The sequence below is a fragment of the Ovis aries genome, chromosome 15, assembly GCF_016772045.2.
Source record: "Ovis aries strain OAR_USU_Benz2616 breed Rambouillet chromosome 15, ARS-UI_Ramb_v3.0, whole genome shotgun sequence".
Taxonomy (NCBI): Eukaryota; Metazoa; Chordata; class Mammalia; order Artiodactyla; family Bovidae; genus Ovis; species Ovis aries.
Window position 1 is genome coordinate 5,369,945 of NC_056068.1, and position 72,089 is coordinate 5,442,033.

Here is a 72,089-nt window from a genome sequence, read left to right on the forward strand (position 1 = left end):
TCTTTGGGATTGGAATGAAAACTGGTCTTTTCCAGTCCTGTGGCCACTGCTGAGTTTTCCAAATTTGCTGGCATATTGAGTGCAGCACTTTCACAGCATCATCTTCCAGGATTTGAAATAGGTCAACTAGAATTCCATCAACTGCACTAGCTTTTTTCGTAGTGATGTTTTCTAAGGCCATTTGACTTCACATTCCAGGATGTCTGGCTCTAGGTGAGTGATCACACCATCGTGATTATCTTGGTCGTGAAGATCTTTTTTGTACAGTTCTTCCATGTATTTCTGCCACCTCTTCTTAATATCTTCTGCTTCTGTTAGGTCCATACCGTTTCTGTCCTTTATCGAGCTCATCTTTGCATGAAATGTTCCCTTGCTATCTCTAATTTTCTTGAAGAGATCTCTAGTCTTTCCCATTCTATTGTTTTCCTCTGTTTCTTTGCACTGATCACTGAGGAAGGCTTTCTTATCTCTCCCTGCTATTGTTTGGAACTCTGCACTCAAATGGGCATATCTTTCCATTTCTCCTTTGCTTTTCACTTCCCTTCTTTTCACAGCTATTTGTAATGCCTCCTCAGACAACCATTTTGCTTTTCTGCATTTCTTTTTCTTGGGGATGGTCTTGATCCCTCGCTCCTGTAGAATGTCATGAACCTCCGTCCATAGTTCATCAAGCACTCTATCTGTAGATCTAGTCCCTTAAATCTATTTCTCACTTCCACTGTATAATCATAAGGGATTTGATTTAGGTCATACCTGAATGTTCTAGTGATTTCCCCCACTTTCCTCAATTTAAGTCTGAATTTGGCAATAAGGAGTTCATGATCTGAGCCACAGTCAGCTCCTGGTCTTGTTTTTGTTGACTGTATAGAGCTTCTCCATCTTTGGCTGCAAAGAGTATAATCAATCTGATTTTGGTGTTCCAAAATGGGTCTCCATCTCCATCTGGAGATGTCCATGTGTAGAGTCTTCTCTTGTGTTGTTGGAAGAGGGTGTTTGCTATGACCAGTGTGTTCTCTTGGCAAAACTCTATTAGTCTTTGCCCTGCTTCATTCTGCATTCCAAGGCCAAATTTGCCTGTTACTCCAGGTGTTTCTTGACTTCCTACTTTCGCATTCCAGTCCCCTGTAATGAAAAGGACATCTTTTTGGGTGTTAGTTCTAAAAGGTCTTGTAGGTCTTAATAGAACCGTTCAACTTCAGCTTCTTCAGCGTTACTGGTTGGGGCATAGACTTGGATTACTGTGATATTGAATGGTTTGCCTTGGAAATGAACAGAGATCATTCTGTCATTTTTGAGATTACATCCATGTACTGCATTTCAGACTCTTTTGTTGACCATGATGGCTACTCCATTTCTTCTAAGGGATTCCTGCCCACAGTAGTAGATATAATGGTCATCTGAGTTAAATTCACCCATTCCAGTCCATCTTAGTTTGCTGATTCCTAGAATGTCGACATTCACTCTTGCCATCTCCTGTTTGACCACTTCCAATTTGCCTTGATTCATGGACCTGACATTCCAGGATCCTATGCAATATTGCTCTTTACAGCATCAGACCTTGCTTCTATCACCAGTCACATCCACAACTGTGTATTGTTTTTGCTTTGGCTCCATCCCTTCTTTCTTTCTGGAGTTATTTCTCCACGGATCTCCAGTAGCATATTGGGCACCTACCAACCTGGAGAGTTCCCCTTTCAGTGTCCTATCATTTTGCCTTTTCATACTGTTCATGGGGTTCTCAAGGCAAGAATACCGAAGTGGTTTGCCATTCCCTTCTCCAGTGGACCACATTCTGTCAGTATTCGCCACCATGACCTGTCCCTCTTGGGTGGCCCCACACGGCATGGCTAATAGTTTCATTGAGTTAGACAAGGCCATGTTCCATGTGATCAAATTGGCTAGTTTTCTGTTATTGTGGTTTCAGTCTCTGCCCTCTCTCAGCGCCTACTGTCTTACTTGGGTTTCTCTTACCTTGAACGTGGGGTATCTCTTCACTGCTGTTCTAGCAAAGTGCAGCCGCTGCTCCTTACCTTGGATGTGGGTTGCTAACCTACCAATTAGCAACACTGAAAACCTCTACCACCCCCTGGGGCTAGAGGGACACAGGAAACAGATGAAATAAGCAGTCAGGAAGCCTGAGTGATGGGGAATTAGAATCCACGGTGAGCTGCCTGGGGGGAGTTAGACCACAGAGGGAGGGACGGTCTGCAGATAACTGGAGACAGCCACCACACCTCCTGAGGAAGAGAGAAGAGGGTAAGAAATCCTGGCTTTTCTCCTGCTCTCCAGGGCCTCCCTTTGGCTGAACCAACCTGGAAGTCATTTGGCAAGAAGGCCCAGGAAAATTATTGATAGCTATCAACAGCAGAAGAAGTGTTGAGGAAAGGAAGTTAAGAACATTAATTTCACCTTAAAGCTAACAAGTGACCCCCTTACACAGGGAAACATAGGTCAGTATTTGAGAGTAAGAATTAGGAATAAGCCACAATATACAATCTGAAGATGTCTACCTATATCGTTTTAATCCAGACACAAAACTAGAATGTTAATGGCTATTTTGCTTTTGAAAAGAATCTGGAGACAATGTGAAGCAAATCAACAGCTCAAGTTGGGTCATTATTTTCTAACTTTTAGGTCCAAGAAATAGATCATTCAATGGGCAAACCCCAGAGAAATGTGATCTAGACTTCACATTTGATGCCGTGACACAGTCCAAGGAGAAAAAGTTACCTCTAAGGACAAAATTTGGGAGAAAAGTTATGACCAACCTAGATAGCATATTGAAAAGCAGAGACATTACTCTGCCGACGAAGGTCCATCTAGTCAAGGCTATGGTTTTTCCTGTGGTCATGTATGGATGTGAGAGTTGGACTGTGAAGAAGGCTGAGCACCGAAGAATTGATGCTTTTGAACTGTGGTGTTGGAGAAGACTCTTGAGAGCTGCTTGGACTGCAAGGAGATCCAACCAGTCCATTCTGAAGGAGATCAGCCCTGGGATTTCTTTGGAAGGAATGATGCTAAAGCTGAAACTCCAGTACTTTGGCCACCTCATGCAAAGAGTTGACTCACTGGAAAAGACTCTGATGCTGGGAGGGATTGGGGGCAGGAGGAGAAGGGAATGACAGAGGATGAGATGGCTGGATGGCATCACTGACTCGATGGACGTGAGTCTGAGTGAACTCTGGGAGTTGGTGATGAACAGGGAGGCCTGGCGTGCTGCGATTCATGGGGTCACAAATAGTCGGACACAACTGAGCAACTGAACTGAACTGAAGGACAAAATATTCAAATTTGTGGCTGGTACCCATGGAATAGCCTGGGAAACCCTCCAAACTGACAGTCTGCAAATCCCCTAGTTCAGCTTTTCCCACCACTCCACTCTCTTGTGGTATTCCGGCACAGAATTCTTCCTGTTCCCTGGACAGAAGCCTGCTTGCACCCCTAGTGCCTATGTGCTGTGGTTCTTTCTGACTAGACTAACCCTCTGCTCCTAGATGTTTGCATGGCTAAACCTCTCTTGTCATCTGGTCTCAGGGTTTTTTATTATTATTATTTATTAATTTTTTATTGAAGGATAATTGCTTTACAGAATTTTGTTGTTTTCTGTCAAACCTCAACATGAATCAGCCATAGGTATACATATATCCCCTCCCTTTTGAAACTCTCTCCCATCTCCCTTCTATCCCACCCCTCTAGGTTGATACAGAGCCCCTGTTTGAGTTTCCTGAACCATACAGCAAATTCCCGTTGGCTATCTATTCTACATATGGGAATGTAAGTTTCCATGTTACTCTTTCCACGCATCTCACCCTCTCCTCCCCTCTCCCCATATCTATAAGTCTATTCTCTACGTCTGTTTCTCCACTGTTGCCCTGTAAATAAATTCTTCAGCACCATTTTTCTAGATTCTGTATATATGTGTTAGAATACGGTACTTATCTTTCTCTTTCTGACTCACTTCACTCACATGTATCCCACTGGTCTCAGTTTTAAATGTATCTCCTTTGATTGAACTTCCTTGACATTCAAGAGAAAGTATCTACCCCCTGAGCCCTGTCTCTGGTCATTCTATATCATCACTTAATTTTATATTCATAATAATGTTTCTAACTAGCCAGAATTGCCTCTTTTTTCTTGCAATGCCTACTTACTCCTCCTTCTAATATCCGAGGGTTCTTGTCCGGATTGTTTATGCACTATCCCGTGTGCCTACAAGAGTGCCTGGCACAATGGTTTTGCTGAGTGCTGCGTAGGTTAGTTGTGCTGTGCTCAGTTGCACAGTGGCATCTGACTTTTTGCGACCCCATGGACTGTAGCCCACCAGGCTCCCCTATCCATGGAATTTTCCAGGCAAGAATACTGGTGTGGATTGTCATTTCCTATCCCAGGGGATCTTCCTGAATTGTAGATTGGTTACTGTGAATCAATGATATGTATCAGGCAGTTCCTATGTACCAGGCACATTAGTCCCCATATAACCTATAGCACAGGTTACTGTGATGATCCCATTTGCATAGTTAAAATTAAGTAACTTTTCTCCTCACTCTGCTTCCTGCAGAGCGCTGGCCTCCTTGCAGCTTTCCTCAAATCCACCGGCACACTGGTGCCTCTGTCTGCCTCCTTTGCTGTTCTCTCAGCCAACAGTGTTCTTCCTCCAGACAGTTTCAGAGCTCACGCCTTCCTCTCCCTCCAGTCTTCACTCAAATGTCACTTTCTCACTAAGCCCTTCCCTGCTGTGTGTATAAATTACAGCAGTCCTCCCCGAGTCCTCTACTCCCTATCTTGCTCTATTTTTCTCCTTTTCTCTCAAGGACCAGGATTTTGATGTGTTTTGTTCACTGTTGTATCACTAAGATTAGGGAGCTAATAAATGACAGAGTTGGGATTTCGGCCGGTGTAGCTGATTCCAAGAGGCTTCCCGAGTGGCTCAGTGGTAAAAGAACCCACCTGAAGTGCAAGAGATGCAGGTTTGATCCCTGGGTCGGGAAGATTCCCCAGAGAAGGAAATGGCAAACCACTCCAGTATTCCTGCCTGGGAAATCCCATGCACAGAAGACTCTGGTGGACCACAGTCCATGGGGTTGCAAATGAGCTGGATGGGACTAAACAACAGCAGTGAGCTGACTCCAAACTCTGTGCTATCTATCTCTGCATGAGCCCCACAGACTTAGTACAGGACCGGATCACTGGAGAGGTAAAAGAAACACATATCTTGTAGTCCATACCTTTGGAGGATTTCTTTGTAGTTTAGCTTGTATTTAGCCAACTTATTATGTTCTTTGCCTTAGATGTGTCCCTAGCTTGGTCATAACTTTCCAACCAGAAATAAGGTCTTTCTTTGACTCATGATTAACAGGAAAAAGCCTTAGGGCCTTCACGTCATGCTATATGAATATTCCAAGGAAATTAGTGAGCTTGGATTCCCAGGAAAAACCCAAGAGGCTGATGCCGCTCCCCATGAGCCTAATACTGAGATGGCCACCTTTTTCACTGCAGATGGGTACTGAAGGGATGAAATCATCTAGTAGGCAGGCTGAGGTGGAAGCCTTTGTTGGTCATTCATGGTTGCAGTGAATTCCTGTCTTTAATCTTCTGAAATAAACTACTAGAACATACAGAAAAATTTAAATATTAACCTCTTTCATGTATAGTGTTATTAAGATATATTTTGTGCAATTTTGAGTTCATTCTCAATTTTATGGTACATTCAAAGAAGAAAAGCAAACTATGGAAGATGGCTACTCCAAATTTATTAAAGGTAACTTTCCTAGAATTGAAAATAAAATAGATGTAACATATGACTAACCTGACAGGTTTTCTATTATAGAAAGTACTGTTTTTAAAAACCTTCAAGATTGACCGTCATCTAAATAAATCAATTTAAAGGATATTCTTAAAATTTATAAGTATATGGGGCTATCTAAGAAATCTTGGGGTAATACCTCAAGTAATTACCCAGTAATTTTTTTCTTTTCGTTTTCTCCCTATTTTCCAGTCATTATGCAATGTGGTTTTTTTTTTTTTTTGTATATTAATTTTTGAATCAAAAAATTTGTCTTTTACAATATGTAACAACTTCCTGAGACTTCCTGGCTATCCTGGGGTTAAGAGTTCATGTTCCAATGCAGGGGGCACAGTTTTGATCCTTGGTCAGGGAACTGAGATCCCCACATGTCCTGTGGTGCAGCCAGAAGGAAAAAAAAAGGTAAAGTTACGCAACAACTTCTCCATTAGGAAATCGAGGTAACAAGGTGTTTTAAAAATAGAGTTTCTGCCTCATTGTTTAAATATTAGGGATTTTAAAATACACTAAAAGTGCTTGTTGTTAAACCCACTCAGGCCCCATTTCTCTAGCTTGTTTCCATCTCTATTATTTATTGTCAAACAAACTTTTCAGAGACATTTGAGCAAGAGGAGGCTAGAATGTGTGTTCTGTTCCTGGTTGTTTTCTCCTACAGTATTTGGTTAAAGCTGTCAGAGGTGGACATTCAGGAACCACTCTTTTTAACAAAAACAATAAAAATTAAAATTTATTAGGAACAAGCCCAGGAAATTGTGTTTTGAATTTCAGATGTCATGCTCAAGTAAGAATTGAAAAGAATTTCACTTTTTCTTACAGATACTAATTATTTCTTTCATGGGCCAATCCAGTATGAATGCAAGATCTCTGAAGATCATGCAGTTCAGATGTTAAAAGAAAATGACCTCCTGAATTGCTGACCTTCTGTTTTGCAGCTTCAGTATCTACAATAGTGGATTATGTCATGATTGTGCATAAGTAAGTTGGATGGGACACTCTTACATCTTAATCTAGAGTATAAACATGATTAAGCATTTAAATTCTAGCTTCAGTTCAGTTCAGTTCAGTCTCTCAGTCGTGTCCAACTCTTTGCAACCCCATGAACTGCAGCAAGCCAAGCCTTCCTGTCAATCACCAACTCCCGGAGTTTATTCAAACTCATGTCCACTGAGTTAGTGATGCCATCCAGCCATCTCATCCTCTGCCATCCCCTTCTCCTCCCACCTTCAAGCTTCCCCAGCATTAGGGTCTTTTCAAATGAGTCAGCTCTTCACATCAGTTGGCCAACATATTGGAGTTTCAGCTTCAACATCAGTCCTTCCAATGAATATTCAGGACTGATCTCCTTTAGGATGGACTGGTTGGCTCTCCTTCCAGTCCAAGGGACTCTCAAGAGTCTTTTCCAACACTACAGTTCAAAAGCATCAATTCTTCGGTCTTCAGCTTCCTTTATGGTCAAACTCTCACATCCATATGTGACCATTGGAAAAACCATAGCCTTGACTAGATGGTCCTTTGTTGGCAAAGTAATGTCTCTGCTTTCTCAATATGCTATCTAGGTTGGTCATAACTTTCTTTTCAAGGAGTAAGTGTCTTTTAATTTCATGGCTGCAGTCACCATCTGCAGTGATTTTGGAGCCCCAAAAAATAAAGTCTGCCACTGTTTCCACTGTTTCCCATCTATTTGCTGTAAAGTGATGGGACAAGATGCCATGATCTTAGTTTTCTGAATATTGAGCTTTAAGCCAACTTTTTCACTCTCCTTTTTCACTTTCATCAGGAAGCTCTTTAATTCTTCTTCACTTTCTGCCATAAGGGTGGTGTCATCTGCACATCTGAGGTTATTGAGATTTCTCCCGGCAATCTTGATTCCAGCTTGTGCTTCATCCAGCCCAGCATGTAAATTCTAGTTTAGTTCTCTCCTTTTTTTATAGAGCACTTGTGAGCGCATTTCATGGGGCTGAGGGCCAACCAATCAAACAAACAAAAAGACAGAAGAAAAGAAATTCAGAGACTAGAGCAAAGCAACCATCGGTGAGTGTTTATAAAAATCATTATTTTTGTGTTGGTGTCATTGTTCAGTCACTCAGGCGTGTCCATCTTTTTGTGACCCCCATAGACTGCAGCATGCCAGGCTTCCCTGTCCTTCACCATCTCCTGGAGCCTGCTCCACTGAGTTGGCGAAGCCATCCACCCATCTCATCCTCTGTCGTCTCCTTCTCCTGCCTTCAATCTTTACCAGCATCGGTTTCTTTTCTAATGAGTCAGCTCATTACTTCATGTAGTTAGAATCAAATCATTTACCTTTTAGAAAAATAAAGATGCTACTAAGTGTCATGTCAACACTAATAATTTACATCATGCTAAACTGAAGCAAGATATTTGAACTTGAAGGTTATTTGCTTTATGAATTTTTATAATTTTAACCCAACTCAAATGGCTCATTGTTTCTATTATTTCTAAGCTGGAACATCCCTCTGATTTACTAAAGGGTTATTCATAGATGTTTTTGGCTCTTTCCTGGGTGATGTTTTGAACTTAGAAACTGATGATGACATATGTTTTAAAAAGTCCCATATTGCTTATGTCTGAATCAGCAGTAGACACATATACCTACACATATCTAATCTCCTCTGCAGTTTTGCTTGCTCATTCTACAGGTTTTCAGATTTCCCAGTGATTCGTCAGCTTGTTAGAACCATTTGTACATACTAGTTCAGCCTCATTGTGTTAAAGGTGTCATTTGAAACCACAAACCACTTCACCAGAAGGCCTGTTAAAGTGAATTTTAACAATTAATCTGAGATAAGGACTTGTGTTGACAAGAAGCTTGCCAACACATTTCCATGTGGTGACACATCCTGATTACGGTGTGAAATCATTCCTCTCTGAATGATAGCCTATAGGCAAGAAATTTGATGATTTTCCTAAGGAACTGATTTCTACTTTAATCTGAGGAATTTTTATTTATTCCCCTGAGAAAATTATGAAATGTGCAACAGCATGTTCTCATGCTCTTTCTGTGTCTTATCTTTCGCACTGAAAAATGCGAATAAATGAAATAAGAAATTAATAAACTATTAAAGCTGTTTGATAGTAGGCATTAGTTTTAAAGTTGAAAAATGGTGACATTTATTTTTATTGTCCATTAAAAATGTTTCTTTGTGGAGGAGAGAATGTTGTAATCACCCCAAGAAAAAGGCCCTTATCTTATCCTTCCCTTCATCTTCATAGTGATTAGTGATGTATCCTGCATTGTTGATGCCCAGTCAGTGTTCACTGATTTAATAACTAAAAAATTCTAGTTTAAGATGATGCCATTTTTAGATAAATATGAAGATCTATAAGTACAGTTAGCCTACTTTATTCTTTTCATCCACTTTCAAACAGTAAATAAAATATCACTTGTTTTTAAACTTCTTGTTCAAGGACTTCTTTTTATTATTTAATGTGACTTTATAAAAATGTATTGGTAAAAACAAATGCTTTCTACTGAACTGATTTCCTGTAAGCTTAATAGATGAATCAAAATTTTGGATGATTTTCACTTGCTGTCAAAATAAAATGTTGTACATGGAAGAGGCTTAGAACAAATTATTATTTTGCATTGCTGATTGAGCCTAAATCAAATCTTGAACTCAGGAAATAATCTATTGTGAGGATCTATTTGGCTCTGTTTTGGATAAAAGCATAATATACTTCCCTAGAGTGATTGGCTACATTTGATAGGTTTTCTCTGAGGTACTGGCTAATATAGATTACAGCATTTTATTTTAAGGATATCCCTTCCCTTCTCACCCTAATCTGTATTCACGCTCCTCTGTTTCTCTTAGTGTGTTTCTGACTTAAGCCTCTCTGACTCTTAGTTGCTTAAATTAACTTGCGTTTTCAACAATTTGATCAATCTGAAAATCATGGCCCATATTGCTTTATCCATTTACATCTACAAAGAATCAAAGACAGCATTCTGATTTCATTGTATTAAATGTGTGAAGTTCTAAAGGGAATAATAGACTAGAGGCCCCTACAGGACTGCTTTCTGGAGTCATTGGACCAAAGGTACTTCTAGTATTTAAACTTGAAAATGAAAATCAAGACACTTTAGAGTCTTAGTTTTCCTGAGCCCTCCCAGAGCTTTGGGAACCAAGCAGCTTTGAGAAAATATCTGAGAATGGAGAGAGTAGAGGTCATATTCCATGGCAGTTAAAAACATGACGTCTTCAACCTATTGGCTGCAATTCAAATGCCAGGTAGTAGCATTTTATTAACCATATCACCTTAAATGAGTATTTGACTTCTCAGTGTCTCAGATTATTCTTTTGTAAAGTGAAAAACAAGTTTTCCAGCAGTACCTACTTACCTACTTCATAAGGCAGCCATAAAGATTAAATGAAGTAACACCTTGTAAGTCTAGCCTGCAGTAATCCCTCAATATGTTAGCCATTATATTGTATTCCAATATATTGTATTCTAACACATCCTTCTATTTTTGCCTGGACCTGTAGGGAATTTATGCACGGCTCCATGTTAGTTGAGAGGTCACACCAGTGCCTTTAAATTCCAACCACAGCACTCAATCCCGTGATGAGTCTCTAAGCTTGGTTCTGGTCCAGTTCTGTGGCCTTTGGGTATACATAATACTTACCTCTTAGGTGCACTGGAAAAAATGAAGTTTAAAACTCACCAGGTTATAAAAGGTTTCTAGGTTTCTCTTTATGGAAGTAAGTGTACTGTCTTGATAGTCTTATCAGAAAAAGAAAAAGTAGTTAATCTCCTGCAAAGGGGAAAGTTTTTTTGCCAAGTGAAGTGAAAATTTTACTCCCTGCTTCTTCCCACAATAGCCATAAATATGCTGAGGCTGTTATTTTGCAAGATGGTTTTTGAGACCCTGCTGAAAGGAGAGAAGCCCTCATATTATATTTCCCTCAAATTCTACCACAAACCACACTTCTTGGGAGGAAAAAAAAAAGGCGCCATGTAAGCATGTTTACCTTTAACTGACTAGGAAGTTGAAACTTGTCCATAATTGATGACTCACCACCATAGGCCTATAAAAGTAAAGGTAGTTGTCTGGGAAAAGGCAGCTGCCTCCAGGCGTGATCATCCAAGATGCACCCAAGGGCCCTGGCTGGCTTCCTCTTCTTCAGCTGGACGGCTTGTTGGTCCCTGCCCCTTCCCAGCGATGGAGATTCTGAAGACTTGTCCGAGGAAGACTTCCAGTTTGCAGAGGTAAAGTATTTTAACAATTCCAGTGATGTGATATGTCCCATAAATGCCCTTCTCTTTAAAAGAGGGTCATTTTGCTTTCCTTTTTTTAGAGCTACCTGAAATCATACTACTATCCTCAGAATCCTGCTGGAATCCTGAAGAAAAGTGCAGCAAGCTCTGTGATTGACAGGCTTAAAGAAATGCAGTCATTTTTTGGCTTAGAGGTGACTGGCAGACTTGATGATAACACCTTAGACATCATGAAAAAGCCAAGATGTGGGGTCCCTGATGTGGGTGAATACAATGTTTTTCCTCGAACTCTCAAGTGGTCCAAAATGAACTTAACCTACAGGTAAATCATAGACTATTCTTTCTTTAATATTTGTTGCTTTTTGTAGTATCAACTGTCTAATTTTCGGCACAAGCTACAGATTACAGAACACGTGTGGTCCCATTGTTTTAAGTAGGCCTTAGATTTTACACTGGAAATTAAGTAGGTCTAGGAGTGACTTTGTGGAGAAGGCAATGGCACCCACTCCAGTACTCTTGCCTGAAAAGTCCCATGGACGGAGGAGCCTCATGGGCAACAGTCCATGGGGTCACGAAGAGTCAGACATGACTGAGTGACTTCACTTTTACTTTTCACTTTCATGCATTGGAAAAGGAAATGACAACCCACTCCAGTGTTCTTGCCTGGATAATCCCAGGGACGGGGGAGCCTGGTGGGCTGCCATCTATGGATGGGGTCGCGCAGAGTCGGACACGACTGAAGTGACTTAGCAGCAGGAGTGACTTTGAGCTTCCTTGGTGGCTCAGATGATAAAGGATCCGCCTGCAATGCAGAAGACCTGGGTTAGATCCCTGGGTTGGGAAGATCATCTGGAGGAAGGCATGGCAACCCACTCTAGTATTCCTGCTTGGAGAATCCCCATGGACAGAAGTGCCTGGCAGGCTACCGTCTTGGGGTTGCAAAGAGTCAGACCCAACTTAGTGATTAAGCACAGAGCACACACAGAGAGATAGGAGTAAGTTTAATACTGTTGATGAGAATATCTTATAATATCTATTATATATTATTGTTGCATTAAGCCAGCATTATTTTTATTGCAAAACTAAATATGTTTCTTTCAGATATAAAATCAAAATAAAAGAGTAGTTACAAGAAAATTTGAAAATGTAACAGTCATATTTATTATAAGAGTGCTAAAAATGGAGAGTTTCACTCTCTCATGAAATTTACAGAATTATTTCATTTGTTTAGACCATAGTGATACAAAACTTTTAGCGTGGCAGCCATATAAGTTTTAGTAAACATCTAAATACTTTAAACTTGAGATGCCAAATATTTGGAGATACTCAAGTGTCTAATCAAATTTTTCACAGCATTATATGGCTTTGTATGACATCATAATTAAGAAGTTATTCGAAACAGTGGACCTCTAGTAGAACTTTTAGAGAAGCAATTGCATTTTGAGTTGAAAAGCAGTACTCCAAGAAAATATCTTCTAAAAGAGTTTTCACTTTCCAAAAATTTGATTCAAGCCTTTTCTGTTAAATAGAATTGTGAATTATACACCTGATCTGACTCATTCTGAAGTGGAAAAGGCCTTCAGAAAAGCTTTCAAGGTGTGGTCTGATGTGACACCTCTGAATTTTACCAGAATTCACAATGGCACTGCTGATATCATGATCTCTTTTGGAACGAAAGGTAATGATGCAGAATAATTTTTGGACATTTTTATATTCTACTATTAGCTCCATTCTTTTATTCCTTCTTTCAGGTACTCATTAGCTTTTACAGAATTCAACAAAAATTCACCAAGCACCTGGGCTAGGCACTACTGGGTATAATTAAAGTCTTAACTCTTTCTTTGTGTGTGTAGAGCATGGCGACTTCTACCCATTTGATGGACCCTCTGGTCTGTTGGCTCACGCTTTCCCTCCTGGACCAAATTATGGAGGAGATGCTCACTTTGATGATGATGAAACCTGGACAAGTAGTTCCAAAGGTAATATTTCTTATAATGATATAATTCATGATTATCAGACCCCATTAAAAAGACGTTAAGAAGCATACTGTAAATTATATTTGGTATTTGATGATATTTTTCAAAAAAGTTTAATAAGTATAATAATCTTAGTTTCTACAAATGGCATTTCTACAAGCCAATATGCAACATTAAAAATGAGCAAAATCTGCTTAGTCTAGTGGCTTGAGGGATTCTAGCTAACTCTGAAATAGGATCAAAATGCTTTCTGTTCTAAAAACTATTAGTGCTAAATATGTGGATTATAAATAAGTTGGATGCAAGCTGAAATAGTTTTTTTCTTTGTAGAAATATTAACGGCACAAATCCAGTCATATTTCTATTCTCAGTTATATGAGTACTTCTTTAGACTTGACTGTTCCACTGATTTTTACAAATACCACTCTAGCAAATCAATATAGTTTCTTACTTCAGAAAATCTGAGACAAACCAGATTAAAATGTATTTATTTACAAAAGCAAAATGAAACTGTTGAGAGACTTCAGTCAGTAGTTGAATCTTAAAGACTCAAAAGAATTGAGAATGCTAATTTAGGCAGAAAAGCCAAATTATTCCAACTAGGATTTAATTTTGGAGCTATATGGACTCTTAATTGTGATAGTTAGAGGGTAGTCTTCAAAAACATCTAGTCTTTACTATTCATTTAAAAAAAGGAATTATTTTTTCCAAAAAGTAAAACTGGGCCTTGAATAATCAATGTCTCAATGCCTATGCTGCCATCTGTCCTAGGAGGGAAAGGTGGGAGTTTGCATATTTAAAGTCTGAATATTCCACAGATAAAAATGGTTTTAGGAAGAAAGAGCTACACCTAGTATTGTTAAGGCATAGTCACAGTAAGCCTCAGTTTTTGGTTCCTGCATAAACTCTGGGTTTAATGAATGATCATGCTGCAGTCTGCACAGCTCACCAAGTTGATTACATATTTTCTTCATGTATAGCCTATGATAGTAAAGGGTATTTAAGGTCAAACTGAAACCACCGGCTCCAGCTTTCATGTATTTTTTTCTTTCAATATTTTATTTTTTTCCAATATAAAATACCAGAAGCATCAAAAATTTGTGGGAAGAATGACTAAAGGAAATAATGTAAACACAGAGACACAGTGGTCGTCAACAGTAGAGGAAGGTTGGCCAATCGTGTCTACAGTTTCTGCTTCTTTAAATTCTAGAGTATAGAGATATACTGGAAAGGAGCATTTGGTAGGAATTTGTTCTCAAGTAGATTCCTGGAGACCGTATTTAATGTATTCTCTATGCTTGGTCATCATACCTTTGATTGGTGGCTCCTATTTAGATGATTTTCTAGGCAGCACCCTAGATATGTATCACCCTAGGTTTTCCCCCCATGAGTTTCCATTTAAGGTCATCATTCTCTACTTTTCTCACTGACATGAGAAAGCAAAGAGCAAATCAGGATTACTAGTGTCTTCACAATAAAGCCTTATTGATTGCTAACCAATCTGTTGAGAATCTGTGTAGACAGCTATAATCAAAGGATTACCAAATTATTTACAATGATTAAATCAACGTTTTAAATCTTCATTTAAGCAACTGAATATTAACTTTAAAAACTGCGTCAAACAGACAAGGAGAAATGACAACATAATAGACAAAGAAAAGAGTATTCATTCTGTGAATTGGTCACTGGAGGACTTTGTTTTCTCAGTTCCTTTCTTTTCTTACAGGCTACAACTTGTTTCTTGTTGCTGCCCATGAGTTTGGCCATTCCTTAGGTCTGGACCACTCCAAGGACCCAGGAGCACTCATGTTTCCCATCTACACCTACACTGGCAAAAGCCACTTTATGCTTCCTGACGATGACGTCCAAGGGATTCAGTCTCTCTACGGTAACTACTGATATATCAGCTTGACCGCAGAAGACATATACACGTTTATTTTCTACATTATTAATGAATTTACCATTACCAATATTACTGTCCTGGTTTTGCTAGTAACACCTGGAGAAGCATGCTCATTTTTTCTTTAAATATCAATCTACCTGCTCAGGTAGAAAATATTCCATTCCCCAAAGTTTTGTAGAATGTAACTCCTTGTATTTGTATTTTATACATTGCAAGGTACATTTGATATCCCGACGATACCTCTGACATAAGAAATGGCAATATTTTATTCTTCATTTGATGAATGAAGAAACTAAGGCTGTAGAGTTTAAACAGTATAGTTATAGTAACACAGCTGAGTGAAACACAGCTAGATAGGAACACAGCTTTTGGGGTAGCTTTCACAGGGAGAAAGTGAGATCTCAACCAGCTGTTATAAATTGTGGGTATTCTTTCAACTACTCCTGTTTACCACCGTGGAAACCATTCAAGTAGCCTGTGGTAGTTTTTAACCAATATCTACAGTGAACATTGGTAAGAATTTCTTCATTTTCCTTCCAAATTTTCAATAATATTTACAAAATAATTAAACCTCAACCCAAACAAGCAAAAATACCTACCATAAATAGAAGTACAGCCATAGTACACAGTCATCAGTGTAAACACTTCTAGAACACAGAGCTCAGACAAAGGTCAGGCCAGCCCCAAGCTATTTTCTCTTCTGGATTTAAATCTATTGCAATAGCTCATAAAGGCAGAGGCAAGAATTTTGCAGTTTTTACTATTTCTACTGTATCTTGGCTGAGGGACTTCATGACAGAACTAACAGGACATAGGTAGTGAAGAAGACGTTTAGAATTATTTTCCGTCCTGCAACTCTTTTGCGCTCATGCGAGCTGGTTGGAAAGTTACCAACACGCTGCAAGTCATACTAGAGTGGCTGAAGGCCTGGCTTTTCACTGAGATGCAGAAGCACAGTGATAAACTCTAAAGCAAGGTGAGCTGATGCTGGCAGTTGGTCAAGTAGGCTTGAGAAAGAGCCCAAAGGAGGGCTCCCACGGAGATGACACGCCTCCAGAAGTGGCTGTGAGAGCGATGTGTTTCTTGGGAGAAGTCTGTGAATAGGTTGTGCAAAGCATGGGGAAAGTTTCCCCAAAGTCTCTTGCTCCCCCAGCCCGTTTCTATCACCAGCCTCAAGAAAGCTGGATTTGCAGCTGAGATGATTCTCAAGGGTTTTTAAAGTTGGAAACAGAAGGGGAAGTCCCATAGGCAAGAGCGTGGTAGCCCTGGAGGAAAGAGGCGGGATTACAAGTTCTTTGGCGCATTATGTAGGAGGTGGCAGGACCCACCGCCCTGCCTGGATGAAGCCCTTCCTGCTCTCAACTGGTAGGAGCAGGTCATCCTCAGTCACTTCCTTAACTCATTTCATGACTGCAGGTCCAGGAGATGAAGACCCCAACTCTAAACATCCGAAAACGCCGGACAAATGTGACCCTTCCTTATCCCTTGATGCCATTACCAGTCTCCGTGGAGAAACACTGATCTTTAAAGACAGGTACTTTCGGTATTACTTTATGAAACTTACATGTGACGAACATTTCTGAAGTCACGTCTGAGATTACCAAAACATCTCGTCAGGATTCCAAAGGAGGTGAAGTTAGTAAAAATAACAGACCTTTGGACAGTTTATTTACGTATATCAGATGAAATAAAATAACTGATGGATAAACATTTTACTTTTCAATGGATAATCTTGGCATTGTACAACTTTCTTTACATCTTCTTCTTATAAAAATAACCAAATACATATAGGAATATAATTTATTTATTTAACAAAACACAATAATTGAAATCAATTACTGTATTAGTGAGTTGTTACTCATAATTTCACATGAATTCCTTTTGGTATGGGAAAGCTTTGGTTCTGGTAGCATAAGAGCATGTTACAGCCTAAATCTATAGGTGATGAAAAACAAAATACCAATTTTTAATTTTGATACTGTTTTAATATCCTTATTTGTTCACCTACTCATTAATCCATTGTTTAATTATCTGTTAATTATCTGTATTATTCTCTCATCTGTGATCCAGTAGCATTCCTTCATGTTCTACTATAGCTCCAATTTCATTTTGCTCCAGTATTTTCTCTTGTCTCAGATTCCCAGGCCATGAGATGTTGGGAGCACAGTCTGTGTCAGTCATGTTTTCTTTCCAGAGCCCAACACAGTGCCTGGCATATTTGCTTGCCGCTTCCAAGATAGGCAAAACTGACAAAGAATGATCCCAGCACACAAAGGACCTGGAGCCTTCACAAAGGCTCTGTGAGGCTTTTAGACTTCAGTATTTAGGCTAGAGTTAAGACAGACAGAGCTTGTTTAACTGGCACTTTAAGGGAAGTGGAAATCTTGCCCCTTCACAGGTGGTAGGGAATGGTTGTGTCTGGCTTATCTGTACTGATGTGGAGACAAGTGGCTAGCAGGATAGAAACACTGCACTCAAAGAAATGATGCAAACTCTATGTTTTACTTTTGTGTCAGATTCTTCTGGCGGCTGCATCCTCAGCAGGTTGAAGCAGAGCTGTTTTTAACAAAATCGTTTTGGCCAGAACTTCCCAACCGTATTGATGCCGCCTATGAGCACCCTTCCCATGACCTTATCTTCATCTTTAGAGGTAAGATTTCCACCAGCGAAACTTTGCATATGCCTGGAGCAGGCAGCGATGAACTTTAGCTACCAGAGATTTAATAAAATGATCATTGTCAAAAATATGTCTAAATTAAGAATCAAGTATAACAAAATGGAAGCCAGAAAGCACCTGAAACCTTTCTGAAACCAGGTGTCTAACTGAAACCAAGTGTCCTCAATTTGACAAGTAAAAAGTCAATATTGGATATCACTCATATCCATTCTTTGTTTCTCTTATTTCCTCTTAAAAATTATTTGCTGAGAAAATGTTATAACAATGTACATTTTTAACAATTCAAAAAAAATTATCCATAATTCCTCCTTCTGAAAGGTCAATTTATTTTCTCACTTTATTATCTAGTCCCTAATCATATGTAAAACATATATTAAACATTTCCATTCATAGTATGTATGCCTTTTAATATTTTACTTGTTCCCTTGACACAGGTTCCCAAATTGCTATTCCAGCTGCATGATCATAATTTGTATTAGCTACATAGAGCCTACTAATGCTGTTTCTATTGTGTGACTATTATAATTAGTGCTATAATGAAGTTACTTTTTTAGAGAAGCAGACAACTTTTGTACCAGTATAAAACTTGAGTTTTCAGTCTAATTTCCTCTTTGTACTGTGCTGCTTATTTCTGTAGAAATCTTAATGTATTTTTAACCCAGCTCCAATCTTAATATTCGGAGTTAATAGTCAAATTAATTATAATATTCCACGGGCTATGCTTACATTTAGGAAATTTGGATCTTAATTTTTGAAGAACGCTCATACTTTCGTGTTCCTTAAACATGGTGACCACAAACATTGACTAATTTATTCATAAATGTGTAAAATGATTTTCTCTTTGCTAAAGTAAAGGTCTACATATGTGAGTCTTAATAGATTCCCTTGAATAATAAAACGATTCTTTCACTCATTCTAGGCAGAAAATTTTGGGCACTTAGTGGTTATGATATTCTGGAAGATTATCCCAAAAAAATATCTGAATTGGGATTTCCAAAAGATGTTAAAAAGATCAGTGCAGCCCTTCACTTTGAGGATTCAGGAAAGACACTCTTCTTCTCAGAAAACCAAGTCTGGAGGTATGGCAGCCATGTTCACTCCCCCATCGTCTGTCAGAGGGCGAAGTGAGCCTCAAGCATCTCCTGTTGCTTAAAATTATTATCTCATGCATTACTTTAAATGTTAAACCAGTCATTCATTTATGTTCCGTGATAGCTCCTGCAAGTAGCCCCTAAGACAGGCATTTGAAAGTCTCAAGCCTTCTTGAAAAATGCACGTATAATTCTCACACCCTCTGGGCCACACTTCTCTTTCTTAGTCATTTGTTGTATGTAAGCCATGGCAAAGCTATCTCTCTTATTTTGACATGCTCATTTCATCTTTCTCCTGGATTCTCTTTCTTGTCATCCTTTCCTAATTTCCATGCAAGTCCATCTTCTGGGGCCAGAGGGAACATATGAATATGTACAGGGCAAGACTGAGTGAGAGAGGGCCACAATTTCTAGCCTGTTGGTCCAGTGCAGAAGTTGGCCAGGAAGCTGCCAGGTTTATAAAGCCAGACCCTTGTGAAAACCGAGTAGGACTGGACTATCTGAAACATGTGTAGAGCTCAAGGCGGCATTGACATTGGCAATGTTTGTGAACCCAAGTCAATTCAGGGATGGTTATCTCATAGGTGTCCAAAACTTGGAATCTTTAAAATGGTAGCTTTACTTCCTCTATACACACACACACTCCTGTGTAGATCATCTTTACCTTTTGACTTCTTATTTCTGATAATGACACTCACAACTTTAAATACAGTTAAATTAAATCCAATACTATTAAACATTACTGCCTAGGTTCTACCTGGTCCAGTGTTTCTGCCCCTTTATCCTATATGAGATCTGTGGTTTGGTCAAGATGGACTGCCTACCATATCTCAAAAGCTTTGTGCTTTTATCTCCATATAACCTTCCCTTATACAATTTTCTCTGCCAGAGGTCTTTCCCTACATTTATCCTCTTGACATTCTATCCATTGTTTAAAGTTAATTTGAAATACCATTTTATGCACAGTCTTTCTTGATCACCCCCATTCAAAGGCTATCTCCCTTCTCATGTAATTCCCGTGACATCTCATGATGTTTAGCCCCTATTGCCTAGTGTTACAATGTCATCTGTGTATGTCTTAGCCTTCTTGATGGTCCAGCTTTTACTTATTGGAATGTACCTCAAGAATATAAAAAACTCTCATCAGCAACAGTAGGAAGAGTGCATCATGGGGGGTTGTTCTCCTAGGCTGATTTCAGAATGTGTTTGGTTGGCTAGAGTGTGAGGAGGTGCTGGGGAAGAGGAGTGTGGAATATATAGTTACAGGAGGAGAAATCGATGCTCCCCACCCTCTCTTTATTACTACCATTTGCCTCTGTAACTTCCTTGTGCAGAAACTGAGCCTTAAATAGTTTAGTATCTACGACTGCCCTTAACAAGTGGTCTTACACGTAGTGAGAGATCAATAGACAATTGTTCAATCCAGAAACATATTTATTTGACTCTGAAAATGCTTTCCTAATAACATACTTTTATAACTGATATACAAATTTTGAAATGGAAATGAGTTTATAACCATCTTTATAAACAAGGCCTTTAGGCAAGTCAAAATAGTCACCAGGTGTATACTATATACTCAGTATTATAATTCTTAATTTAAAAAAAACTACCAGATGTTTTGAATGGACTTAAAAATTGGAAACTGTCAATTTTGAAAGTTGCCATTATATCCACTGTATTATTTCTAAAGTAATTTACCTACAACCCACTTACGAGCTTCTTTTTCTTATTATATAGCTATGATGACACTAACCATGTGATGGATAAAGGCTATCCCAGATTCATTGAAGAGGTCTTCCCAGGAATTGGTGATAAAGTAGATGCTGTCTACCAGAAAAATGGTAACTATTTCACTGATCTTAATGGAGAGCTTCTGTAGCCCCTCAGTTAGAACTTAGATTCACTAATGAAAACCTTGCATAATTAAAGGATTACTTATTGTGACTACTTACACAGTCAGCAAGCAAAAATTAATATGCTTACAATAAATAAGAGCTTAACATAATGACTGCTAGTTCTATGACTAAAAGATGCCAAATCTTAAACACGACTTTAAATTTAAAGATATTGAGGGCTTCCCTGGTGGCTCAGATGGTAAAGGATCTGCCTGCAATGCAGGAGACCTGGGTTCAATCCCTGGCTTGGGAAGACCCCCTGGAGGAGGGCATGGCAACCCACTCCAATATTCTGGCCTGGAGAATCCCCGTGGACCAAAGTGACTGGCTGGCTATAGTCAATGGGGTTGCAAAGAGTCGGACACGACTGAGCGACTAGGGATAGCACACAAGATGCAAAAAGTATTGCCATAATTAAAATCAAGGATGAATGGGGAGTATGTTATATGTGAAGACAAATAACATCATAAATATAAAATGATTTTGCTTTAATTATGAAAAAGGATATTATCTCTAACTTGCAACAAATAACCAATATCAGTAACTCAAGCACTTGGGGTCATTCCCTGGAGGTCCAGACTGTGCTTTCACAGTTTGGCATGGCCAAAAAAAAAAAAAAAAAAATTCAAACCTCAAAACTGGAACTCATGCCAATACAGCAATTAATTTGAGGTGACATTTTAGGAGAGCTAGAAACCTTTATACATTTCCCCCTCTTTAAATTATAAGCAATAAATTAAAGCATTAGTTGTGTTTATAATGTAAGCATTGAAATGTTTTAAAAAGCGAGTCTAACAGATTGAGATTTTAATGTTAGCTAGAGTAAAGCTTTATTTTCAGACTCTGAAATCTTTTTGGTCTTTTTCTTATAGGTTATATCTATTTTTTCAATGGACCCATACAGTTTGAATACAGCATCTGGAGTAACCGTATCGTTCGAGTCATGCCAACAAATTCCTTATTGTGGTGTTAAAAGTGTTTTTAAAATATTGTTATTTAAATCCTGGAAAGCATTTGAGATAACACTTCCAGACATTTGGGGGGTGAGTTATGGGAGAAGGAGAGGTATCGGGGAAAGCTTAGTTCTGTGAACGAGCTTCAGTAAGTTATCTTTGACTATTTAGTATCTATACAACTGTGCGTGGCTGGAACCACATTGTATTTTAAAGTCATGAAATTCATTATCTCGATGAATCACCTAATTCTTATGTGCTATGTAGAGGCAGTAGTTGACAACATTCCCATCAAAAATGAGGTATATGGTGTGTCAAAGAGAGTTACTTAACATATTATGCATAAGAAAACTTTGCAAAGACATAAAAGTAAATACATTTATCCAATTAATGATTTATCTTTACTAAATGTTATAAAATAGTATGAAAATGAAATTTGGGGGTAGCATATGACATCCGTACACAAAAATAAACCAAAGGGAAATGTCCACAGTAAATACATTTTAGGCAACTTTCCAAAGAAATATTTGGATTTGGCACTAAAAATATTTGGAGCTACATGCCCCTTTTCATACAGACACTAAGGAAACATCACAGTCACTAATGATAGGAGACAGACGCTAGCAGTGAGGACGGAAGATGCGGCCTTTGGATTCTGCTTAATTTTCACTTTTGACAGTGACTCAAAGACTGCTCTCAAAAAAGATAGTTATTCCTTTTCATATTTATAGAAGACAAAGTGTTAAAATATTTCAGGTATTAAAATATTTCAGTCTTTCAAAAACATAAAACTGAAATTGTTAACAAAATGATCTAAAGCCATAGCATCACTTTTTAATAAATCATTTGATTATTTAAAACTAAAAGTAGTGTTTTACTTTTATTCTATCTAAAATTGTTTTAATTGTCCAGTTTACCTTGGATATATAAGCTGTTTTTGAAAGAAATAGTCTAAAATACATCTTACAAATCGGAAATGTGTATGTTAAAAAAACAAAGATATCTAAAATAAAGAAAACATGGTCCTCTTGAAGAATAAAATTATTCCTTTTTTCTCCTTTTTTTCCTCCTTAATCCTGTATAACTTTTGACAGTGCCTTTCACTTGGTACTTGTTGAATATATAAATGGCCTTGAAGGGAAGAACCATTGTGTTGAGAAATCATATTCATAAAAATTCAGGCAAAGAAATACTGTATATGCAAAGTGTATTAGGAAGTGTTCATGTTGTTTATAATAAAAAGATATTTTCAACAGACATTGGTATATGGCATATTTTTGTCTTTTGGTATAATTTTATATATAATTATATAAATATGTTTTTATATATATAATTTGGTATAATTTTTCTTCAAGAATGTCTATTTAAATTATTCCTTTTTCTGACCATATGTTTCTTGGTGAATGTAGCTCATTACCGCTTTTGGTTTTTGTTTCTTTGGTTTGTACAAAGACCCTAAATTCAAATTTAGTGTTAACTGTACCAGATTTTGTTAGCTCAGTTTCTGCTCAAGCTTGGCTGGCCTGGCACTGGTGAGCCCCCTCTTCTGAGCCAGCTGCCCTAGACTGAGGCCACGGGTTCCTCAGTCTCTTTGCCGAGAGTGCTCCTTGGTCATGAGGAGGAGAGAGCCGTAGGTCTAAGCTCAGAAGACCAGGTCCTGATGCTGACTCTGTGCATCACTTCAGGCAGCTCCTTTGAGCTGTTTGGGCTTTACTTTCCTGATGTGTGAAATGAGAGGCTTAGCCGCTTTGGGGAAACAAGGGGAAGCAGGGAACTCTAATAAGGAAGATGGACACCATCTAGGAAACTCCACTGTTTCCTAGTTTCCATCTAGGAAAGTCCACTGAGCTTAAACACTGGTCTTCTCTGTTTTCTTGAGCACTGTTCATTCCCAAACATTTAATAAGTACCTGTTCAATGTCAGGCACCGAAGATGCTAGAAAAACTTGATCTCAATCTCTGAAGAGTTTCTATCCTACTATGGAAACAATGCAGTTAGAATTGAGTAGATTAAGTGTCTTTTCAAGGGAGCAGTTGGCCGCCTGTTGTGAGTGCAGAGAAGACTATCACTTCCTTCCTCCCAGTGAGCCCCAGTGTCAATTTATGCACTTTTCATTTTCCTGGACAATTTAATAGGATTCCTTATTTCGAAGTTTTGCTACCAGAGTAGAACATCATCCATCTACTTTTCCATCCAATAAATAAATAAAATGTAGTAAATATTAATTCCTGTCCTATGTCAGGAACTTAGGTCGATGGTGGGAGTACAGTGAACAGGAAAGCCCCATTGCTTTCTTGGAGCTCACAGTGTAGTTGGGGAGACACACATCAATCAAATGAGTGTAACTTAAAACAATGATAAATGCTACAAGGAAAGGAAACCTGGTGCTCCGAGGTCCTCTACTACGGGGAATTTTACCTACTGTGTATATGAGGGGAAGGGCACAAGAGGGTCACTGGGGAAGGGAATCATAAGGGAAGAGAGAAATCCCCAAGCTGTCATGAAAACTGAGGACTATCCAGGCAGTGCAGGGAGTCAGGCGGAGGGCCCCAGGCCACACCTTTGGCCTGGAATGGAACTGTTGGAACCCAGAGGAGAATTACAGAGGGGGTGCTTTTGGCTGCCCTGCACAACCTGCAGGATCTCAATCCTAACCAGGGACTGAAACCTGAGCCACAGCAGTGAAGGCCCAGAATCCAGAATCCTGAATGCCAGCCACTAGGCCCACAGGGAATTCCCCTACAGAGAGTTTTATGACGACGTCGGTCCGGTATGGATGGATGAACTGTACCAGGGAATCCCCCAGTCCAACCATGTTCCTCCCACCCTTCATGGTGCCAAACACAGACCAGAGAATCTCCCTATGATAAACCAGGAAAAACTTTTTCATTTTCAAAGTCTATGAGTTAAAATGTTAAGAAATGGCTAGGTCATTCTAGGGTTGACATGTGAGTATGTAGCTCTTGGTCATCGAGTCAGCTGATGGAAACAGGAACTCTGAGCATAATGGGGGTCCGCATGATTCTGGAGCAAGGTGGGGATGTGTCTCCCGCAGAGTAGGGGGAAGCCCCTCCGCAGTAAGGCCCCCCGTGGCCGGGGCCCAGTGGGTCGTGCCTCATGCTCCTGTGGTCAGCTCACTGTCCCCACCTCGTCTCAGGCGGATGGCTTGGCTCCCGGGGAAGCTCCAGTGGAGGGCTTCTGGTTCTTCTCTGCAAAGGACAGTTGCTTTAGGACAACAGCAGCATCAGTGGCACCTGGGAGCGTGCTAGAAAGGCCCAGTCTGCGGCACCCTGAGCCAGGAAGTGAGGGAGCTCTGTGTTAACAAATCTGATCACTCACGGCACACTGTCCCTCAGAAAAGGCCACGCAAGGGCTCCCAAGAGAATGACATGGGGGTTCTTGGGGTTCACAACTCCCTGCTACGATCTTGGGGAACCCTTTCCAGAAGATTCATAGCATATGCTAGTATATCAAAGGCTACAAACAGTTCCATGTCAAAGAAACTGTTTAGCCTGTTGAACAAGGTTTTACAAATATATCAGAACATGAAATTCATTTTCATTCTTTTACTGTTTTTTTCTTTAATAGTGAAAATTTTATATTTAGAATTAGCCAGCTGGACTCAGTTTAGATGATCCCAAATTTGTTGGCAACATCCAAAGCATCATAGTCGGGAGCCAGTTGAATGTCTGCCTTCTTCTCTCCATCAGGCCTGATCAGGGAGCTGAGCTTAGCCACGTCGAGTTTGTACAGCCTCTTCACAGCCCATTTAATCCGGTGCTTTGTTGGCCTTGAGGCCCACAGTGAACACCAGCATGCTGTTGTCTCCTATTTTCTTCTGGTGACTCTGCGGGGAGGGGGAATTTGGTGACAGTATAGTGGTTGTTCGTTTGTTTCTCCTAGGCCCGCTCTTCTGAAGATACTTGGGCTGCCTCCCAAGCCGCAGTGCTTTGGGCCATAGGAAGGTGGGTGACATCCGGATCTCTGTTTTTGTGGCTGTGGGCACCTTTCAACCCTGCTTTCCTGGCCCTTGAAGCCTTTGCTTTGGCTTCAGCTTTGGGAGGGGCAGGGGTTTCCTTCTTCTTGAAAAGGCTACTCTATTTTTAAAAAAGATGTTTAACTTGATTTTAGAAAAATTTTCATTTGCTTTCTTATTTGCTTGTGTGGCCTTGCTCATGGAGGGCTAGATTGATCAATAAATAGAGCTATATGGTCAGGATTATTTTCTAACTCCCATCCCTGCTCCAGTCTCGATTTCAAGTTCCCACTCTGACTGGTGTTACCTGGATCAGTGTCTTTCCCCTGTGGCCAGAACACCAAATTCAAATTACACCAAACGTCTATTACACCAAAGTTTCCCCTTGGGAATGAGGGTAGTGTTAAAAAAAATCTCAATACAAGTGGAGCAGTTCATCTTAATAGGCTGTGCTATGAAATATGTTAGTTAAAATATAAAAAGACTGTTCACACAGATATTCATGTGTGATGCGAGGAGACCAGATGAGTGTTTTATGAAAGGTAACACTGCGTCCACGAATAATAGAGTACATTTGCCCAGAGCTAATGCCACGCAGGCTACAGTCCATGGGATCGCAAAAGAGTTGGACATGACTTAGCAACTAACAACCATAACAGCAATGCTCTGCCCTCAAGCTGAATTGCAGCTAGTAACAGCCTCTTCATCACACATAATGAAGGTGAAAAGTTTGAAAAGTGAAGTGAACCGAAAGTTCATATGGTTTTTAAAAAGCGGCAGCCGACAAGATTCTGTGCTGGTGTAACAAATTTTGCCCTTGAAGTGATCCTGGGAGAACTTTCATGTTAGTAATAAATTAAAAATAGTGTCTTCGATCTCTGTATCCTCATATCAGAATAAACATGCCAGAACATATAAAGCAGATCTCACAGAAAGATAGTCTCCATACCTCTCCACCAAATTTAGCCCCAGTTGTAGAAAACACCTTGGTATTTACGGGTTGATCGTGAGGCTGTGAGATTCACAATAGTTCCAGTAGGTGGCATCAGCCACACTCTTGAAAAGGTTGAATCAGACGATTTAATTAAGGAGTAAAACCAATGCTTCGTTCTCTAATGCAGGGACGAGGATTCTGGCCAGATCGCTGACAGCTTAATTGCTGACTTTATGCCGCTGACTTTCAAATAGGGTTTAACAAGCTTTCTCATTTCATTCCCGTAAGGAATTCAAGAACAGCTTGCTCTAGTTTTCTTAGTCACAGAAGTCTCCCTGCCATTCATGTCCTCAACTGTGAAAACTTTTTTCACGGAGAGGAGAGGCCGGATGGGGGGGTGCCAGGCCAAGTCACCACGGCCGGGCGTTAAGTGTCACCACAGGCTTCTGGGCGACAGACTCCAGTGGAAGCCGCCAAATGCATCTGCTCACACAGAGAACGGAAGACAAGACACCGGACCAGCTGGCAGCGAGGGGGAAGAAAGCCCCGAGTCACCAGACCTCTCACTGGGGACGACGTCAAGATCAGAGAAGGAGAATGCATAAGGTTTCCAAGGTGTCTCACGTGGGTCAGCTTTTCTAACTTTTTTGGATTTCCTACCTAGCTGATGGTCTAGAGTTCATGAAATGCTCACTTAGGGTTTCTTGGCTGTGGTCTCCCTCGCTGCTCACCAGGCACTTAAATGGGACCACAGCTATTCCATTAATGACCTCTGGAGAACCAGAGATTTGCTACACTCACACCAACAGCATGACCTTTCTTGGAATAATTCATCATGGTATCTTGTTTGCCTTAAATGGTCACAATTATGCCCTAAATTTAGATGACGTGAGAAAGAAAATTTCTCTCCCATACATTTAAAGTTTGTTCTTACCCACTCCAGAAATAATCAGTCAATAATTTCCCTACACATCAACTGAGCAAGAAATGAGCATAAGTACTTGATATCCAGCGCGTCTGTGAGCCTCTCAAATCTTGGTTAAAAAGGAACTGGACTCACGTTAATGAAAATCCACCCGTTATGCTTTACAGTTGCTTACAAGTGAAGGTATTGCTACTTCATCCTCACGGCTTCATGCTGGATTAAAGGGTGTCACCCAAGCATCCTTAGCTGTGGCCCCACTTGCTGTAACAAAAAGACTTCAAAGAAATATCTGAAAGTGTGTTTTGGGTTATTTCCTTGTTAAGGTTTACACAGACCAGTAGCCTTCCCTTTCTTGATAACCTTCTTTTCCTTTAGCAGACTAGGTATTGGAAGCAGCAGAGTGCAAACTCCCAGAGCCTCCCAGTCCACCTGAGGAGGACGCTGCTGTCTGTGGTGAAGGAGCGGCCTTTCTGGGCTATGTCCTCTAGCCAGACTTGGCCTAGTGAGTGCCAGTGGCTTGTGACTTTGCTTCCAAAGCAACACAAGGGAAAAGGAACTCTGTGAGTTCCAAGTAACTCGGAGCATGTGGGCACAGTGTGTATGCTTATACTGGCTCTGTCTCTGGCAGATTCTGGTCTGGATCCTTCTGAGTCAAGCAGAAGGCTAAGAAACAGCAGCTGTGCCTCCAGCCAGGCCCACGTTTCTGAATCCACTTATTAGAATTTATCCCACGATAAATAATATACTTCTTAATGTCACGGAACCCGGGTCCAGCTGCTCACTGCTCAAAAGCCAGTAAAAAGGCCAGATTGGTAGAAACGAAAGTTTGCTTTCTTTTGGATGCCAACAACCGGAAGGGAGGGGGTCAGGAGATAGGGTACACTTCTGTCCAAAGGCCAACTCCTCCTCCCTGCAATCAGGGGACAAGAGCTATTAAAGCTCTATTAAAGACAGAAGGGGGTGCTACATGCAGAAACAGCACAGTCAGCTCTGACCGTCATCTTGAAATTGGTCATTGGTGGCCTGACCGGCGTGGTTGTTTGAGGCACAGTTAATCTTCAGTCCCAGGATCGGTTTGTTTCCATTTACTTGAGGCCAATTCTTGGAATTGTGGCAGCTTATGTCACAGCTACAGTCTGTCCATCGGGTAGTTAACTTCTCCCACTTGATGGGATTTTCAGTATCTGTAAGACAGCTCATAGGATATGGCTCACAATATTCTCTTTAATCCTTGAGAAGGAACTAAAGGTCCCTGAATTTGCTTAAAGACTAAACTATTATTATTTGGTTTCCTTATACGGTTTTCCCTTGTTTCTGCACGTTTTCCCTTCTCCGATTAAACTTACTCTTTGGCTAAAGTTTTTTCACAGACCTACGGCAGGGTGAGAACAGGACCAGGGGTCCTGCTCCATTTCACTAAGTAGTTGTAATCTCAATTTCTTTTTTTTTTTTTTTTAAATTTTTATTTTTACTTTATTTTACTTTACAATACTGTATTGGTTTTGCCATACATTGACATGAATCCACCACGGGTGTACATGTGTTCCCAAACCTGAACCCCCCTCCCACCTCCTGTAATCTCAATTTCATTGTTGCTGTTGTTGTTTAGTTGTAAGTCTTGCCTGACTCTGTGCAATCCCATAGACTGTAGCTACCAGGCTCCTCTGCCCACGGAGTTTTCTAGGCAAGAATACTGGAGTCGGTTGCCATTTCCTTCTCCAGGGTATCTTCCCAACCCAGGACTGGAACCCATGAATCCTGCATTGGCAGGTGGGTTCTTTACCACTGAGCCACCAGGGAAGACCCTCCCAATTTCACAGGGAATGAATAAACTGATTTATGGTTTGAATAACAGAGACAAAATAAAGACCAAGGGAGCAGGGTAATGAGAGAGTGAAACAATGGCAGTACTTTATGGTAGTGGTGATGGAAGCAGAGTACTTGGGCAACAGATCTACTCAGGGATTACATGGAATCAACTGGATTATGAGTGAAGAACTAATATGCTTCTTCTTAATACTTACATTTCAGTTCAAAACATTCCCTAAAATATTTCAATGTGGTAAATCTGTGGGCTGGGGAGATGTGGCAACATTGTATATCCTGTGTTTATTTAAGATGAAAATAACTAGAGGAATTAGATCATCTGATTTATTTTTTTTTATTTTTGCAAATGAGAACTGAGGCCAAGAGAAAGGAAATGACCCCTCTAAGACCGTATAGTAATGTTGGAGCCTGGGCCATAAAAGTCATCCCACTTTCCTCCTTATAGCTCCTTAATTTCTCTCCACCTTCCACAGTCCACTGTGTGTTTAGATATTCAGTATTTATCAGGGGTCATGAAATACATTTCACTCTACCGTAAGGGTAGCACCAATCTGATGATGCAAGGGGAGCTGAGTCCATGCGCCTGTGTCATCTCGGATAACAGACAGGCTCCACCAGGTTCTCAGCCTTTGGTGGTCATCCTCTCCCCACAGCTCAGGTCTCTTGATCCTGACTGACCTTAGGGCTCCGGCTCAATTGTCTGAGACTCAAAAATTTTCTTTGCCAGGACAACTTAGGTTTTGCATCCAGTTCTGACAACTCAGTTTCTGTGATTGTCTCAAGACTGAGTTCCTACCATTGTTACAAACTGTCCCCTCCTTGGGTCCCTGTGCCAGAATCCCTGCTTCTTAATACCCCATGTCCAGTGGATACTGCCTTCCTTTTTCCAGACCTTGCTGGTTCAAGTTCCGGTCCTTACCTCAGCCCAGGGGCTGGACCCCACTACTTACTGGCTGCCCTCTTCCTTCAGTGAAGACATACATATTGGGAAAAACACATACAACTATCTCAATTTTGTTTGATTCATCCTGAATGCTTTATATTTTTCTTCCCCCTCTCACTCTCAGCCATCCAGCGGGCTTCTTCAGGAAAAAACATAGATTCAGCTACAAAGACGTGCACCTTCACAGCACCTGAGTGCCCACTCCACCAGCCCTCTGGACATCTCAGCACAAAAGCCAACCACAGCTGTCTGTCGGACAGAAAGGCATTTTCCTCTACCCTTCTAGGTTCTTCTGGCTGGTGTAAGAAGTAAGTTGATGTGAGGCAGATTAAAAGAAAGCAAAACAAAAGCTTAATAACATATACACATGAGAGAGACAACGGAGAACTGAGCAACTCATCTGCAATGAAGGAGACCCTGGCTCAGTCCCTGGGCTGGGAAGGTCCCCTGGAGAAGAGACAAGCTACCCACTCCAGTATTCTTGGGCTTCCCTGGTGGCTCATAGGGGAAAGAATCTGATCACAATGCAGGAAACCGGGGTTCAGTCCCTGGGCTGGGAAGATCCCTTGCAGAAGGGAACGGCTGCCCACTCCAGTACTCTTGCCTGGAGAATCCCATGGACAGAGGAGCCTGGCAGGCTACAGTCCATGGGGTTGCGAAGAGTTGGACACAAATGAGTGACTTTCACTCACTTCACATAGCTGCTTTACAATGCTGTGTTAGTTTCCGCTGTACAGAAAAGTGAAACAGCTATCTGTTTATATATATCCCTTGGGCTTCCCTGGTGGCTCAGAGGTTAAAGCGTCTGCCTGCAATGCGGGAGATGTGGGTTCGATTCCTGGGTTGGGAAGATCCCCTGGAGAAGGAAATGGCAACCCAACCCAGTATTCTTGCTTGGAGAACCCCATGGACGGAGGAGCCTGGTGGGCTACAGTCCACGGGGTCGCAAAGAGTCGGACACGACTGAGCGACTTCACTTTCACTTTCCTCTTTTCTGGATTTCCTTCCCATTTAGGTCACCACAGACATGGACAATGGTTGCCTGTGCGACAATAGTTCTCATTATTTATCTATTTTATACGTAGTATCAATAGTGTTTATATATCCATCCCAATTTCCCAAGGCACTTCTGCCTTGGTATCTATGTGTTTGTTCTCTACATCTGTGTCTCTGTTTCTGCTTTGCAAATAAGAGCACTGATACCATTTTTCTAAATTTCACATATGTGTGTTAATATATAATATTTTTCTCTTTGTGATATTGCATTCTGTATGAAGCATCTAGGTCCATCCACATCTATGCAAATAGCACAGTTTCATTCCTTCTTATGACTAATTCATTCCTCTGCTGATGGACATTTAGGTTGCTTCCACGTCCTGGCTGTAAATAGTGCTGCAATGCACATGGAAGGGCATGTATCTTATAGAATTATGGTTTTCCCTGGGTATATGCCTAGTAGTTGGATTGCTGGGTCACAGGGTAGTTCTATTTTAGCTTTTTAGGAACCTCTTTACTTTTCTCCATAGTAATTTTATCAATTTACATGTCAATGGAATACACTTTAATAAGATTTATGGGAGGAAATACATTTTCTTTACTAGATATATTAAAATGTATCCATATTTCCTTAGTATGCACAAAGCCTGGAGGGAAGACTCAGAGGCTTCTAAGTTGCACAAAAGAGTAGCCAGTCATCAAGGACTTCTCCCATGGAAAGGGAGGTCTGGGGGGGATGGCAGAGGCACCGCACTCTGGGGTGCCGCCCATCTGAGCCTGAAATCCTGCTGGACCCTCAGGGAGGGCTTGAGGAGAAACTGTTGACACCCAGCCCTTTCCTAAACCTATTTCTTCCTGTACTTATACAACTTAACCATCACATGCCCGGTCAGCCGAAGCACAAGGCAGCTAATTTTTCCAACCATGTGCCTGACTTGATTTCTGCATCAGTATTTGAGTCAAGTCTGAACATTCACACTGTAGCTGAACAAGCCAAATCCTCTGGCTTTCACCCATTGTTTTAAAGCCACATGGAGTAGATGTAGTCATCTCATAGACAGCACGTTGACGTGGCCACACCCTTAGGTTACAGAATTGCAGGTGAGTCTTATACTCCCTGGAGGATATGTTGACCTATTTCTGCCCGCTCCAACCCCAGCTGACAGGTGAGGATATGAACTCCCAATCCCTCCTCCTTGGAAAAAGAAAGAAGATGGATTGAGGTATTCCTTTCGGTGATATAATCATTGACGATTCTTTACTTAGTGAAGATGAATTAAGACTTTTGACCTGGGGAGCAAAACACGGCCTGTAAAAACATGGTTTCATACCAGCTGAATGCTATTACTGAACATGAAATCATGATAATCAGAGTTGAGTCAAGCTTGACAAAGCCTCTTGGATTATGCCCTCCAGTAGAATTCTCACAGTTGAAGCTCTCAAAGATTGGCAAGCTCACCACTGATAAGACTGTCTTCTCAATTTCTTAGACTAAGATTTAACTCTTAGGGTGCATGCCTGCGTGCTCAGTCATGTCTGACTCTTTGCAACCCCAGGGACTGTAGCCCGTCAGGTTCCTCTGTCCATGGGGTTTTCCAGGCAAGAATACTGGAGTGGGTTGCCATGTCCTTCTCCATTTACTTCATTACTTCCTCCTAAACTAAACAAAGTAATTTCACATATTTTGCAGCCTAACTTTGCTTACTGAGGTTGTGGGTATATTTCTCAGGAAGGAAATTAAGTTAGATTTAGTAACTGTGCCAAGTTACTTAGGCAAGAAGTTTCACTAATAAGCGCCAGGACATGAAACAGAGCCCACGTAAAACCAAGTTTTCCTGCAACTTTTATGATTAATCTCTTTATTTAAAACTTAAGTATTCCCTTTCTTGTCTGACCCCTGTCACTCTCAGGATTGAGGAGTATCAAAGGAAAATGCGAATTGAAATCAAGAGGCACCCTGCAGGGCCTTCTTGGATACAAAAACCCCTCCATGTTCTGCATTTCTTGTTTGTATTAAAAGGTTTTGGTCTCCTAGGCCTTCCCTGAGTTACAGAGAACAGACTCAAGCAGTTAATAATTAGAAAAGAAGAGTTACAGGACTCCTGGATCCCAGGGAAGGGATACAGGTAACAATCTGATGCATGTCTTCGAATTGTTCTGCAGAAACTAGCTCCCACCCCGTGGAATGTGGTGACTACATGCTGGACCCAAGACCTCAGATGGAACTAGAAGACTGATGATTGAGATTCCCAGAATATCACCCTGCTACTTCACCACTAACCAATCAGAAGAAGCGCCACAGTCTGATCAGGCATCCTACGACCCTCTCCTCTAACACTCTTTGAAAACCCTTGCTAAAAGCCATCTAAGGAGTATGGGGTTTTGAGCATGAGCTTCCCATTCTCCTTGCCTGGCACCCTGCAAATGAACCCTTGCTTTGCTGCAAATACCTGCTGTCAGAATTCGACTCTCTACCCTGTGGGCACAGGCCCCTTGCTTGGCAGCAGACACATTTAGTCAATCATGTGAATTGATTCACAGGTTACAATTCTAAAACATCAGGTGATTTGATCTATATAATTTTATGATTAGGAAATTAAACAACTTCCACGGCAGAAGGGTGGTGGTAGTGATAAGTCGCCTGCCAGTGCAGTAGACACAGGAGACAGGAGTTTGATCCTGGGTCAGCAAGTTCCTCTGGAAGACAGCCTGGCAACCCCCTCCAGGATTCTTGCCTGGGGACTCCCATAGACAGACGAGCCTGGTGGGCCCCAGTCCACAGGGTCACAAGGAGTTGGACATGACTGAAGCAAATTAGCATGCATGCATGGCAGAACAGGTCTCTGATCACTGGGAACACAACTGGTGGGGAGAGGGAGAGTAGTTTGGGAAAGAGCATGTCTTTGAAATTGATAGGGTTTCCCTTCTCACTCTCAAAGAAAGGACAAAAAGTTCCAGTGATTTCCCCTACACAGCTCCTCTCTGGGGTGGTATAGTGCCACTGTAATCCCCATGCACTGAATTAAGGAAAGTAAGACAAGTGCTCATCCTCTATCTGCAGCACTGAGTGGTTTCTGTCCTCACCTGCAACAAAGGACAGGGGCTCCAGCGTTTCCTCCCATGGCTGATGGTCCCCACAAGGGGTGGTTCTCACGGCCCTGTCCATGTGAGGAGGGAGCTGGATGGCATCACTTTGGGGCCAGGGCCAACTGTTCAGTCTTGAATGAATTTGGCATTCTGCTTTAGAGATAGTCATGTTGACTACAAAGCTCCCCAGGCTATGGTTATTCTGACTCAGAAACACCCTTGTACATGATATGCTACTCACTGGCCTAGAGGAGGGTTTGCCAAGTAGGAGCAGGGAGTTACAAGGGGCAAGGAGAAATGGAAGGGGAAATGAAAGGAGAGGGGGGGCTTTTGGAAATAGAAACTGTATGTCCTTTACAGCTAGTTACCCTGCCATAATTGCTGCACAGAAAGGACACTTGGGAAATGCATCTGCCCAAAACAGGGCACAAGTTAAACAGTATAGATGTGTAATATTTGTCTGGGGTGTGTGTTCCCGGCAGGGGCAGTGTTGCAAACATCCAGTCTATTCACCTGCAGCGTGGGCCACAGGAAGACTGTAAATATCCTTCCAATCTTTTCCTATCTCTAGGGCTAAGCTCTGTGCAGAGGGGGGTTCGGCTTCCATCACTGGGGATTATTGGTCAGATTATCTCACTCTGAATGACCCAAGGAATCATCAAGTAACAAATCAGGAGGAAGAATGCGGGTTCCTGGTAGCTCAGCTGGTAAAGAATCCACCAGCAATGCAGGAGACCCTGGTTTAATTCCTGGGTTGAGAAGATCTCCTGGAGAAGGGATAGGCTACCCACTCCAGTATTCTTGCCTGGAGAATCCCATGGACAGAGGAGCCTGGTGAGCTACAGTCCATGGGGTCGCAAAGAGTCAGACACGACTGAGCGACTAACCACACAGCACACAGGAAGAGTGGAGGCACAGTACGTTCACATATTGCCATTTAGGGCTGATTTATTGCATAGAAAAGCATTTTCCATATCTTTCATACTGAGATATACTTTGTCCTCTGCTTTAGTTTTCAGTAGACCTTTAAAATCTATTTCTTTACCGCCTGTTGACTTTACTGTACTGATAACTTTAGAAGAGTTCTGTTATTACATGGTGACTAAGCCAGTAGCCATATTGAAAAGCAGAGACATTATTTTTCCATCAAAGGTCCATCTAGTCAAGGCTATGGTTCTTCCTGTGGTCATGTATAGATGTGAGAGTTGGACTGTGAAGAAGGCTGAGCACCGAAGAATTGATGCTTTTAAACTGTGGTGTTGGAGAAGACTCTTGAGAGTCCCTTGGACTGCAAGGAGGTCCAACCAGTCCATTCTGAAGGAGATCAACCCTGGGATTTCTTTGGAAGGAATGATGCTAAAGCTGAAGCTCCAGTATTTTGGCCACCTCATGCGAAGAGTTGACTCCTTGGAAAAGACTCTGATGCTGGGAGGGATTGGGGGCAGGAGGAGAAGGGGACGACAGAGGATGAGATGGTTGGATGGCATCATTGACTCGACGGACTTGAGTCTGAGTGAACTCCAGGAGTTGGTGATGGACAGGGAGGCCTGGCATGCTGCGATTCATGGAGTCGCAAAGAGTTGGACACGACTGAGCGACTGAACTGAACTGAACTGAAGCCAGTACACACTTCATAGAGGAAACATAACGCTTTGACAAATGGATCTTGTATTTCATTTGTAGTTTTTCATATGACCGATTTGGGGAAGAAGAGAAACTAATGTACTATTAGTTCAGTTCAGTTCAGTCGCTCAGTCGTGTCCGACTCTTTGCAACCCCGTGAATCACAGCACGCCAGGCCTCCCTGTCCATCACCAACTCCAGGAGTTCACTGAGACTCATGTCCATCAAGCCCATGATGCCATCCAGCCACCTCATCCTCTGTTGTCCCCTTCTCCTCCTGCCCCCAATCCCTCCCAGCGTCAGAGTCTTTTCCAATGAGTCGAGTCTTCGCATGAGGTGGCCAAAGTACTGGAGTTTCAGCTTTAGCATCATTCCTTCCAAAGAAATCCCAGGGTAAATATTATAGAGAAGAGCTTTAAAACAAACACATGGTTAATTAGTAGCCCAGACCTTGCTCTGCTTGCAGCATTTCTTGTGGTAGCATGTTTCATTTATTCACCACCCTGGAAGAAGTTTTGTCATCAAGCTTTAGTTCCAGTAACTATAACATTATCCTAAGGATTCAGAGGAAGATGATGCCGAGGCATATAACCCACTGTCTAGTGTCACTCTGATGCTGCTCCTGTTTTCAGTGGGCGTTCACTAAGTGTCCCTTACTTCATCTTTAAGTCCAGGTGAATAAGTGAGACAGATGGGACCCTGCAACTCGTTAGTAATTAGAAAATTATGCTCTATCAGCTTTTAATGACTGAACAGGAGGGCTTGGCGAAGTCCTATCCAACCCCCTAAAAGCAGCTGGAATGTCACTGCTTGATGAATTCAGCTGGAGTTCAGCTAGAATTGAATCCTCCCTCTTCTGAACTTGCAAAGCACATTACTTTCCTTACAGTATTTCTCTCTCTTACTGCCCGCACAAGTGGGCATTGGGATTGAGTGTTGTGCTAAAGCGATGCATTGTGTACAGAAGGTTCTGATTAAATGTTGGTCAAACTGAACTGAAGTCTGACCCTGATACAGTACTAGGGCCTTCACATCACACACAGGTTCTGTAACACAAGGATTGTGCTAATGTTTTGGAACGAGTGAGTGCTGTAACAGAAATCCTGTCCTGAGCAGTGTCGTCACTGACACGCTCAACATCAAACTTCTGTGGGGGCCAACAGTGAAGACACTTGATTCCCATAGATGGTCACACTGTCCTGGGCTACTTACCTCTTCCACTAGGAAATTCTCGAGGGTAGAGAGTGTGTTTCCTTACCCCTTTTCATCGCTGATCCTTTATCTCTATCTCCAGTGCCAAGGCTGCTACAGCACATGTGAATGCACAGCACAGGACTCGTGACTGCACCGAATTGTACTTCCGGTTGAAGTGATTCACGCCTCAAAGGTTTGCTATGTGATTTCAACAGAAATCATGAGCATCCTGTAGAGACCACAATTTCAGGTCCCCTGGACAGCTATGTTTTCCTAGTTGCTCAGCTCAGAGACTTTATCCCTCAGGTCTTTGAACTTTGGGGAGATGGCAGCACTTGACACTGTTGACATCCTCCCCAGTTTTGAAGGTCATGGGACCCGGGATGTCTGTGAAGGTGCAGGTAGCTGGCACTTCTCTTAGCTCTGTTAGTTCTGTGATTTTTTTCCCTTCTTTCATAAATGTTCCCCAGGTTTCTTTTATCAGCTCTTTTCCGTTTCTCCTAGTAGTCTTGCAAACTTTGGCTGCCTGATGCACTTCTAGAGCTTCAAATGACTCTTCCCTGAAAAGATCGTCTTGTAAACATATATCTCTACCCTAATCTCCATCCAACTTCTCAGTTCCTGCTGGCCCTCTCCATTCAAACGTCCTGCTGGGGACTTTCCTGGTGGAACAGTGGATGAGAGTCCACCTGACCATTCAGGGGACTCAGGTTCAATCCATGATCTGGGATGATCCCACATGGTGTAGAGCAACAAACTGCATCACCCTGACTCCTGAGCCTGTGCACTGGAGCCCACAAGCTGCAACTGCTGAGCCCCCGTGCTGCGACAGCTGAAGCCTGTGTGCTCAGAGCCCATGCTCTGCAACCAGAGGAGCCACCGCAATGAGAAGCTTGCGCATCACAGCTAGAGAGCAGCCCCTGCTTTCTGCAATTAGACAAAGCCCGTGCTAGAAACCGAGACCCACTGCAACCAAAACTAAAAGTAATTAAATAAATAAAACACTGAGAGAAGTCTTACTGACACACCAAACGTCACCAAGCAAGAGCGTGCATGATTGGCCCCAGTTTGCTCCTTGGATGTCATTCACCTTTTACCATTTATCCTCTCATTTATTTACTGCCTTTCAGATATGCGGATGCCTTTCTGTTCTTCAAATACTTCCAGCTCATTTCTGCCGCTGGGTATTTCCAATTGCTCTTCCTTCTTGGAGCCCACTTCCCCTGGATTGTCATACAGCTGGCTCCTTATTCCCTACCAGCCCAGCCTGCTTTCTTCTCCCACAGCAGGCTGTTCTGTTTTCTCCAGAGGATCACCATTCTGAATGAATGTATCACATGTTCATTTAGAACAGAGATTCTGTGAAGACAGACTCTCTTTGTCACACTGAAGCCTTAGCTCAGGGCCAGGCACACATTAGACATTTGTTGGTAAACTGTGCATTAGGAAACCTGGGGTTTCGTCCTAGACCTTTTATTGACCAGCTGTAAGCCCTTGGGCAGTTCATTTTCCTCCAAGGACAGCAGTTTTTTCCATCTACAAAAGATAGAGCACTTTCCCAGCATCTCTCCATGCATTATTAAGATGCCCACTTAGATATGTTAGAAGTGGGGAAGTAATAAGAGCAGGGCAAGTAGGGAAGCTCTGGGAGCCTCCTACCCAAGCCCGCCAAGAATAGCTTTGCTTTTATTTTGCTTAACATATTGATCTTACACTTAAAATTTCATCTGAACAAAGTTTTATGCATTAAAATTAAAAATAAAAAATTACTAACTCTGATCATTGTGAGGCAACTTCTGTCTTGAATTATGACTATGTCCAAAGTAGAATTCATCCTTCCTGTCCTCCTACAAGCCGGTTTGAATTTCCTATTCCTCTATTTGGTATTGTCACACAAATTCAAAGCTTCAGAGTTATTTTTGATGGTTCCTTCTTCTTCCCCTCCCTTACCCAACCTGGTGCCTAACTGTTCTAAATGCCTTTCTCTTTTTAATTTCCATTCCCCAGGGAAGAAGGCCCCGCTTAAGCCCTAGGATCTGATAACTTCTTACTTGGAGTCTTGCACATTTTACTTGGACCTCTGCACTGCTCTCCCTGTATTCTGCACTGACAGTCCTATCCCCGCAGACTACAAACTGATTTTTCTAACTAGAATTCTAGTAGTTAGTCTTTTGAAAACCTTTAGTGTCTTTTTATTGCCCATGAAATGAATCCAAAGAACGTGCCCTGGAGCCTTTCTTGCACATGGCGCTATTCATGTCTGCCTGTCCACAGCCCTCTTCTCCAACACAGGGGTCTCTGTTCCCTGAGACCTGGGATCCCTCTCCTGGCTGAAACACCTGGCCAGACCTCTAAAAAGTCACCCTGGCAAAACAGCTTTGTCTAAGAGGTGTTTTATTTATTTATTTTTATTTTTTATTTTTTAAATTTTAATATCTTTAATTCTTACATGCGTTCCCAAACATGAACCCCCCTCCCACCTCCCTCCCCATAACATCTCTCTGGGTCATCCCCATGCACCAGCCCCAAGCATGCTGCATCCTGCGTCAGACATAGACTGGCGATTCAATTCTTACATGATAGTATACATGTTAGAATGTCATTCTCCCAAATCATCCCACCCTCTCCATCTCCCTCTGAGTCCAAAAGTCCGTTATACACATCTGTGTCTCTTTCCTGTCTTGCATACAGGGTTGTCATTGCCATCTTCCTAAATTCCATATATATGTGTTAGTATACTGTATTGGTGTTTTTCTTTCTGGCTTACTTCACTCTGTATAATCGGCTCCAGTTTCATCCATCTCATCAGAACTGATTCAAATGAATTCTTTTTACAGCTGAGTAATACTCCATTGTGTATATGTACCACAGCTTTCTTATCCATTCATCTGCTGATGGACATCTAGGTTGTTTCCATGTCCTGGCTATTATAAACAGTGCTGCGATGAACATTGGCGTACATGTGTCTCTTTCAATTCTGGTTTCCTCGGTGTGTATGCCCAGCAGTGGGATTGCTGGGTCATAAGGTAGTTCTATTTGCAATTTTTTAAGGAATCTCCACACTGTTCTCCATAGTGGCTGTACTAGTTTGCATTCCCACCAACAGTGTAGGAGGGTTGAACATAGATGCAAAAATCCTCAACAAAATTCTAGCAATCAGAATCCAAAAACACATTAAAAAGATCATACACCATGACCAAGTGGGCTTTATCCCAGGGATGCAAGGATTCTTCAATATCCACAAATCAATCAGTGTAATTCACCACATTAACAAATTGAAAAATAAAAACCATATGATTATCTCAATAGATGCAGAGAAGGCCTTTGACAAAATTCAACATCCATTTATGATAAAAACTCTCCAGAAAGCAGGAATAGAAGGAACATACCTCAACATAATAAAAGCTATCTATGACAAACCCACAGCAAACATTATCCTCAATGGTGAAAAATTGAAAGCATTTCCCCTAAAGTCAGGAACAAGACAAGGGTGTCCACTTTCACCGCTACTATTCAACATAGTTCTGGAAGTTTTGGCCACAGCAATCAGAGCAGGAAAAGAAATCAAAGGAATCCAAATTGGAAAAGAAGAAGTAAAACTCTGTTTGCAGATGACATGATCCTCTACATGGAAAACCCTAAAGACTTCACCAGAAAATTACTAGAGCTAATCAATGAATGTAGTAAAGTTGCAGGATATAAAATCAACACACAGAAATCCCTTGCATTCCTATACACGAATAATGAGAAAGTAGAAAAAGAAATTAAGGAAACAATTCCATTCACCATTGCAACAAAAAGAATAAAATACTTAGGAATATATCTACCTAAAGAAACTAAAGACCTATATATAGAAAACTATAAAACACTGATGAAAGAAATCAAAGAGGACACTAATAGATGGAGAAATATACCATGTTCATGGATCGGAAGAATCAATATCGTGAAAATGAGTATACTACCCAAAGCAATTTACAAATTCAATGCAATCCCTATCAAGCTATCAGCCACATTTTTCATAGAACTAGAACAAATAATTTCAAGATTTGTATGGAAATTACAAAAAACCTCGAACAGCCAAAGCAATCTTGAGAAAGAAGAATGGAACTGGAGGAATCAACTTGCCTGACTTCAGGCTCTACTACAAAGCCACAGTCATCAAGACAGTATGGTACTGGCACAAAGACAGACATATAGATCAATGGAACAAAATAGAAAGCCCAGAGATAAATCCACACACATATGGACACCTTATCTTTGACAAAGGAGGCAAGAATATACAATGGAGTAAAGACAATCTCTTTAACAAGTGGTGCTGGGAAAACTGGTCAACCACTTGTAAAAGAATGAAACTAGATCACTTCCTAACACCGCACACAAAAATAAACTTAAAATGGATTAAAGATCTAAATGTAAGATCAGAAACTATAAAACTCCTAGAGGAGAACATAGGCAAAACACTCTAAGAGGTGTTTTAAACTGGATGACAGTTGACTGACCAATCTGATACTTTCTCTTCGGAAATTTAAATGCAAGATCGGACAGAATTTCCAACATTAGGATGGAGAAGAGTGAAGAGAAACATAGAGAAGAGGCAATGGACAGAAGCCACGAGGCAGGAAAAGGCATGAGACTGTCAGGCAGAGAGCAAAGGGCCTTGACGGCAAGAGTAGAAGAGGAGATGGAGATAGAACATGACCGATCCATCTGATGGACCCCTGGTGGATATACCACCTCCACCTCTGCAGCAGCCTGGCGGAGCAGGGACCAGAACCAGCTCCAGGGCCGGGGCTGCAGCGCACTGCGCCCTCCTGACGGCGCATTCTTGGGGCGGGACCGGCTCGCTTCGCCGCCTTCCCCGGCCTCCATCTCCATGGAAACAAACCAAGATGTTCCTGATCAACCGCAGAGCCCTAACTTGACTCCCTCTTTGTGGTGTGCTGATCAAACTCCCCAGGATATTGTTTCCTAAAGATCTGCTGTGACTTCTGCCAATAAAAGTGCTGGCTGAAAGCCCCTTGTCCTCCTGCCACGGAGAGCAGGAGGCCCCTGACTCCCCCGCTTGCCAGGTTGCGTGTGTCTGTCTTTTCATTACACGCTCGCCCAGTTTCAGGTCTTTCTCACCCGCTGTGCTGGGCGCAGCACACCTGGTCACATCAGGCAAAAGTCATCTCCTTCTAAACCCAGCACTTAGCCCGTCTAGCTTGGCCTTCATTGCACTTTGCGTCTCTCTCGGGGCTCTTTGAGCGTGAGAAATACAGAACTCACCTCTGCCTAAGGGGTCTGAGTAGTTCACAGAACTGAAAGAAATGCTAAACTCCCAGATATCAGAAAGGTCAACTTCTGGCCCAGCCCTGATATCTCAAGAGAAGGAATCCAGGCTTTCCCTAGGCAGTGTCACTGAAATGATTCTCCTTAACTGCTTCCACTGTATGTCAGTCCACTAGAGAGCCGATCTCCAGCAGAAGAGACTCGCCTTCTCCCAGTTCAGGGCCCCTGGCTCCCCTTGGTAGGGGTGAGTGGCGATGGGCTTGGACTGGACAGACAGTTCCACAGCACAATCAGCCCATGTGGGAAAGAAAAGAGAATCTAAGTAAAGGAGGACGCTTTTTATTAAAAGAAAGAGGAGAGGATGTTACGCAGGCAAACACACAAAACAAAAACAGATGTGCAGAGCACACACTTCTATTTCACAATTATTTGCAAAGTCGTCTTTGTCTCCTGAATGCAAGTAATACATTTTCCTCTCGAGGGCAGGGTTCATTTATTACTTTTGCTTGATCCTGCAGTAAACACAATATTATTAATGTCTAATATTTATTGAGCACACACAGGGACACTATGTTGAGTGTCTTATGTCCATTATGTGATTTCCTCAGCAGATGTTTAAAGTAGATGTCTTATTAAGCTCACTTTGTAGACAAGAAAGCCATAACATGAAGAGATTTCCTAAAATACAGCCAGTAAGAAATAGAACAGGGTTTGAAGCTTGGTCTGTGTGACCAGCTTGTCTGTGTGAACCCCTAAACTCGGGCTCCTAACCACTCTGACATATTGCCTCTACATTATATGACATGATTGATGCATATTCTTCATAAAAATAGCTTCCATGCTTCTATAGAATATCTTTTGACCGTTTATGCAGTCCTGACATAGCATCTCAAGCTAAGACTTCAAAGAGCTGGAAGAGACTTAGAGAAAACCTACCAAGAGGCAGAATGATAGCAGAGAAGTGGCTGGTGAAGGAAAGCCTAAGAAAAATCACGATCCTCATGTGAAAAACTCCAAAGTGCCTGGTCAGGCCAAGCCCAGTGCTTGATAGACTAAGCAACAGCCAAAGTAGGGAAAAATAAATGAGACTTCCTATGAGGACTTTTTGTAGACTGAAAAGTTCTGTGTATAGAGAAGATTTGATTATTTTTTCTCTGTGTACTAAGTTGTTTCAGTCGTGTCTGATTCTTTGCTATCCTGTGGACTGAGCCTGCCAGGCTCCTCCGTCCACGGGATTCTCCAGGCGAGAACACTGCAGTCTGTTGCCATGCCCTCCACCGGGGGATCTTCCCAACCCAGGGATTGAACACGTGTCTCTTATGTCTCCTGCATTGGTGGACAGATCCTTTAGCACTAGTACCACTTGGGAAGCTCCACTTTTATTCTAACCTATAGAAAATATTGGAATGTAAAAGTAAAACCAACAAGTTTTAAATAAGTTTACAGTTCACACAAAGGCCAAGGCATTCTGTGGCTACCCTCGTCCACCAGCAGGCTCAAGTTGGTGGATGCCTGGATGCTGCTGACTGGGCTGGAGGGAACTTCAGCTTGCCTCCCTTTGGCAACAATCCTCATGTTTTCAGTGTGACTACTCTACAAAGAAGAGAAACTGCAGGCACATCTTCTTTTACTGAACTTCACAGATATTGTGCTTTTCATAAATTGAAGATTTGTGTCAGCCCTGCATTAAATAAGTCTTTCAGCACCATTTTTCAAACAGCATTTGCTCATTCTTGTCTCTTTTGGGTAATTCTTGCAATATTTCAATCTTTTTCATCATTTTCGTATTTGCTACTGTGATTTGCGATCAGTGATCTTTTGTTTCACTGCTATGAGTCACTGAAGGTCCAGATGATAGTTAGCATTTTTTAGCAGCAAAATATTTTTATTTAAGGTATGTACATTGTTTTTTGAGACAGTGCTATTGCATACTTAATAGACTACAGTAGAGTGTAACTTTTATATGCACTTCAGCTCAGTTCAGTTCAGTTGCTCGGTTGTGTCTGGCTCTTTGCGACCCCATGGACTGCAGCAAGCCACGCCACCCTGTCCATCACCAACTCCTGGAGCTTACTCAAACTCATGTCCACTGAGTCGGTGATGCCATCCAACCATCTCATCCTCTGTTGTCCCCTTCTCCTCCCACCTTTAATCGTTCCCAGCATCAAGGTCTTTTCAAATGGGTCACCTCTTTGCATCAGGTGGCCAAAGTATTGGAGTTTCAGCTTCAGCATCAGTCCTTTCAATGAATATTCAAGACTGATTTCCTTTAGGACAGACCAGTTGGATCTTCTTGCTGTCCAAGGGACTTTCAAGAGTCTTCTCCAAAACCACAATTCAAAAGCATCAGTTCTTCGGCATTCAGCTTTCTTTATAGTTCAACTCTCACATTCATACATGACTACTGGAAAAACCATAGCTTTGACTAGATGGAAATTTGCTGGCAAAGTAATGTCTCTGCACTGGGAAACTATAAAATTTGTGTGGCTCACTTTAGTGCAGTGGTCTGGAACCACACCCGCAATTATCTTTGAGGCTGTTTAAGTCACTGCTGGACACATCCACTGTAGGGACAAGTTTGCTGCAAGGAGATCTCAAATGAGTCATTCAGGTTCCTAGAATGCAGCATGGGGACCAGAAGAAGACATCATGGGGAAAACTGGTGTGAAATGAATGGACTCCAAATACTTTTGTGAATCGAAGCGGCCAAATCCTTTGCACTGGCCACTAAAAGAAAGAGTCATGGTATTACTTCCTTCTGTGAACCATCAAGCGAGAGAAGCGACAGCATCTCTGATGGCAAGGTTCCTCATGTCTAGAAAAGCAGTCCAAGAGAGGAGCACTGGTCCCATGGCAGTCAGTGGTTTTCTCCACATTCTGACTCAGCCTGTGCATATCCTCACTAAACTTCCATGGTGTCTTCAGGTTCTTCTTTGAGCAACAGGAAAATGAAATCATCCCTTTCATCTCATTCCCTGTAACACTTAATAGCAGCTTTCAAATTTTAGCATGTGCGTTAAATGGACTCTCATTCAAAATGCCTTTGGAGATTCTGATTCAGTAGGTGTCAGTGGACCACATAGAAAGACACACAAATTCCCATTCTTGGTTGCTTTGAGCCGTTACTTCTCACCTGCTTGTTGTTGTTGTTCAGTTGCTAAGTAGTGTCTAACTCTTTTGCAACCCTGCTTAAAAGTTGCTTTAATGAGTTGAACTTCCTCCTTGTATTTGGTGCATGCCTTACTTAGATCATAATCTTTGAGATTAAGAGCTGCATATTTTTTTTCTCCAATCCTCCTGAAGGCATATACCTCGCATGTTTACAATATGCACACACATTGCTAAGTGACCAAAAGTTAACAGAAACTGTTCCTTTATGCCCACCTAACATGTGAATGTCAGGGCTGAGTTTGGGAAAGAATTTTCTTTGAGGCTGAAAGAACCAATAAAGAAAGAAATGCATAACATAGTATGAGTTTATACAGATGATTCAAACCACAATGGAAAAGACCCAGAATTTGAAATTTTAAAATCTGTTTTCTCAGAGGTGTCTTTAATCAGTTACTTTTACTTAGAATATTATCTGACAAGGTCAAAATACTGCTCCTTTCTATTTTATGGGGCACATGACCCCATATTATTACTTTTTTAATTATTATTTTTCATTATTTTTATTAAGAATTAATGGAAAAACAAAATTTCACATAAGGTCTATATTAGTCTGGTGCAAACATATGCTGGAGGCCAAAGTCATGTAGTAGTCACTGCATTTGTTCCTGGAAGAGAGAAGCATCTGGTCAGCTCCTCCTGACTTAGCAATGTGTAACTCCCTGCATAAAAGCCATCAATGGTGCCAGTTAGCCCTCAGGAGATAATCCCAGCTGCTCAATGTGGCTTACAGATGACACCCAACACGACCCTATGCCCCTGACCCTCCAGCCTCCCATCTCCTTCTGGGACTTCCATTCCCTCCCACCCCTCCCCCTTCCATTGCCCTCCCTGATCCAACCATTGTTCTTTCCATCCCCTGAAGACAACCATACTTTTTTTCCTCTTTGGCCTTAGCATATGTGTTTATTTCTTCTTCAACTTTCAGATCTAGTTTTGTGTCATTTCATCTGGGAAGCTTCCCCTGACCCCAGGTCTGGGTTAAGGGCATGAGCTTCCTTTTTACATCATAGCATTAATGGCTTTTCTTTTTTTTCCCCTGTATTCTCCACTAAGACTTTAAGCCCAAAGTATGGCAGGAAATGAAAGGCTTATTCACACATATATGCATATATATGTGCACATATATACATGTGTGTACACATATAAATGTACACCACGTGTGAATGCATATCCTTCCTGCTTGGTCCACCACCAATATTCGGAGTAGACTTGCTGTGACACAGTCTTGCTTCAGGAGTGATGAAGGCCCTTGTACTAACTGACTCCTTAGAAGTAGGCATCTTTACTCCTTTAACTTTCTCTTCAAGGAGTGACTTTACTTTTAATGTGTGCTTGCATTGATTCTCCTTCCATCTCTACTGACTAACCAGGTTCTCCCTGAGAGAGGACCCAACTGGTTAGCCAATCACTGCTTTGAATGGAGCCCTTCTATTGAGCAGACCTTTTAGCACCATGTCCCAGAGACCATCTGCCAGCCTCTGCATGTTTTGGGTGAAGCATTTCTCCCTGAGGTAATCATCTGGGCCCACAGTTACAGGTCATGTGGCCCACAGAAGCCTGATGATGGGGGTGAGGAAGCCATCTGGGCCCACAGTAATGGGTCATGTGGCCCACAGAAGCCTGATGATGGGGGTGAGGAAGCCCCTCTGGGCATTGGCTGTGAAGCAGCTGTGAGCAGAGGAGACACCCAGAGCTCCTAGCCCAGGACATGCTCTTTCCCATCTCCCATGCTGCTTCCCTGGGCCACCAAATGCTACCTTTAAATTAATGTTTAAAAGCCACTTATGTATTTATTTTCATTCTACCTAAACTGTGCCAGCTATGAACATGTGTGAGAGTCTAAATTAAATCATTCTGGCTTCTGCAAAAGAGGAAGGAAAATTAAAAACTCTTCAGAAACTTCAAGGCATGAGTTAGAGCCTTCCAGATTATTTAGAAAGATGTGGTCAGATATTTCACTGTAAATTTCCTTTGGTTTCAGCCTAGGAATGGTTTCATTTCCTCTACAATGGTTAGTAATCATCACCACAAAATTAAGTCTGTAGGAAAAAAAGAAACTTCATCTCTATTTAGACAACAAATCAATTCTTTTTCATTTCACCATAGTTTGGGCAATTTTAGTGACTATTTTTGCATAATTTATATACGTTTAGTTACAGTCTTTATATAACCCACCCATTAAGCTGGCTCAAACATTAGGCTGGCCATTTTTTCAGTCTAGTATTCTGGTCACATAATTAACCACGCTTCATAATATGTGGCTCGTACCACTCTGGATGTTGTGCTCTGCTTAAAAGTAAACCAATAAGTTGACTTTGGTCTCTCCATGCCTGACATTGGCTCCTTACTGGCCCTCCCTCTCAATGAATGGAGCTTCACATCTTCAATGAATGGAGCTTCGTGGCTTCAGTGAATGGAACTTCATGTCTTCAACAAATGGAGCTGGGGGGATAATGGGTGTCCACAGGACCCTTCCTGGTGCTTCCCTGGTGGCTCAGATGGTTAAGGATCTGCCTCTAGTGGGGACCCGGGCTTGATCCCTGGGTGGGAAAGATCCTCTGGAGAAGGAAATGGTTACCCACTCCAGCATTCTTGCCTGGAGAATTCCATGGACGGAGGAGCCTGGCGGGCTGCAGCCCAGGGGGTCACACAGAGTCGGACACAACTGAGCGACTGTCACTGTCACTTTGGCTTTCGCTCACAGGACCCTTTAAAGTTTAGCTCCTGGCACCCGCATCCAGTTCTACAAACTGTGAGTATGGGTGTCACCAGCTTCTCCACAGATGACCTGTCTCAGTCTTTGTCTCACACTGGGGAAAGAGGAGGAAAATAGACGAGCGCAGGTGAAGCTTGTCTCTTACACCAGACAATTCAAGATCTCAGAAGCAAAGAGAGCTTCAAACATGGATTCTCAACTCTGTTTATTCACTGGAGCCAATCCCCATGTTTAAAAGACACACTCTACCACCAGCCTATAGATTCTAATACTGAAGTCAGGAGTAGGGATTAGTATATGTACATGTTTCTAATATGGGGCTTCCCTGGTGGCTCAGGTGGTAAAGAATCTGCCTGCAATGCAGAAGACCCTGGTTTGACCCCTGGGTTGGGAAGATCTCCTGGAGGAGGGCATGGCAACCCACTCCAGTATTCTTGCCTGGAGAATTCCATGGACAGAGGAGCCTGGTGGGCTCCTCATGGGGTTGCAAAAAGCAACATGACTGAGCAACTAACATGCACTCACATGTTTCTAACAGTAATTTTGGTGATTAAGCAGGATTGAAACCAGTGATTTGAATGAGAGGTTTGCAATTTATTTTTTATTTCCTCCTCCACCAGTAAGCAAGAGCTTCATTTCACCAAATGAAAGACTGCACACATTGGTGTTATTCCAGATTTGGGAGGAGAAAAGTTGAGTTCCAATGGTAACCTCCTCAATTCACCATAGGCCTTAAAATAAAGAGAAAATCATCTACCCAAAATCATAAGCAAGAAAGTCTGACCTTGGATGTTTACTTCCCTTTTAACCTGCTTGTGATTCAATGTGGCTTCTGTCTCTCAGGTGTTAGATTTGATTTGGGCACTTCATTGTCAGTATCCTTCGTATATTATTACATGAGGCATTGCAACCAAGTTCTTGAAAAAGTCAAAACAAGCTGGAATACTATTTAGCAACTAACAAAGCAATACATCTTTTGATACACGTAACAAAATAGATAAATCTTAAAAAGTGAGAGAAGGTAAAAGGTTACATACTTCGTTCATTTCGATAATATTCTAGAGAAAACACGAAAGCACAGAGATAGAAATCAGATCAATGGTTGCCAGGGACTGAGAGTGGAAGAGGGGGTTCATGCAAAAGAGAAAAGAAATATTTTGAGGTAACAGAAATGGTTTATGTGTTTTTTATGTTTACTAGAGGACAATATGAACCAGACTTTTGAAGTGATGCTTGGTTGTCACATATAGCTTCAAAACTGGGGTTTGGATTGTATTTCATATCAGGAATAAGGGGTACAACACTCTATATGGAATGGATAGGTTCTATCTCACAGGGAAAGAAAAAGTATTGCTGTGGCAATAAATATCTCTAAAGACAAAAATATTCTATGGTGGGAAGAAAGCACACGAGTAATAACCTAATTAAAAAATGGGAAAGGACTTGAGTAGACATTTCTCCAAAGAAGATGTACAAATGACCAACAGATATGTGAAAAGAGACATTAATAACCAAAGAGCAATCAGCATTACCAATAACTAGTGAAGCAAATCAAAGCTACAATGATACATCACATCACACCCATTAGGATGACCATTAAGAACAAAACAAACACAAACAAAAATGAGAAAATAGCAGTTGGTGAGGACGTAAAGTGAAAGTGTTAGTCACTCAGTTGTGTCCAACTCTGTGCAACCTCATGGACGCAGCCCACCAGGATCTTCCGTTCATGAATTCACCAGGCAAGAATACTGCAGTGGGTAGCCATTCCCTTCTCCAGGGGATCTTTCCAACTGAGGAACTGATCCTGGTTCTCTTGCATTGCAAGCAGATTCTTCACTGTCTGAAACACCCAGGAAGCCCCAAAGAAGGTTGAGCGCTGAAGAATTGATGTTTTTGAATAGTTGTGCTAGAGAAGACTCTTGATAGTCCCGTGGACTGCATGGAAATCAAACCAGTCCATCCTAAAGGAAATCAGTCCTGAATATTCATTGGAAGGGCTGATGCTGAAGCTGAAGCTCCAATATGTTGGCCATCTGATGTGAAGAGCTGACTTATTAGAAAAGATCCTGGTCCTGGGAAATAACTGCATAACTTCAAGTGACTTTATTTAAGTTCACTGATTCTTCTGCTTAGTTAAGTCTTCTGTCGAACACCTCTAGTGGAATTTTCAATTCAGTTATTGTATTCTTCATCTCCATAATTTGTTTGATTCCTATATTTCTATGTCTGTTGATATTCTTGTTTTGTTCATAAATTGTTTTCTTGAGTTAATGGAGTCTTTGTCAAATAATTCCTATATCTCTGTTTTTGGTCAGTTTCTGAAAGGGTGTCATGTTCCTTTGATTGAGTCACATATCCTTGTTTCTTCATATGTCTTGTATCTTTGTATTAGAATCCACATATTTTAAAAAAAACTCAAAAAACAAAAACAGCCACCTCTCCTTGTACTTATGGACTACCTTTATACAGGGAAATATCTTCACCAAACAGACCAGTTAGAGATTCTGTGAGCCTTTCAAACCTTCCCTGTGAATGTGCCTTTTTTTGGACTTGCAAATGTAAATTCCCAGTTAGATGGATTTGCTGCCTTCTTTTTTTCAGGAACTATTAATATTTATCCCTTGCCTCCTCAGGCATGTCTGCAGTGATACAGGTTCTCTGGAGCTACCTCAAACCACCAGGGTCTCTCGTTTTCCATGTACATAGGCTTCTAGAGCATGTCAGACTCCATAAGCAGTGAGTCAGGTGAGACAGAACCTAGTCCCTCGGGCAGGTGCCTGAAAAAATTAGAATGTTAGGCTGATGGTCCACTTCTCTTTCTTCCCCCAAAAGAGAGACTGTCAAGCTGTATCAGTCTCTGTCAGCTCTACTGTGGTCTTCCGGATAGTAGTATCCTGCTAAGCGCTCATTTGTTCTCCAAGCTCCCTCTCTGTGTCGCTTGGTGCATCCGCACTCCAAAGCAAGAGAGGTGGAAATGAGTCCTTTAGGCAGATGCCTGAAAGCCCAGAGAACTGGACACATGCTCCAACACTTCCCCTTCCCAGAGAGAAGCCAGGAGCTGGAACGTTCCTCCTACTTGGCTCTGCACTGAGCCAGTGGAAGGGTGTGAGTGAGCGAGTGCTCCCAACCATCGCCCTTGTTCTCAGCAGCCCCCGACCTAACGGCCTTTGCTGTCAGCACTTAGAGTCAGCCAGGACCGAAACTAATTACTTGGGCTGTTCCCTGAAAATTCTGAACGTTGGATTTAGTGTCCAGCCTCCCTTTTTTCTCTCTATGGAGAACCATGGAGCTGGGAATATTCTCCCGATCCACTCAACCGAGCCAAGACCAGGCACTATGGTAAGTGAAGGCCACAAATTTTGCTACTAACTTTGGTAAGACTATTTTCAGTCACCTGGGGTATAGGAGCCTTCTAATTTCTGGATTTCTCAAAAACAGAGTTGGTTTATGTATTATTGTTGAGGTGTTACCATCATAGGGAGAGGGAGACACTATGGTTTCCTATTCAGCCATCTTGCTGACATCACTTTTCAGAATGGTTTGCATTTTGATTGCGGGGTGGGGGGTAGTTTGTATACATTTGCCAAAATTCACCAAAATATACATTTCATCACATGCTATGCAAATTATACCTTAACATAATTATGTATATAGATTACCCCTCAAAAAGATAACTTTAAAATTAAATTAATTTAAAAATTAATGTAATAAATTTAAAAAAAGGTTTATGGCCTAAACTACTTCTGGATATTCTACTTCAATACCTAGAAATTTATAAACCATTAAAGTCCATTTAGAACATAGGTTTATGTGGGTAAATTTTTCTGATTTTTAGTCTGCTCTTACTTTTACTATTTAATCTTTTCTTTGTCTCTATTCTCAGGACTGATTCACCTTGATTCTTCTACATTTTTCAATGAGATGGATAAGTCATCAAATAGGGCTTATCACTTCTAAATAAAACATCTACTTCTGCTTTATTGACTACACTAAAGCCTTCGACTGTGTGGATCACAACAAACTGTAGAAAATCCTTGAAGAGATGGGAATGCCAGATCACCTGACCTGCCTCCTAAGAAATCTGTGTGCAAGTCAAGAAGCAACAGTTAAAACCTACAAGCAATAAATGCTGGAGAGGGTGTGGAGAAAAGGAAGCCCTCTTACACTGTTGGTGGGAATGCAAACTAGTTCTCCACTATGGAGAACAGTGTGGAGATTCCTTAAAAAATAGGAAATAGAACTGCCTTATGACCCAGCAATCCCACTGCTGGGCATACACAGCGAGGAAACCAGAATTGAAAGAGACATATGTAGCCCAGTGTTCATCACAGCACTGTTTATAATAGCCAGGACATGGAAGCAACCTAGATGTCCATCAGCAGATGAACAGATAAGAAAGCTGTGGTACAAAATACACAATGGAGTATTACTCAGCCATTAAAAAGAATACATTTGAATCAGTTCTAATGAGGTGGATGAAACTGGAGCTGATTATACAGAGTGAAGTAAGCCAGAAAGAAAAACACCAATACAGTATACTAACACATATATATGGAATTTAGAAAGATGGTAATGATAACCCTGTATGCGAGACAGCAAAAGAGACACAGATGTATAGAACAGTGTTTTGGACTCTGTGGGAGAGGGTGAGGGTGGGATGATTTGGGAGAATGGCACTGAAACATGTATAATATCATATGTGAAACAAATCGCCAGTCCAGGCTTGATACATGATACAGGATGCTTGGGGCTGGTGCACTGGGATGACCGAGAGAGATGGTATGGGGAAGGAGGTGGGAGGGAGGTCAGGATGGGGAACATGTGTACACCCGTGGTGGATTCATGTTGATGTATGGCAAAACCAATACAATATTGTAAAGTAGCCTCTAATTAAAATAAATTTATATTTAAAAAAAAACAAACAGTTAGAACGTGACATGGAACAATTGACTGGTTCCAAATTGGGAAAGGAGTATGTCCAGGCTGTATATTGTCACCCTGCTTGTTTAACTTATATGCAGAGTACATCATGAGAAATGCTGAGCTGGATGAAGCACAAGCTGGAATCAAGATTGCTGGGAGAAATATCAACAACCTCAGATATGCAGGTGAAATCACTCTAATGGCTGAAAGTGAAGAGGAACTAAAGAGCCTCTTGATGAAAATGAAAAAGGAGAGTGAAAAAACTGGCTTAAATCTCAACATGCAAAAAACTAAGATCATGGGTCTGGTCCTATCACTTCATGGCAAATAGATGGGGAAAAGTGGAAACAGTAATAGATTTTATTTTCTTGGGCTCCAAAATCACTGCAGGTGGTGACGGCAGCCATGAAATTAAAAGAAGCTTGCTCCTTGGAAGAAAAGCTATGACAAACCTAGACAGCATATTAAAAAGCAGAGACATTATTTTGTTGAAGAAGGTCCCTATAGTCAAAGCTATATATGTATATTTTTTCTCAGTAGTCTTGAATGGATGAGGCAGTCGGGCCATAAAGAGGGCTGAGTGCCAAAGAATTGATGTGTCAAATTGTGGTGCTGGGGAAGACTCTTGGGAGTCCTTTGGACAGCAAGGAGATCAAAGCCGTCAATCCTAAAGGAAATCTACCCTAAATATTCATTGGAAGGACTGATTGCTGAAGCTCCAATACTTTGTCCACCTGATGTGAAGAGCTGACTCTGATGCTGGGAAAGATTGAAGGCAGGAGGAGAAGGGGGTGACAGAAGATGGGATGGTTGGATGACATCACTGGTTCAACAGACATGAGTTTGAGCAAACTCTGGGAGTTAATGAAGGACAGGGAAGCCCAGTGTGCTGCAGTCCATGGAGCTGCAGAGTCAGACTAAACAACAACAACAACTTCTAAGTAAAAAGTAAGCTTCATCCTGCCTACCTCACTGCATTCTCAGTGCCTAAAAAATCTGATATAGAATGACATTCAATAATATATTTTGAATAAATGAATAAAAGTTCACAGTCAATTTGGAAACAAAAACTAGGCCTTACATGTCTGGCACTTCCCTCTCAGTTGGTCCCGCCCTCTCCTTCTCCTCCCCTCACTGTCTGCACAAGTCTGCCTTCTGTGTCTGGGTCTCTGTTGCTGCCCTGTTAACTGGTTCATCAGTACCCTTTCCTGCTAAGTCACTTCAGTCGTGTCCTACTCTGTGCGACCCCATAGATGGCAGCCCACCAGGCTCCCCCGTCCCTAGGATTCTCCAGGCAAGAACACTGGAGTGGGTTGCCATTTCCTTCTCCAATGCATGGAAGTGAAAAGTGAAAGTGAAGTCGCTCAGTCGTGTCTGACTCTTTGCGACCCAATGGACCACAGCCCACCAGGCTCCTCCATCCATGGGATTTTCCAGGCAAGAGTACTGGAGTGGGGTACCATTGCCTTCTCCACAGTACCTTTTACTGTGGATAAAATAGATAACCAGTGGGAATTTGCTGTATGAACAGGGAGCTCAGTCCATTGCTGTGTGACAACCTAGAGAGGTGTAATGGGGTGGGAGGCGGGAGGGAAGCTCAGGAGGGAGGGGACATGTGTATACCTATGGCTGATTCATGTCGTCACATGGCAGAAACCAACACAACGTTGAAAAGCAATTATCCTCCAACTAAGACTACAATATTTTTTAAGTTAAAAAAGCAAAAGAGAATAATGGTCAAATTTTCTTCTGATTGTTATTCTCCATAGATTAAAAAAACAACAACTAGGCCTTATAGTTAGATCCCGTTTCTGTTTTTGGATCTTGACTTTGCCAGATATATGGTCTTCTTAGTCTGAAGCTCATAACTGCCGCATGCAGTACCTGATAATAATAACACTTGCATCACATGTGAAATGAGCTTAGAAAGAGCTTAACAAATGACAGCTTCGCTTGTCCAACTGTAGTTCCCCCCCCAAAAAATTGCTCATCAGTTCTTTCCTACTCAATAATATTAAATGACTGATAACTGATAATTTGTGTCAATTCTATCAACTTTCAAGAAACTTGAATTGTCAGTTAAACTGTTTCTTTGAAAGCTTATTCTCCCTACCCCAAATCTAATTACATTATTCGTCTTCATTTTTAGTGGTTGATTGAACCTAGTAGTGCCTGAAATAAGCTATGCCATCAATGAATTCTGTATTCTTGAATCACGTATTTTTGGCCATTGCTTTTCTTGGTCTCAAAGCTCTGTTCTTGGCCAACTGAGTGTACAAGAACCACACAGAACATTGGTGGAGAGATCTCATCTATTCATTTCTTAATCAATTTGTTTCTCCCTCCACAATCCTGACACTAACTGTCTGGTGGTACAGTTTCCTCTTATTTCTCTGCTTCTAACATCTTGAAAGTCATTCCTGGCTCCAGCCTCTGGCTCTGTCCTCTTCACTTTCTTATCTTTCTTCTCCTTACAACCTCCATTACTGCCTAGTCCTGGGACCTCTCCCACCCTCCCTTCTCATCCATAAATCTACTATTATAAAAGGCAAATTCCAGCTGATATCCTACAAATCTAGGTTATTAAATCTCTAGGCTTATTATATTTGCTTCAAGCTGTTATTATTTTATTTTTATTAGCAATAATTTATTATATATACTTATATACCATATACTATCAAATATATATTTAATATACAGTATAATAATTTGTCATATTTACTATTTTTGTAATCATTTTATTTATTCCCCAGATGGCACTGATGGTAAAGAACCCATCTGTCAATGCAGGAGATGCAAGAGACATGGGTTCGATTCATGGATCAGGAAGATCCCCTGGAACAGGAAGTGGCAACCCACTGCGGTATTCTTGCCTGGAAAATTCCATGGACAGAGGAGCCTGGCAGGGCTGCAAAAGAATTGGACATGACTAAGCGACTGAGCACATATATACATAGAAAGAAAACATTACAGCTATCACTGAAGCTTTTCCTTCACCATAAGTCTAAGAGGTTTCTGAAAAAAAAAAAAATGTTGAACCATTGCTTCTGAGTGATTCACACTTGACTGAAAATTACCTGGTAAAAGTTAAGTAATTCCTAAGGAACATGGTTTTGAAGTCAGCCTAGGATTCCTCTTCTCAGTCAGTTCTGAAAAGCCTAATTCAACTCAAATTTTGCACAAATAAAGCTTCAGATTGCTTTTCTGCTGCTTATCTAACAAGACCTGGAGACTGATACTTCTGCATTACAAAAGCCAACATGTGACTTAGGGCTACTGAACTAGAAATGGTGGCCACGGGACTGATTTCCTTCTTACTCAGTCTTCTTTTGAGAAGGCAGATTTTTTGTTTGTTTTATAGTATGGTATTATATCAGTTCTTTCTTGAGGTAAAATCAAAATTAGCAGGAGAAAGTTTTCTTTATCTTGGAAATTCTTCAGCTGAAATGATCCTAAAGCTGGAAGGATCTGACATGTCATTTCTAGTTAGAGAACTGAGCAGGAACTGATAAGGTAAGAAGGAGGGAAAGAGAAAAGTACCCAGGAGATGGAAGGGGTGCTATGCCTTCTCTTCTGCAGGAAATTTCATTTAGAAAGAAAGGGACTGGGTAGGAAAGTGGAAGAAATATTTTGCATCAGTGGGTTTCAAGCTTTAATCTGCATCAGAAGAGCCAGATAATTTATTGAAACACAGATTGTTGGCCCTGTCCTCAGAGTTTCTGAAGCCTTTGATTTAGGGCCACTGGTGAATTAATATTTTAACAGATTGTCAGGTGAGGCTGGTGCTGCTGGTCTGGGAACCACAATTTGAGCAACACAGTTTTTCAACAATCTCAGTACTCTGGGTCGATGGATATACGCCTTTTGTATAGTCCCTAAGTCTCTATGATTCCCAGATATTGTCATAACTAAAGGGTTGCACATTGCAGTTCAGTTCAGTTCAGTTCAGTTCATTTCAGTCGCTCAGTCGTGTCCAACTCTTTGCGACTCCATGAATCGCAGCATGCCAGGCCTCCCTGTCCATCAACAACTCCTGGAGTTCACTCAGACGCACGTCCATCGAGTCCATGATGCCATCCAGCCATCTCATCCTCTGTCGTCCCCTTCTCCTCCTGCTCCCAATCCTTCCCAGCATGAGAGTCTTTTCCAATGAGTCAACTCTTCCCATGAGGTGGCCAAAGTACTGGAGTTTCAGCTTTAGCATCATTCCTTCCAAAGAAATCCCAGGGCTGATCTCCTTCAGAATGGACTGGTTGGATCTCCTTGCAGTCCAAGGGACTCTCAAGAGTCTTCTCCAACACCACAGTTCAAAAGCATCAATTCTTCGGTGCTCAGCCTTCTTCACAGTCCAAATCTCACATCCATACATGACCACTGGAAAAACCATAGCCTTGACTAGACGGACCTTAGTCGTCAAAGTAATGTCTCTGCTTTTCAATATGCTCTATAGGTTGGTCAAAACTTTTCTTCCAATATAATTCCCCTAAATTATTTTAACCTGTGCTCAATAGACAAAACTCTTGGCATCTAATTTAAGACATCTGAGACTCAGCTCCTCTTAAGACTCACCTTTCCATGGATCATTTTCCAGACATTTTTAGGTGTTTAAAACTACAGTGAAACACCAGTACACCAAGCTACTGGAACAGATAAGATTAAAATGACTTAACAGTTCTGAGGGTTGGCAATATTTTGGAATTTGTTGGAGTCTCATACATTGCTAGTAAGAGTATAGATTATTACCATCAGCTTGAAAAGTTGGTCATGTAAGTAACTGGACATATAACAGAAGAATAAGATGAGACATCTGCCCTGAAGAGTTCTCAGGATAAGATGGTATGTGACCAACTAACTGTGGTATCATAGGATGAGTGTTCTAGTCTCCACTAGGTACATGCTATGAGAAGAACACTACAAAGAACTGAAAAATTCTCAGTCAGTCCAATCTTAACTCTGAAACTGAGTAGTGGAGCACACTGGGAGGAAGGCAGAGCTTTGGAAGCAAAGCTGAAGGTGTGAAGCCAGATATAAAGTCTCTGTGTCTATGGAACCATGAAGGGCAGTATGTCTTTGTGATTAAGAACTCAGACTGGATCCAGAATTCTTGGGTTCAAATCCCCACTCTACCACCTACTATTAATAGCTGTGTAAGCTTTAATCCATCCTCAAGGTCTCAGTACATGTTCCTTCCTCTATAGAATATAATACCTCTTCACTAGGTTGCTGGGAAGAGTTTATGTGTTAACATCTGTAAAGCATAGCATACAAGGGTCATTACTATTGCAGGGTTAAGTGTCTACTGACATAGCATGCTTCCTATACAAGTTCAACTTTATCAAAAGTTATAAAATAAGTGCATGGTATAATTTTAAAAGATGAAAGAAGTTCTGTGATAAATATGGAAACACAAAAGCAGCAAGTGTGCAGCAGGACCAGGACGCTGTTAGTAAGAAAGAGATTTTATTTTCAACCCTCAGCTCTCTCTGCTGCACTCTGATGCTCCATCAGTCAGTTCATGGGATTTCAGTCTCTTTTTGTATTTCAGTATTATTTGTTCTTTCCCCTTCCTAAAAAATCTCTGGAAAATAATCCAAGGAAAGGTGAGTCTAAAGGGGAACTGAGGCTCAGGTGACTTAAATTAGGCCAAGAGTTTTGTTTTTCTGAGCACAGATTAAAATATTTGAGAGGAATTATAGGTCAGTTTTCATTCCAATGCCAAAGAAAGGCAATGCCAAAGAATGCTCAAACTACCACACAATTGCACTCATCTCACACGCTAATAAAGTACTGCTCAAATTTCTCCAAGCCAGGCTTCAGCAATACGTGAGCTGTGAACTTCCAGATGTTCAAGATGGTTTTAGAAAAGGCAGAGGAACCAGAGATCAAATTACCAACATCCACTGGATCATGGGAAAAGCAAGAGAGTTTCAGAAAAACATCTATTTCTGCTTTATTGACTATGCCAAAGCCTTTGACTGTGTGGATCACAATAAACTGTGGGAAATTCTGAAAGAGATGGGAATACCAGACCACATGACCTGCCTCTTGAGAAACCTATATGCAGACCAAGAAGCAACAGTTAGAACTGGACATGGAACAACAGACTTGTTCCAAATAGGAAAAGGGTACGTCAAGGCTGTATATTGTCACTATACCTATTTAACTCCTATGCAGAGTACATCATGAGAAACGCTGGGCTGGAAGAAGCACAAGCTGGAATCAAGATTGCTGGGAGAAATATCAATAACCTCAGATATGCAGATGACACCACCCTTATGGCAGAAAGTGAAGAGGAACTAAAAAGCCTCTTGATGAAAGTGAAAGAGGAGAGTGAAAAAGTTGGCTTAAAGCTTAACATTCAGAAAATGAAGATCATGGCATCTGGTTGATCACTTCATGGGAAATAGATGGGAAAACAGTGTCAGACTTTATTTTTGGGGGCTCCAAAATCACTGCAGATGGTGACTGCAGCCATGAAATTAAAAGACGCTTCCTCCTTGGAAGAAAAGTTATGACTAACCTAGACAGCATATTGAAAAGCAGAGACATTACTTTCCCAACAAAGGTCTGTCTAGTCAAGGCTATGGTTTTTCCAGTGGTCATGTATGGATGTGAGAGTTGGACTATGAAGAAAGCTGAGCACCGAAGAATTGATGCTTTTGAACTGTGGTGTTGGAGAAGACTTTTGAGGGTCCCTTGGATGGCAAGGAGATCCAACCAGTCCATTCTGAAGGAGATCAGCCTTGGGATTTCTTTGGAAGGAATGATGCTAAAGCTGAAACTCCAGTACTTTGGCCACCTCATGTGAAGAGTTGACTCATTGGAAAAGACTCTGATGCTGGGAGGGATTGGGGGCAGGAGGAAAAGGGGAAAACAAAGGATGAGATGGCTGGCTGGATGGCATCACCGATTCAATGGATGTGAGTTTGAGTGAACTCTGGGAGATGGTGATGGACAGGGAGGCCTGGCGTGGTGCGATTCATGGGGTCGCAACGAGTCGGACACGACTCAGCGACTGAACTGAACTGAACTGAATAATGATTTTTAGTGTTCAGAATGTTAGGATACTATAATATATAAAAGACATTATATATATATATGTACTTAATTGCCCCAGACTTTCATTCTACTCCTGAGTTCAGAGAAATAAAATGCATAAAATGAACTCCTGAGTTCAGAGAAATAAAATGAGTAATATGATAATTCATATCCATGTATAAGAATATTCATACCGACTTTATTCCCAATATTCCCAAACTGGAAATAATGAATATCCAGAAGAATGGATAAAAAATGTTGACATAATTATGAGATACCACACGATATTAAGACTATATTTCAGTTACATGCAGCAATATGAACTTCACAGAGAATAAGAAGTCAAACACAAGATAGTACATGTTATGATTCTATTGATATAAAGTCCAACACCTGGTGAAACGAACATGTGTTAGTAGAAGTCAGAATAGTTGTTACCTATGAAAGTTGTTACCTTTGGAGAGAAGAAGAACTAAGAAGCCTGGGAAACTGGAAATTGTCTTGATCTGGGTGGCATTTGCATTGTATATACATGTAAAACTTAATTGAGCTGTGTGCTTAAGATGTGTGTACTTTACTACACTTGGTACAGCCTGATGGAAAATAAAACTTAAAACTTCTTTAAAAAAAAAAACCCTATATTTATGACCTGTTTCCTCCAGCTTGCCCCATAAGAGTAAGAACTTTAATCTGTTTTGTTTGCTGCTACATACTCAGTGCCTAGAATGCACCTGTGATGAGGTAGGTGCTTGATGGTGAATGAAGACTGCATTAATGAACATGTAGTTGCTAAGTTTTCGTTTTGAAATAGCACCCTTGGGTAGCCACAAATCAATTTTAATGTTTTATCTACTTTCCTTCAAACATCTTGTTGGTTAGTTAAGTCACATTTAAAAAGGTTTAGCCAGCAGAAAGAGTCCACTTAAAGATGTATGTAAGCAGGAAACCCGCACTGGCGTTATTCTAAGAGGCAGCTGCATAGCAATGTAGCAGTTCTCAGAGCCTTAGGTCGCCACAGCCTATTTCCAGGGAACATGACTAGACAGCAGTGAGTGGCTGAATCATATACAGTTACCAGGACCTGGAAAAATTTTGGCCTGTAATCAAAACAAAGATTTTAACACGAGCTTAAAAATTAATCTGTTAAAAAAAAAGAAAACTAAGAGGAAGAGTTTGATAATGAAAAATGACAAAGGTGGGATTTTAATTCTAGTGAGGACTTGAGTGTTGATTTGCAAAATATTACTGGGATAACTGCCTTTGAGAAGAAAAATTTTAGCTTCCTATTCACTTGTATAGAATTAAATTCTGAATTGATTAAAGATTCAAATGTAAGAAAGAAAATATTTTAAATGTTTATAAAAAATTTAAGAGAATGTACTTATAACTTTAAGAATATGCTTAAGAAACATGCTTAAGTAAATCTAAAAACTAAAGGAAAAAAAGATACACTGATATTGTTACATTGAACATTTAAAAAAAATGTTTAGAATTATAAAAGACTCTAAAGTAAAGTCAAAATTGCAACTGGGATTAAATATTTTCAGTGAATATAATGAAGAGAATCAATATCCTTTATAAATATAAAAGACCTTGTAAAGATTGATAAGTTAAAAACAAAGCAACTCAGTAGAAAAAATTGAGATACTAAAAACTAAAGATATGAGCAAGATAAACATATACATAAAGATGTTGGACTTCCCTGTTGGTACAGTTGATGGGAATCCGCCTGCCAGGGCAGGGGACACGGGTTTGATCACTGGTTCTGGAAGATTCCACTTGTCATAGAGCAACTAAGCCTGGGCACCACAGCTACTGAGTCTGCACTCCTAGAGCGCATGCTCTGCAGCAAGAGAAAGCTGGGCAATGGAAAGCCCAAGCAACAAAACAAGAGTAGCTCCCACTCTTCACAACTAGAGAAATTCTGCAGCAATGAAGACCCAGTGCAACCAAAAAATTTTTAAAGCATCTTCTAAAAATAATATAATTAAGTGACTTAATTTTGATTGTGCTGGGCTTTCATTGCTGCAAGAAGGCAGAGGCTTCTTTTGCTGCAGATGATGGGCTCTGGGATCTGTGGGCTTTAGCTGTTGCAGCATGTAGGCTCAGTAGTTGTGGCTCCTGGGCTCCAGAGCACACATTCCACAGTTGTGGCACACGGGCTTTGTTGCTCCAATGCATGTGGGGTCTTCCTGCATCAGGGATCAAACAAGTGTCTCCTACATTGACAGGTGGGTTCTTTACCACTGAGCAACCTGGGAAGCCTGCTCAAAAAAGATATCTTAAAAAAAAAATAATAAAGATGCAAAAACTCTCTAGTAGTTGGGAAAACACAAATCAAAGCAATAATAAAATGTCATTTTATTGATAAGATTGGCAAAAATTCACTTTTTCATTTCTTTGTTTCTTTAGGTTTTTTTTTGAAAAGATATTCCATTAAATACTTTCTGGAGAGTAAAATGAGATAAGGTTTCCTTTGTAAATTGGAGGTCTGCTGGTTGAGAACCTTAAATAAACACTGTAGGTTAGAAAGCAGACAAGAAGGAAGGGCAGCTGCTTAAAAACATGAAATGCTATGCTCACCCTTCTTCTCATATCTTGTAGGTAAAACCCAGGTATCTTTGGCTTTGGCTTTTCTCTGCCCTGCCTCCAAAGCAGACCCAGCAACTCAAGAACATTTTTGCCTTTATCATTTGCTAGGACTGAAATCTTAAATACTGTTTTTTGTCTTTTGTCAAGAAAAAGTAGACAGGACTTATAACTGAGGGAAAGAGAGGACAGAACGCACTTCCAATGTTCTATTGTTGTTGCTTTCAGTCGCTAAGACATGTCTGACTCTTCATGACCCCATGGACTGTAGCATGCCAGGCTTCCCTGTCCTTCATTGTCTCCTGGAGTTTGTTCAAACTCATGTCCATTGAGTTGGTGGCGGCATCCAACCATAGAGCATTTTTTTAACTGGTCCACCCAAGAACTATTTAGTCATGTAGCAGAACATATTTTTACCTATCTATTCTTGACTATACTCGACTATTCTTGAGTACTTACTTCACTATTGATTAAAAGTCTATATTTTGTGAAGCCACATGTTAATTTATAATTCTTTTGGCCTATCATCAATATCAACAGTTTCTGTCCAATAGTAAAGATACCCCAATTGTTATGGTTTCATTGTCTTGTAGGATATTAACCAGTTTTGTACCCCAACTAAACTTTAACATTCTTTTTCAAATGTCTGTACAAACTTAGTTTTTCAAATACCTTTGAACTAGCTCTACTATCCTGCTGATTCTCATTAATTAATCAAATAAATCTTTATGCATGTTTATATAGTTTTAAAAACTAGTATATTTTGCTATTCTCCTTTTTAAGTTTTATCCAGTTTTCAAAGCCTGACTCTATGCTTGTTTATTTTTTTCCAAGAAGAATTTGCTTGTCTACTCAACATCTCTACTTGTTCTTAGCTACTGTAGCAGTTACTGACTCCAAACAAATACACTACCAGCTACTTCTCTGGCAAAGAAGGATCCATCTGGGATGAACAGAGAATTGTAGGCTGGTATCTGTGACCAGGCTGGAGCCATGTGCAAGTCCTCACACAGCAAGGGAAGGAGAACACTTTTAAAAAAAGGTAAAGGAAACTGAGAGGGCTTTAGTAACCAGCGCCCACTGCTTCTCCCGGGCAGAACCCTGGCCCAGTGGCCCTGTGGTGCTCTGCTATCGCTGTAAGGCAGGAGGGCTCTCCTTTCTGGTCTCCCAGCTCTATTTAATTAAGGCTTCTGTTTATTAATTTTTTATACTTACCCCTTTTGATCAAGATCTTTGTCTGAAAACAATGCTAATCAAGAAGTCAAGTTTTCTAATTTGAGCATTTCTTTGTCCCTCGGTCTCAGGAAGAATCTCTCCTGAGTTTAGTGTTTCACATTAGAGGTAAAGTTCATATATTGTCTTCAAGGGAAGGCTTCAGTCCAGTGTGAAAACATATAGACATAACTAAAACATAATTGTATCCTCTGTGTGGAGGAAGATGTATGAAGTCCATTTAAGCAGTTTAAAAGGTCTGGGAACAGTATGGACAGGCTCCTTTGGGTTGCTCTTCAGAGGAGTGGGACAAGTGAGGACAGCACCTGTTCAGGTCACATTCAGATGGCAAAGAGGGTCAAGAGGGAGAACTCTCGGGCACTATTTGTCTGACGTCCGAATGTTATCAAGTTCATAGACATTAGGGGATCATCTGATCAGCAGAGGTTTGGTGACAAATTTCCAGCAGGCCTTGTCTGGGTATCCTGGGAAAGCTGTCTCATCAGACGTCATCTGCTTCAATGCAGAGAAATATTTACTTTTCAAGTCAACCAGGGATATGCAGGTCTAGTGAGGCTTGCCAATTTCTTTAGGTGTCACGTAATTTCCTTCAGCTTTTGGCAGCACAAGGTTTGGTTAACAATGCTTAGTAGGGGACTTTCCAGTCAGGTTGAATAGAGTTCTTCTAGGGATGATTTTTTCCAATAGATGAAATCTGCAGTTTGAACAGTGTGATGCTTAAGATCTTTGTCTTTCAAGGGTAAACTGTGAAAGGAATGCTCTACCAAAACATGGTTATTTTTAATAGAGGCAATTAAGTCTTTCCAATATTAAGAGCATTTTTCCTTTTATCAGTTGTAGGTCAAAAGAAGTAGGAGATGTCATGACGGTAAGAGTTTATAAGTTTCAAAAGAGATGGGTCTGAGATTTAGAAGGATCAATGGCAATAGTATTGGCCAAAGTATTTAGAGGGCCTCTACAAAGTTTGCCAATTGTCTGAATAATGCCATTATTGTATTTGATTAAACCAGAGGACTGAGGGTAGTAAGCATGGTAAAAAGCTTTTGTAAAACCGGCCAAATAGCATAGACTCAGCAAAGCATCTGGCCAGTAAAATAGGTTCCATCATCACTATGAGGTTTGAGAGGAGCTTCCCAGGTCAGGATAATCTTTTCCAAAAGGACTTTAGCTATAGAAGAGGTAATAGCCCAAAGTCGGAAACTTAGGACACCAGGAAGTCTATCTGAGTATTGCTGTAGCTCTTGTTCTGATATCCAATGCCCTATGTATCAAACCTGGGTTTGGGCACACTGCAATTTTTCTTTGGTAACCCTGTGCCCTTTAAGGCTAAAAGTGGAGGCTGTCTTCACGTGAGGAGGCTTGGGAAAGACAGCAAAGAGGCAAATCATCTACACAGTGCAAAAAAGTAGAATCTCTAGGGAAACTTTAGGCCTTCCAAGTCAGCCTTAAGGATTCAAGAGAAATAAGAACTCTCACTAAAATCCTGACGTGTTACCATCCAGCTGAATTGTCTTTCTCCCCAAATGAAGGCAACAACAAAAAAAGTTTGACTAGCTTCACCAACTGGAATACTAAAGAATGCTTATTTTAGTAAAAAATTTACTCCAGTGGGGAAGGATGTATGAAATCCATTTTGGCAGTTTAAAATGTCTGGGATTGTCTTTGGGAATGGATGTTAATAATGGTGTCAAGGGATAATGACATTGTTTATTGCTCAGAGGTCCTGGACAAACCTCCACTCATACCCTTTAGGCTTTCTCACTGGTAAAATGCGAGTGGTACAGGGGCTGAACAAGGGATAACCCGGCTTTGAGGTTCATAATCTTCTGTTATTGGTTTTATGCCTTGAAGGGATTCTTTACTTATAGGAAACTGATTAATTTTGGAAAGAGGTTTTAAGGGATTTATTTGAATCTTGATGGGAGGTGGTTTTTGGTGAATTTTGCCAACATTAATTGCAGATTTTGCCCAGAAGCTAAGTGGTAGCTGATCCAACAGGAATAAACGATCAGTGTTTTCCAGAATCTGTCCTAGTACCATCAGGTTTGGAAAAAATAAAAGACATCAAAAGGTCACTGAAATCACCTGTTGGATTACTTGGGTGACTGCTGTTAAATTCTAGAATTATTCCCCCCTTTGAGAAAGAAGAAATTCTGTCCCGATACTTCTCTAAGAAGTCTTGGCTTAATAAATGGATAGGGCTAGAGGAACTAAGGAGAAAAGGGTAGGAATATCTCAAAGGGCCTAGAGAAGATGGAATTAGTTCAGAGTCGGAAGCCTCTTGGGGATCACCAGAGAGCCCCATTATTTGAACTGATTTAGTACGCCAAGGCAGGGGCTATTTTATAGTAGTGGAGCTGAGCACCTAGAGGGTGGCCTCCATGTCAAAACTGGAAAAGACTCATCTCCAGTCTGGAGAAATGTTTCTCTAAGTCAGTTAAGAGAAAGGTTGGGAAGAGCCCCAGTAGTTTTTTGGAGTTCCATTGAGAACTGCGAAGATGTTAGAAAGACTGGTTAGTGAGCTGAAGATGCCTAACACACTTTAATTACAATTCCATTTCCAAAGTCTGATCTTCATGATAATACAGAAACTAGGAGGGTTTTGGTTTTGTTAGGAACCTTCATCTGTTGAAGTTAAGGAATTTTGGTGGTCTTCCTTTTAGGTGACTCATGTAGAGCATAGGAAAGCTGGTTTGCAAGATTAAATCTGGAGTGGATAGTTTCCCAGTCTTTATCCTTTTTACTAGAAAGAAAAGGTCTTAGCTCAACTCATTAATAAACACAAAATTAAGAGCCACTCAGGTGGAATCAACATCTGGAGGCAGACATGAATTTTCCTTAGAAACATTCCAAAGTAGATTGTAATATTCATGAGCAGTTTTATCAGATTTTTGTGTGGCAGCCCAATTTTTATTTCAATCAATAGGTTTCAGAAAAGCCCTAGGAATTGCCCAATGAAGTTGCCTAGCAATCGCCTGAGCCTCATCTTACAAGAAGTTAGCAGGCTTATCTCTCTGCTGTAATTCTAGAGACCTTTTCAGATTTTCCCAAGTGTTTTTTATCCAGTGCTGGGCCTGGCCTTCTCTGACAAACATATAAACCAACGGACGCAAGCAGGAGAGCCAGGGCGATGCTTTAATGACTTTATTCAGTTCCTCAGCAAATCTGTGAGGGCTTTCAGTCCCCTCAGGAAAATCTTGGACTCTGGCTCATGCTTCAGCTTTAGAGTATAAGAAAATAAGAGTTTAGCCTCTGAATCCTCAGAAGATTTAATTTTAAAGGGACAGATTCTGACAAGTTAGAGGAAGAGGGAGTAGGGAGAGATTCCGAGAAGAAAGGATGTTTGGTGAGAGAACTAGTACAGAGGATTTGAAGGCATTTATTTGGTTTGCTTTTCTCCAGAACTTGGTCTTTAAGAGGTTTCCAGAAAAACATGAGACATCTCATCTCATAAGCCTATCTACACAGGCAGTGTAGGAGGGGAGAAGGGAGATGCCACAGGAGGCGGAGCCTACCCTTGAGGATCTCAGGAAGGGAGACGGGATGGCTCTGCAGGTGGAATCTGAGACAAAGAAGTGAGGAAGCATGCGTTCAATAACTGAGGCAGGGGTCAGAGCATCATCAGTAAAGTGCCAGATAATCAATACGGTAGACTTTATAGGTTGTATGGTTTTCCTTGGGCTTCCCTGTTGGCTCAGATGGTAAAGAATCCGCCTGCAATGCAGGAGACCTGGGTTCGATCCTTGGGTCAGGAAGATCCCCTGGAGGAGAGCATGGCAACCCACTCCAGTGTTCTTGCTTGCAGAATCCTCATGATCTTTGTTGCAACTATTCAGCTCTACTTTTGTATCAAGAAATCAGTTATACACAAAATATAGCTGAAGGAATGTAGTTATGTTCCAGTAAAACTTTATTTATAAATACTGAAATTTGAGTTTCATATAAATTTAGTTGTCAACCTAAAAAAGTTATAAATTTTTCTTTTTAAATGGAGAGAACATTTTTAGCTTGCAAGCTGTACAACCACAGGCAGCAAGCTGGATTTAACTTGGCCCATAGCTTGTCTGTTCCTGTCTTCTTATGTTGTTTCAGTAAGTTCAGTTCAGTCACTCAGTCGTGTCTGACTCTTTGCGACCGCATGAATCGCACCACGCCAGGCCTCCCTGTCCATCACCAACTCCCGGAGTTCACTCAGATTAATGTCCATTGAGTCAGTGATGCCATCCAGCCATCTCATCCTCTGTCGTCCCCTTCTCCTCCCGCTCCCAATCCCTCCCATCATCAGAGTCTTTTCCAATGAGTCAACTCTTCACATGAGGTGGCCAAAGTACTGGAGTTTCAGCTTTAGCATCATTCCTTCCAAAGAAATCTCAGGGCTGATCTCCTTCAGAATGGACTGGTTGGATCTCCTTGCAGTCCAAGGGACTCTCAAGAGTCTTCTCCAACACCACAGTTCAAAACCATCAATTCTTCAGCACTCAGCCTTCTTCACAGTCCAACTCTCACATCCATACATGACTACTGGAAAAATGTCATACAATTCTTTGTTATGTAGAGCGTATTTTGCTAAATTTTTTTTTTTTTTTTTGGTCAAGGTCTTATGCCATTAACTAAGTCATAACTTTTCTGAGAAGAGATATCTCATACTTTTCTGGAAACCTCTAAAGACCAAGCTTGTTGTTTGAAGACAAGCAAACAAAATAAATTTTGACTAGGACAAACAGTTTTGTCCAGGATCAGCCTGGATGGAGGAAACTGGGTGATGGAGGATCTGATCGTTTAAGTGTTTGGGAGACTCAGGAAGCATCAAAGGAAACAGAGCCTCAGGGAAATTCTTGAAAGACGGAGTTGGATGCAGTGTTGCATTTTGATTAAGGTCAAGGGGACCTTGATTAATCAAGGAGATCTAGGAGGCAGATACCCCTTGTGCATCTAAATTGTGAAATCAAGCAGGAAAAATGAAAATCCTACCTAGTTTGGCTCTTATAATTCTCTGCAATATTTTTAAGGATCAAGATACCGACAAGGGAGACTTTGTGACTGTCTGCAGCCTGGTTCTTTGCCTGAAGTGCACCTGCCCAATTTTAACACAATTTCCCAACTGACATTATTTCCAAAAAGCCTTCCCCGCTTTCTGCTCCATTATCATTTTCAACACAGACAGACAGACACACACACACCAGCTTGTGCAGTCCTCCTCTAGAACAGGAATAATCAGTCATCTTGGTGCTTACAAACAGTGACTGGGACATTAGAGGTACTCAGTAATTTTTTTTTCTAATGGATCCTTGAAATTGAACCTCTTTAAGTCAACCAAACAAACAGAAACACTTGATTTTTATTTGTCTTTTTCTTTTTTCCAGGAAGCATCAAAGGGGTGGTGAGGGTGGGGTGGGGTGAGGGGGTCGGAAGAAGAAACTAAACTCAGATTTGAGTGCAGATCTTTTGTAGATTCTCCCTTTAAACTCTAGAGCAGAAGTTTCCAAAGCACTATTGCTGGATTTACTGTTGAGTTTCTGATTGAGTAGGTCTGGGGAAAGAGCCAAAATTTTGCATGACTAATGGAGTCCCAGGAGAGGCTGCTGTCCGGACCATACTTTGAGAACTGGTGCTCCAGAGGATCTGCTCAACTACTGCCTTATACCACTAACAAGTTGCCAAAGCTTGTCTTCTGACTCGGTGGCGTCCATTCTTATTACCAACCATTTCCCTCCAATACCAGACTCCTGGTTTTTCATTCCAGCCTCACATTATTGCTGCTATCTGGCTAAGACAACAAAGAGTCAAACCACCAAAAGAAGATATGAGGTTGTTTCAAATTCAAAAAAATCCACAGACAATAAAAGCTTTGTTTTACATTAAGAAATTAGCCTTTAAGAGGGAGTGTAATTTTGTAAGCTAATAAAATGACACTGTAGGAAGAATTACGGGCTACTGGGTGGGAAAAAAGCTTTCCCCACAGGAAATTACACAATCCCAGCCACTCCCACCGTCATCTCAGGGCAGGCGTTAAAGTATTAAAATACTGCTGGGTCATGGTTTTAAATCACCACCGATTGAAGGAAACACATTTTGAGCTCTGGTTTCTGTGTGTGGCTCTGTGGTCTGAATGGTGATAAGGAGAAGGTATAACGCAAAGTCACCATATCCAGGAATGTGGTCTGCAGAGGGAGGGAAGGATATGTTCAGTAGCTGCAAGTATCCATCAAGGGAAGGAAGGCTAAGATTTGGAAAACTCCAGGGGAGATGAGGAAGTGGAAGCTCTCTGCATGGGGGAGCTAACTGCAGCAACAGTAATAGAAGGGCTTGGAGCGTTGGCTGAAGCAGAGTTCTCCTACAGGAGCTATTGAAGAAAGGCTGGAAAAGGAGAGGGGCCAGATTGTAGAGATGTTTTGACTTTAATTAAGTGAAGGAGTCTCGTGGGCTCTGTCCATAGGGCCACAAAGAGTTGGATATGACTGAAGCAACTTAGCACAGCACACGGCCCACTAACCGGATCAGAATCTTGCCCTACTCGCCTATGTTCTATATACACGGCCATCAGGATGGTATTTCTAACTGAAAATTTGCCTCTGTCCTGCCCCTGCTTGAATTCTTCAGGGCCTCCTAGTATCCCCAGGGTTAAATTGGAACTTTTTAGCATAATGCAGGCCCCTGCTTTCTTTTCCAGTTCATTGGGACCCAGATCAGGTCCCCTCAAAATATGCCTCAATGACATATGCCTTTTTTAAAGTAATGGTTACTTAAGAAACAGCCAAGAGTTCACTGGTGGCTCAGTGGTGAAGAATCTGTCTGCCAATGCAGGGAACATGGGTTCAATCCCTGGTCCGGGAAGATTCCACATGCTGTGGATCAACTAAGTTCGCGCTCACAACTACCAAGCCCGCGCGCCTAGGGCCTGCGCTCTGCAACCAGACAGCCCACCGCAGTGAGAGGCCCATTCCCCGCGACAAAGCGTAGCACCTGCTGTAGCAGCTAGAGAAAGCTTCTGAGCAGCAATGAAGACCTGGCACAGCCAAAACTAAATAAATAGATAAGTAAATAAAAAGAATCAGCCAACGCAAGAGGGACTCTGTCTCCCTGGAAGTAAGAAATAAGTCTCTGAAGTGAAAGGGGCCCTCTTGGAGGAGAAGTATAAAGGCATCCTTATCACCAGAGATAGGGAATTCAGGGCCAAGAAGTCTTCACAAATAAATCTTGTCACTTCTTTACCAATTTACTACCCAGTCCCAAGCTTTGCTCAAATCCCTTACTAGTTAAAGTGCTCAGACCTAAGTCTGTCTGTCCTGTCAATTCCTCTCAAATTTATTGTTCCTTTGTCTAAAATCATAAAAGCTGGCTGCTTTGGCCACTTCTTAGGCCCTATTTCTATGACACCTCCATGAGAACCAATTAAATTTGTTTCTTTTCCTCTTGTTAGTCTCGTGCCATTTTTATTATTAGTCTAGCCACAAGAACTCAAGAGAGTTAGACAGGGGATTTTCCCCTCCCACACACACACAAACACCCTTTGCCCCAGACACTCCTATTCTCTTGAGCTTTGCACATTCTCTGCCCGCTTCAACTTCCTTACTCCCTGGCCCACTCTGTACTCTTGTCTGGTCTGAGACTCCCTAAGACCGCCTCTGGAAAACCTTTTCTAACCAGGGGAGAGGATGTGTGCCCCTCTTGTGTGCTTACCTGACCCAGGCTCCCCAGACTTCCCTGTCATTGCTTGACCCTTGGCAGCAATGTGTCTCACATAGAGAATGGAGGAGAAGACAAATTAGAAAGAGTTTAGGTTGTAAGTATGAGATGACAAGTGTACAGATGAGCTGGGGCAGCCCCAAGGGGGACCAAGATGAATGCGGTAGGTAGGCATGAATGACAGAGCCTGAAAGTTATTCAAGTCGGTGGTGAGTGTGGAACAGAGTAGGGGAGGAGAGCCAATTAACCAATGGGTTAAATAGATGATCCCCTGGAGAAGGGAAAGGCTACCCACTCCAGGATTCTGGCTTGGAGAATTGCATGGACTGTATAGACCATGGGGTTGCAAAGAGCTGGACATGACTGAGCAGCATTCACTTTCAATTCTATGCCAGCACTAGTCTAGTTACTGGGGTATGT

At 41.3% G+C, this 72,089-nt stretch overlaps 1 protein-coding gene and 1 pseudogene across 1 annotated transcript; one reads left to right on the plus strand and one right to left on the minus strand.

The window, feature by feature from the left end:
* The first annotated feature begins 10,909 nt into the window (after positions 1 to 10,909).
* On the plus strand, positions 10,910 to 21,553 carry MMP13 (matrix metallopeptidase 13). Its single transcript, NM_001166179.1, is given in 10 exon segments — positions 10,910 to 11,029; positions 11,119 to 11,360; positions 12,568 to 12,716; positions 12,892 to 13,017; positions 14,741 to 14,902; positions 16,334 to 16,451; positions 17,434 to 17,567; positions 18,514 to 18,673; positions 20,423 to 20,526; positions 21,453 to 21,553. Coding segments are annotated over 10 exon segments (1,416 nt in total).
* Positions 21,554 to 25,161: 3,608 nt separating this feature from the next.
* Positions 25,162 to 41,908, minus strand: LOC121816655 (large ribosomal subunit protein uL23-like; annotated as a pseudogene).
* Between the last annotated feature and the right edge of the window lie 30,181 nt (positions 41,909 to 72,089).